Here is a 72,089-nt window from a genome sequence, read left to right on the forward strand (position 1 = left end):
GATAAAGTATTTAAAAGCCATATACTTAGAGATTCTTTGATGAGAGTTTGGAAGAAGCACTGATTCAAATGGGATTATAAAATACCGCTATGGCTGGATCTTGGTCATATTATGTGGAATACAAATATAATGTCACTCGGGGGGGGGGTTATACAAAGAGCTTCTTTTTACAGATGCGGGCAGATGGCAGTTGAAGACATTACAGACACTGTTGGACAAAGGGATTAACTTAATTTGGTTACAATATAATCAATTACAATTGAGATGGAAAGAGGACCAAAAAACTGGTATTATGTTGCATGAGGAAGAATTGGTTAGACACATAAAAGAGAAAGGTCCAATGCATATTAAAAGGCTTTATAATGTTTTGTTAGAAAGGGATTCAGAAACTGAATTGGTTAAAGATTGTATGATTAAGTGGGCACAAAATTTTGAGGAACCAGTGATGTTGGAAACATGGGAAAAAATTTGGGTTCAGAATGTTAAATTCACACAGTCGCAGAATTTGAGGGAAAATTTCTATAATATGTTTTATAGATGGCATTTAGACCCAAAAAAATTGTGTATGTACCCTAATGTTCAGCCAAAATGTTGGAGATGTGATTGTTCAGATGCTACATATTATCATGTTTGGTGGACTTGTAGGAAAGTTAAAGCTTTTTGGATAAAAATTTGATGGGTCATGCAGAATGTTTTGAAGAAAAAAATTCAATTTTCTCCACAATTGTTTTTATTGGGTATAGTTAAGGGTTTTACTTCGGGTGAAACAAAGTTGATATTGTACATGATAACAGCTGCGAGACTATTGATAGGTAAATACTGGAAGAATGAAGCTTTGCCCACGATCGAGGAATGGACTTTGAAGATGGCCAGTTTTGCAGAGATGGCGAAGATTTCAGCATATTTAAAAGACTGTTCACAAGAGACTTATGAATGGGAATGGAAAAAGTGGATAGATTATGTTCAGAACAAATATCAAACTAGGAAGTATCAAATAGCTTTTATTTGAAAATGTTATATTAAGATAGAAATTTTTTAATGTAATGAAGATGAAAAATTATAAGGGGGAAGGAGGGGTTCAAGTTTTATACAAGTTTTATACAAAGGAGGGTTTTTTTTATTTTTTATTTACCTGATATGAGTATATTGTGTGGAAGTCCGGGGGGAGGGGAGGGTTAGGGTGGGTTAGGGAGGCTGGGAAGTTTGGGGTGGGTTGAGGGGGGGGAAGGGTGAAAATGTAATTGTAAAACTTTTGCAATAAAAAAAAAAGTTCCACTTGATATGACTTGGGCCCGATAATTGATACTATCTTTGCCCATAACCAAGTGGGGTATCCTATATAGTTATGGGCATATACCAAATCTCCCCTCCCAAATGCTCTGGTCTGTCTCATCGATTTTAAAGGGGTCTCTGGGTGGTATTGGAGGTGTAATCTATCTAATTGGGACCTCAGTTTCCATCCCATCAGTAACTCAGATGGACTTCTATTTGTTGCCGCACTGGGTGTTATGAGTTGTGCTAGGAGAAATTGGTCTATTTTTTCTTGCCAATTCTTGAGACCCATTTTGGTGAGTGCTTCTTTGGTTGATTGCACCATTCATTCTGCTTGACCATTGCTCGCCTGACTGAATGGTGCAACCAATATATGCCTGATCCTTTGTCCCACCAGAAATGATTCAAATGATTTTGCTGTGAGCTCAGCCCCATTGTCAGAGACCAGGATGTCCAGTAGCCTGTGGGTGGCAAAAGTCCTCCGCAGGGCCCTGATGGTCACTTCTGTGGTTGAGGTGGGCATTGTATCCACCTCCAGCCACTTGGAGTATGCATCCACAAAAATTAAAAAGGTTTGCCCCCCTTCATTGGCCCCGCAAAATCAATATGTATTCTCGACCATGGTCACTTTGGATTCTCCCACTCCCTAGGATCCGGCCTGGATTCTTGGCAGGGAGTGCAGGTAGCCACCCATTCCATAATGTCTTGATCTATATCTGGCCACCATATGTAGCTCCAGGCCAATGTCTTCATTCGTACAATGTCCAGGTGCCCCACATGCAATGTTTCCAATACCTGCTTCCTCAAGCATTGAGATACAATCACTCTATCCTCCCCCAATAGGCATCCCTTTAGTGTTGATAGTTCATATTGTTTGGTTTGAAATGGTTTGAACTCTTCCCCCATTTTCCCTTAAGGCCACCCCCTCAACACCCAGTTCAAAACTTGGGACAATGTTTTGTCTTTCATTGTATATTCTGCTATCTCATTGATGGTAACTGGGCTGGCTGCACCAATGTCTATGAACAAGACATGTGCGATGGGGACAGGGTCTTCAATGAGCTCGCGCAAGGGACACCTGCTGAGGGCATCTGCATTGGCGATGCTTTTCCCGGGCCAATGTAATAGTCTAAAGCAGTCATGGCTAACCTTTTTGCTGTTGTGTGCCAAAAGCAGAGGGAGTGTGGGGAGGTCACGCACAGGTGTTCCCACACCCATAATTAAATGCGCCCTGCCCCCTGTGCATACGCACGCAATCCCCCCTGCACTCCCCCCACTTTTGGCACGTGATGGCATGGTACGCCCGTTTTTCACCCTCCCCAGGTTCCAGAGGCTTTCTAGGAGTCTGGGGAGGGTGAAAACAGCCTCCCCCACCCTCCTGGAGGCCCTCCGGAGGCCAGAAACTGCCTGATTCCTGACTTCCAGTGGGCCTGAAAACCAGCTGGCATGTCCACTGATATGGCTCCGTGTGCCATCTGTGGCACGCTTGCCATAGGTTCGCCATGATGGGTCTATAGTCATATGCAGTCAGGGAGATTGACCACCTAGCCATTCTTGGGGACATATAGTTCAGTGTTTGTCAACCCCTGCAATAATACCTAAAAGTGGCTTGTGATCAGTAATAAGTTTGAATGGCCTCTCATATAGATATTCATGGAAACACTTTATTCCCACCACAGCAGCCAATGCTTCCCTGTTCAATTGGCTGTAGTTCCTCTCTGCGGGTGACAATGTTTTGGAGTAAAATGCAATGGGGGCCTCAGTTCCATCTGGTAGCCGGTGACTGAGGACAGCCCCGACTCCAAAAGGTGAAGCATCACATGTCAATAAAAGGGTTAGGGTTTCGTTATATTGAATGATGATGCTCTCTGATGATAATCATTCCTTAACAGCTGCGAATGTGTCCCCAGGTCCAAGTGGCTGTCTTGCCTAGCAGTCTGTGCAAAGTTTCAGCAATAGTGGCCTTCTGTTTTAAAAAAATGCTATAAAAGTTTAATAGTCTGAGGAAAGCCTGGAGTTCAGGTTTGTTCTTGGGGGTGGGGGCTTCTTTAATTGCTTTGACTTTACTGTTCATGGGGTGGATCCCTGAATCATCAATTAAGTAACCCAAGTATTCCACTTGCGGTTCTCCTATTTTGCATTTCTCTTTTTTGACTTTGAGGCCCCTCTTTTGAAAACACTCCAAGGTCTCTTTTAACTGGACGATAAATTGCTCTTTGTTGTCCCTGGACATGAGGACATCATCAAAATATGGTACTACCCCTGGAATGTCCTGTAGGCGTCACTCCATTATGCTCTGGAATAACCCCGTGCCATGCTTACCCCAAATTGGAGACAGTGGCATTTAAATGCCCCACAGTGCGTCACAATGGTTTGCACTTCTGTAGTGGCAGCATCTACTGGAAGTTGCTGGCATGCTTGTGCTAAGTCTAATTTTGAGAATATTTTTCCATTCCCTAGTGCAATGATGGTGAACTTTTTCAGCACCGAGTGCCCAAACCAATTGTATGTGCATGTGCGTGCGCCGGAGTGCCAGAAACCCGAAGACCAGCTGGCCGGACACACATGCCTGTTTTTTGGCTGTTTTTCAGGCTGTTTTCAGTGCATTTTTGGTCCATTTTTAGGCTGTTTTCAGGCCGGTTTTTGGATCAAAAACAGCCTGGAAAACAGCCTAGAAATGGCCTGAAAACGGCCTGTTTTGCGGCCATTTTCAGGCTGTTTTCTGGCACTCCAGTGCCCATGAAGACCAGCTGGCGATGGTGCACTTGCCCACAGAGAGGGCTCTGCGTGCTACCTCTGGCATGCATGCCATAGTTTCATAGGCCAGAGAGCAAGCGGAACTCTTCAGGGCTTGAGCTGGATTGAGGTAACACTGTGGCCTAGGTTAAAAGATATAGGTTTTCCTGTATACTTGCCTAAGTTCCCATCAAAAATGTCCCAAATTCGGTGAGCAGCATCTCGAATTAATTCCCTTGGATCTTGTGGATGCCAGTTACCTCTAAGCCCAGGGGTTTGAACCATTCAATGCCCAATAGTGTGGGTCTGTTGTTGTCGACTACAGTCAGTGGTAATTATCCACAAAAGTCCTTAAAGGTGACTTGCACGGTCGCTCTCCCCAGCACTGGGATTCTTTTTCCTTGAAAGTCATTCAAGGCAATTCCCTGGGGTTTGAGGTTTTTTTTTCTCCAAGCCCTTTTAGCATTCACCATGACACAATGGTGAAGAATGGTCCCGTGTCCAACTCCATACTGCATCGGGATCCCTCGAGGTTGAGGGTGATGTGATACTTGTCTGCATCACACACATCTAAATGTCCCACTGTCATTTGGTTAGTTCCCCTCGCTTCTGGGTATAGTTCTTTCTGCCGTTTATTCAGTTGAAACCCTGGTCTTTGGTTGCTTTGTCTTCCTGGTGTGATCGGAGGTCTTGGTTGATAGGGAATTGGTTGGGTAGCCCTGCAAGCCTCCACTATGTGTCCCTTTGGTGACAAATGGCTTCTTTGAACCTGCAGACTGCTCTGGTATGGAATCCCATACACCCAGCACACCTGGACTGCCTAGGGTCAGCCTCTTTGTAGTTTACCCTTTTCTCCCTCTGGACGGTGTACTTCATCTTCTCCATCAGACTCCCCCTTGGATTCAGGGTTCTCCCATTGTCTCTCTAGTTCCCCTTGGGTGTGATGGACGCAGCCTGACTTTCAGATGTCGGCGACTGAGTTATCAGACGATTCTGCAGCCTGAGCTTCTTTGACTACATCATTGAAAGTGGCTCTGCTTCAGATTAGTAATTTCTTCTGCAAGTTCAGGTCCCTCATTCCCAAGATGATTCGGTCCTTCATCATTTTCTCAGGATTGATGAACTCACATTTGGATGTGAGTTCTTGTAATTTTGCAATGAAGACATTTATTGTTTCGCCTTCTCGCTGGCGCTGGTGATAGAATTCGTTCTGACTCACCATCGGAGGTGCGGTGGGAGCATAATGGTCATTCAAAATGTTTTATAGCATTGTCCAGGTTATCGATTCAATGTCTTTTGGAGCTGCTAATGTCTGTGCCATCTTGTAAATTTTTGGCCTGCAATAACTAAGGAAAAGTGCCATTTTCCTGTTGTCAGGGAGGTCTTGGTAGTTGTTGGCTTCCAGGAACATTCGGAAATGACCCATGTAGGTGCACCATTCCTCCATTTTCGGGTCAAATGGTGCTGGTGTGGGTGAAGTTTGTGTGGTCATCTTGGGTTGTCCTCTGCAGAGGTCGTCCCTTGCAATAAGATGGCTGCAGATGCCACAAGGTTGAGGTCAACTCTTTGTCCACCTTAGTCCTCTTCAGTATCCCACCTTTGTTGCCAGTGTTAAATAGGGGGCGCAGTGAAGACGCAAAACACAGACAGTACTTCAGCACATTTATTGTGGACTCACAATCAGAATAGACTCGCTGGCAGCTGCCGGAGCTCTCTTTTTAAAGAGTGCCATCAGCCTAGCCAGCCGCTGACAGCGATTTCTTTTTCCCGCCACTAGATGGACCAATCAGCGGTGAGTAGGCAAATACGGTCCTCCATATGTGCATACGTAACAGTAAGCTAGAAAAAAGTGGGATAGATACCATCACCACCAGATGGATTTGTAACTGGCTGACAAACCATACTCAACAAATAGTCCTTAATTATATTACATCTACATGGAAGGAAGGAAGCAGTAGCATACCACAAGGTTCCATCTTAGCCCCAATACTCTTCAATATCTTCATAAACAACTTAGATGAGGGAATAGAAGGGGAACTCATCAAATTTGCAGATGGTACTAAGCAGACAAGAATAGCCAGGATCCTAGATGATAGGCTCAAGATCTAGATGGATATTGGCTGACTTGAACACTGGGTCCTATCTAACAAAATGAAATTCAATGTAGAGAAAAATAAAGTTTTACACTTAGGGAACAAACACCAAAAGTTCACATATAGACTGGGTGAAACCTGGCTTAATAGCAGTAACTGTGAGAGGGATCTTGGAGTCTTAGTGGACAACCAGCTAAATATGAGCCAGCAGTGTGCTGTGGCAGCCAAAAAAAGCCAATGAATCCTAAGTTGCATTAACAGAGGGATACAATCAAGATCAAGTGAGGTACTAATACCACTCTATAAAGCCTTAGTAAAACCACACCTAGAATACTGCATAGAGGTTGGCTGCTACTGGTTCGCACAGGTTCTCTGGAACTGGATGCTAATTTTCTGAGCAGTTTGGAGAACCAGTTATTGGAAGAAATCTTTTCCCACTTTACAGGGCTAATTCTGCAAGGAACACAGGAAGGAAAGATTCTAGTGGGCCTGTATTTCTAACCTAATCCTTATCTAAATTGCCACCCCTGCTGGTTTAAGTGTTTTCAGAAACTGTCTAGACTTTCTGTCTGTAGCTGAGCCTCTTCGGAGTCTCTGCCCATCCCGTTCCCCGCCCCACCGCCCCCTAGGTTTTTGTGGTACTTTTATTTCTGGGGCTTGAACAGCTATTTACAGAAGGATTAGCATAGCCACAGAAGAAATGGCTGAGAGGCAGGATGCAAGCTTGGCATTCTGTCAGATTTTTTTTATTGTCTTTCTGAGAGCATGTGATTTTTCCTTAAATCTGGATGATTACCATAGGTTATCTTGTGATGTGAGTGAGTTCAGGTGGTATCTTTAAATGGTGCAAAGGGATCTGAGGATTGTTTCTCCTGGGTGCTTTGTCCGTTCACTGAGCACAGGAGTCTCTTGTCTATGGGGATTCATCAGTCATCCAGGTCATGGCTGTCCCAAAGGTGCTTTTTTCAAGAGGCAACTGGACTTTCTTGATTTCCAGAAAGTCCAGTTGCCTCTTGAAAAAGCACCTTTGGGACAGGAGCCTCTTGCATTGCTTCGGAGTGGACAAGGCACATGATTGCTCACTGATAATAAGTGGATCCTCTTTCCAATTTGTTTTAGTTTTCTCTCATGATAATATGGCATAGTAACATGGCACCAATTGTAGAAAGTTAGCACCCACCCCTCTCCTAGAAGAATGAAATATTTTGAGAAATATTAAAAAGGAAGAATATATTTTCCTGAATGAGAAATGGAGAAACATGTTTTCTTAGAGGGAGAAAGCAACCCCCACCTTCCTTAATAGCCTACAGAAGATGTCAGCACTTAAGAGGTAAAGAGATATATAGCTATATTCATAGGCAAAAATTCCCTGCAGCAAGGTCTGAACAAAGGCAGAATAGGATTAGCCCAGGGGTGAAATGCTCCCGGTTCGGACCGGCTCGAGTGAGTAGGTAGCGATGGCAGCGGGCAGTTCGGAGAACCAGTAGCAAAAATCCCTGCCCCCCCCGCCCCCATGCCCAGCTGAGCCGCGTGATCATCAGAGCCTTTTTTTTCTTTTAAATGGCTCTGACGAGCCAAGCTCTGGCAATCCCAGCTGAGTTGCCTGCTAACCGGTAGCAAAAATCTCCCCGCCCCCCCCACCCCCCAGCCTCCAGCTTGCTTACCTTAGCTGCTGGTCACAACGCCTTGCTGTAATCCCTGCAATCCATTGCATCAGCAAGCAACTGAATCTCCTTGCCTGCAATCAAGCTCATCGGTGAGCAGCTCTATCTGCCTGCCTGCCTTCCTGCCTGGTTTATACCTTCTATTGCAGGGGTCTCCAACCTTGGCAACTTTAAGTCTTAAAGTTGCCAAGGTTGGAGACCCCTGTTCTATTGGATAAGTTTTTTCCCCCTTTGGGAGCTTTAAAAAAAAATAGTTAATTGGGGTTTTTTTTAGTTGTTCTTTTTTTAGACTTAACCATTTAAAGTTTAGGAAGTTTTAAATTTAGCTGCTTTTATATAAAAATAAAAATAAAATAAAATAAAATAATATTTGTGCACCTTTCTGAGATTTAGTATGTTTCTGTAGTGTTTCACTCTAAGTACACAAACACACAAAATCTCACAAAGCTGTATGTGGAATTTTGTGTGTGTAAAGTGTGAAAGTTGTTTTTTTGGGACTTTTTGTGGCTGTGTGAGGTTCCTGCTTGTTGCAGGGGCCATTTTGGCTCTAGCACAGCTGCTTTTACATTGTGGGTGAGCCAGTTGTGTTGTGTGTGTGTAAAGTGTGAAAGTTGTTTTTTTGGGCTTTTTGTGGATGTGTGAGGTTCCTGCTTGTTGCAGGGGCCATTTTGGGTCTAACACAGCTGCTTTTACATTGTGGGTGAGCCAGTTGTGTTGTGTTGTGTTTTGTAAGTTAAAAAAGGGCAAAGAAGTGACATTGACTTAGCCACACCCACCTGACCAACAAGCCACGCCCACCCAGTCATCTTACCACCAAGCCATGCCCACTGATTAAGCCACGCCCACAGAACCGGTAGCAAAAAATTTTAGATTTCACCCCTGGATTAGCCCTCACTCAAGATGTTAATTTGTTAATTTCTCCCTTTAGCTCAGCATTTTGTAGCTCAAATATGCCCACCCACTTTCTGGAGAGCTTAAAAGACCTCTGTGCTAAAGGGTTTCACTTTATGAGCATGAATAACTTGGCTGCTGATAGTTATCCTTGTATTTTAACTATTTTAATTCCTCAATGTGCTCTGGCAACCTGCCTGATTTGTAACTCCAGGTTGCAGGTATTGCTGAAGAAAAGGAAGGTATTCAGGCAGAATGGTTTACGGTTCCATGATGGCTGTGACTCATTGATCTTTAGTGTGTATTCCCCCATTTCTAATCTAATGACTGGTATTTAGGGCAGCTTTTTTGCAAGCAAAGAAGCTTTTTGTATTTTTGTACAGGTAATCCTTGACTTACAACAGTTCATTTAGTGACCATTCAAAGTTACAAGGGCACTGAAAAAAGTGACTTATGACCATTTTTCACACTTACGACCATTGCAGCATCCCCACGGTCATGAGAGGGCGGGCGAAGTGAAGCACTGCTCGATGAAAATGACATTGAGTTGGCTACTCCCACCCAGCCACACCCACCCAGCTATGCCCACCCAGCCATTCATTCGGGCAGAGAACCGGTTGTTAAAAAATTTGCAGTCCACCACTGATACTGCATCCAGTTGGTCACCACACTATAAAAAAGATGTTGAGACTCTAGAACAAGTGTAGAGAAGAGCAACCAAGATGATTAGGGGATTGGAGGTTAGAACATATGAACAACAGCTGCAGGAATTGGGCATGGCTAGACTACTGAAGAGAAGGACCAGGGGTGACATGATAGCAGTGTTCCAATATTTTAGGACTGCCAAAGAGAGGAAGGGGTCAACCTCTTTTTCTAAACACCTGAAGGCCAGACAAGGAATAATGGGTGGAAACTGATCAAGGAGAGATTCAACCTAGAAATAAGGAGAAATTTTCTGACAGTGAGAACAATCAACCAATGGAACAGCTTGCCTTCAGAGTGCTTCATCACTGGAAGCTTTCAAGAAGAGACTGGACAGAAATCTGTCAAAAATGGTATAGGTCTCCTACTTGAGCAGGGGGTTGGACTAGATGACCTACAAGGTCCCTTCCAATTCTTTTATTCTGTTCTACAGTGTATGGACCTAACCATTGTGGTTTATGAACCATGGCTAAATAGGGAAATGAAAATGCCTGGGTTTGTGAACCATGCTAAGCTATGGTTTGTTTTAATTACTCGCTCTTAGTTTTTCCTCTTGCCAATGACCTGTTTTGACTACCCAACAATGGTAAAATTGTATGCTGGAATGCAGTAAAGACCTAACAATAGTATCTGAGATTCCATATTTTTCGGAGTATAAGACACACCGGAGTATAAGATGCACCTTAGTTTTTGGGGAGAAAAATAAGAAAAAAGCTGATTGGCAGGTAGATCGGCCTCCCAGAATACCCCCAATCAGCTGTTCCCAGAGGTGAATTTTAGCAACAGGTTCCTTGGTTGTGAGCGCTGTGCCTTGCTTTTTTTTTTCCTTTTTTTTTTTTTTTTTTTTGTGCCTTTGAAACTTCTGAAACTCTGTTTCAGGAAAAAAAGCCTCTGACGCTCTGTTTGGAGGCTTCTTTTCCAAAGCTCTGTCTGGAGGCTTCTTTTCTGAAGCTTCATTTCTGATGCTTTTTTCAGCCTCTGAAACCTCCGTTTGAGAAGCTGGGCGGGGCTACATTCGGAGTATAAGACGCACCCAGATTTTCACCCTCTTTTTGGGGGAAAAAGGTGCATCTTATACTCCGAAAAATACGGTAACTGTGAGCCTAGAAGAGAAAAATATACTGTACTACTTTTCAACCCAATGAACAGTAACTGGTCTGAGATTATAATTATTTTGCTTTAATTGTATCAATATGAACAAGGATTAGTATTTCCAATCCAATACATACTTTTCATATATAGTTCATTTCCTGTCATATATTCAGCAGAGGTTTGTTCATCTTTATTGTTACCTTTGGCAGTAATTTCAGTTTATTCTTTTATTAGAAAGGTAGAATTGTTAAAGGATAGAAAAACACATGAGTTGCATTCTTAACGTGTTTGGCTTTAAGAAGCCACTGGGTTGCATACCTTCTTTGGCAGCTGGAATAGTCTTCTGATGTCTTGGTTGTAGGTTTAAGTGAAGGAAAATGAGCTACATGCTGACAGATATTTCTCTATTCATTTAAGAACAGTGCTGCTAATATGTAGTCAAGCATCAAATACACTCAGAATTACTTTCAACCAACTCAAGTAATAACTAAAATTGTAAATCTACTCTTCCCAGAAATCATTTAAATTCTTAAATTTAGACTGCAGTTTTACAGTTTCTATCCCACATAAGGCAATTAAAATACAAAGATAAATAAGGAAGTTCTTGCATGAAAGAGATTCATTTAGTATTTTACATCTAGACAGTTTGAGGAGAAATCACTCAACTGATACACTATTTCCTTATACCTCATCCTTTGTTCTTGTTTAATATTCCACATCCTGCTACTTTTGTACCCAGATGGTTACACCATATTCACTTGTGCCAAAATCCTCCCGATTGTGGTCTTTGCTGTTTTAGATAAATCTGGCAATAATAATTGTTACTTTCTTGATATATACATACCTTAATTGTACTTTACAAAATTGATGGCTCAGTACTTGCTTAAGAACTGCCCTTTGAGTGACTTTTCAAAGTTATGACAGCACTGAAAAAGTAACTTTGCACTGGTCTTTGAACTTATGGCCATCATAGTATCCCCTAGTCATGTGATTGAGATTCAGGTGCTAAGCAAGTTTTGGGCATTTACAAGCACTACAATGGCCTGCCGTCATATGATTGCCATTGGTGTGCTTCACAGCCAACTTCCAACAACAGAGCGAATGGATAAACCAGCAATAATAAATTGGGTCATGTGATGTCTCACCAAATAATTACAGGTAAAGCGAAGTCATAAGCCCATCACAGTCATATGATGTCTTGGTTAATGATTGCATTGCTTAACAATGGAGTTACTTGTCCCAATTGTGGTGGTTAGGAGACTGTATTTGCAGGCTCAAGTTACTGTGAAGCAGCAAAGCTTAAGATCAGAGGTCTCCAAACTTGGCAACTTTAAAACTTGTGGATTTCAACTCCCATAATTCCTCAGATGACTGTTGAAATCCACAAGTCTTAAAATTGCCGAGTTTGGAGACCCCCGCTTAAAATCATATCTGGCATGAAGTTGAAGCCTGATAAATATATCAGGGAAAGCCAGTTCATATAGAGAAGAAAATAAACTGCTATTCATCAAAGGTCAGTCTTCAACCTTTGATCATGTACATTCTGCTGTGCAGATTGTTGATATTGTCCTGTTCTGATTTTGATTCAAAGCAAGGATCTATGTTCTTATATACTTTTATATAAAGAATATATATGAATACATTTGCATTAATGTGTAATAAAGTATGTATCCACTTTAATGTGCATTGCAAGCTGATTTGATAATTTTGTTTGGATTGAATTTAATACAATAATGATTGCAATATTAGTAATGCCTAGTTTCTCCTTGATCTGTCATGCTAAATGACTGGGCTGTTAGTTAAAGTTTGGGTTTGGCCAGTGCCTTGATAGATCACGGATATGATCTATTTCCTGTCCAAAACTGAGCTATTGCGGAAACTAAATGAACTAAATGAACATATGTAGTAAATATGCATCTCAAGATACTTTTTCATTCCAAAGGTTTTAATTACAAAGGACACTAACACTAAAAACCAAGGAATTGTAATAATGTTGTTTCTGTAGCTATTGGAATGAAGGAGTTGCCATTATTTTTCTCCCTTTAATCTTATCTTGCTGGGATAGAAATTAGATTATTTGAGAAATAATCCCCTGGTAGGAGAGGCTGAAGATTGTGTGGTGGTGCCTTTGTAACCTAGAACACAGCATTGTATAGTGTGCCCTGGGCACAGGCAAAATCCTTTTTTTAAAGAGATCAAGCTTTCAACTCCAAGCACACACAGGTAAACAAATCAAAGAAGCACAACACACAAACACACATTCCTGGAAATAAGGATGTTAGCTTAAGTTAGAGGAAAATGTGTTATTCTCGTATATATGTGTTAGGGGCCCAGTGGAAGAATTACTGATGCTAGATGTTAGCTTCTGTCTATTAGTGTCAGCCCAATTACAGTTAATCTTCCATTTACAACCACAATTGAGCCCAAAATTTATTATGCTAAGTGAGAAATTTGTTAAGTGAGTTTTGCCTATTTTATGACTTTTCTTGCCACATTTGTTAAATGAATCCCTGCAGCTGTTAAATTAGTAACACGGTTGTTAAGTGAGTCTGGCTTCCCCATTTACTTTGCTTGTCAGAAAGTTGCCAAAGGTGATCACATGACTCCAGAATATTGTGACTGTCATAAATATGAGTCAAGCATCCAAATATAAATCACATAACCACGGGGATGCTGCAATGGTCATAAGTGTGAAAAATTGTCATAAGCAATTTTTTTCAGTTCTGTTTAACTTTGAACAGTCACTAAGTGAATTGTTGTAAATCAAGGACTACCTATAGTTAACCAGAGCAGGAAATCAACTCCACAAGAAGGCTAAAGCTACTTTTATTGAAAATGGCTATAATAACAAAACCTTGCAAATCCAATTGTATTTTGCCGTCCTCCTCCTTATATGCCAGTGGGTGAGCAGACTTGACTTAAGTTAGTGGCTGCAATATTTAGATGGCCAAATCAAATAGGAATTCTCTTAATAACTTAGGGAAATAATAAAATGGTGAAGTGAAATTCACTGAAATTAGAAATACAACTTCAGATTTTTTTATTGAAATCATTAACCTTTGTTGAATATCAGTGGTGCTTTGGATTTATTCCAGAAGACAGAATGTGAACTGAGCAGCTGTGTCCAAGTTATTAAAGCAGCCTTGTCTGTTTCCAGAATCATCCACAAACTTCCTTGCAGCAACTGTATGAGTCTTGAAAGAATTATACACATTGTACTTGTGTGTGTTCCAAAGCAGCTGTTTTACAACAAATCCAAAACACTGCACAGCTCTACTGGATATATGTGGAGTATGTTAGATAAGCTTGCTGAAACACAGGAAGATATGATTACAGTAACATCCCTGTAGCAGAATTTTAACTCGGCACAGAATGGAATGAATGTTATTTCAAGTACAAGATAATTTAATAGCTGAATATATGAAAAAATAAACATCAAAGTGAAGGCAGTGTGTCTGGTCAAGATCAATTATGTTACTAGTTGATGGATATGAAGAGTTGAGTCACATGTCCACTATGCTGCCAAAAGGTCAAATTAGAAATGAATAATAGAAGATGGTCAAAAATGGGAGGGGGGCACACATTTCAGAAGTTGGAAGTATGGTAGCAATAGCTGACACTTCTGAGAAATTGTGGAGTGGAGAATGCAAGTGAGCCATAGGTACAATAGATTAAGTGAGGAAATAAATTGCTATCTGCCAAAATGTAAAAGAGTGGCACAGAAACCAACCAACAAATATATGTAGAAAACACACTACAATAGTAATTGGGGACTTCAATTACCCTGATATCAATTGGAAGACTAATTCTGCACCAAGTGAAAAATCAAATAGGTTCCTAACCAACCTAGCTGACAACTTTCTTGTCCAAAAGGTAGAGGAGGAAACTAGAAGGACAGCCATACTGGACTTAATTCCAGTAAACAGAAAAGAAGTGATAGAGGGAGTTGAAACTGCAGGAACCTTTGGTGAGAATGACCACGTCATACTAGAATTCAACATAACACAAACACAAGCAACAGAACATAATGACACCAGAATCTTGGATTTTGAAAGAGCTGGTTTTAATAAACTCAAAGAGAACTTGGGAAATATTCCTTGGATGAAAATCCTAAAGGGGAAAACAACTCAAGAATCTTGGGAAACTCTGAAAAACATGATCATAAAAGCCATGACCAGCACAATACCACTGAGAAAGAAAAACAAGAAATACAAGAAGAAACCAGCAAGGCTGCACAAAGATCTCTCTGACAAATTGAAAGACAAAAAGACCAAGTATGAAAAATGGAAAGAGGAACACACAACTAAGGCAGAATATCAGCAGATAGCTAAATTCTACAAAGATGAAGTCAGGAAATCAAAGGCTCAGAATGAAGAAAGACTTGCAACAAAAGTCAAAGATAATAAAAAAAAAGTTTCTTCCAACATATAAATAACAAGAAAAAATTCAAGGAAACAGTCGGTCCACTAAAGAGAGAAGACGGCAAGGAAGTAATAGGCAACAGAGAGAAAGCAGAGCTGCTTAACTCATTCTTTGCATTGGTCTTATGCAAAAAGAAACTATAGCCCAACTTACCAAAACCGGAACTGTAAAAGACAGACTAGAAACAAAAGTTAAAATAAGCCAAAAATAGTAAGAGAACACCTGATTTTGATGAACACAAACCACTGGGACCTGACGAATTACCTCCCAGAATTCTAAAGGAGCTGGCAGATGTCATCTCAGAACCACTGTACCACATTTTTCAAAAATCATGGAGCACCAGGGAACTACAGAGGACTGGAAAAGAGCTGATGTGGTTCCCATCTTCAAAAAAGGAAAAAAATACAGATCCAGGAAACTACAGACCAATCAGCCTAACATCAATACCTGGGAAGATACTGGAAAAGATAATAAAAATCCAGAACTGCCAGCATCTAGAAATGAGTAAGCTAATAACTAGCAGTCAGCATGGGTTTGTTAAAAACAGATCATGCCAAACCAATCTTATTTCATTTTTCAACATAGTGACTAAACTAGTAGACCAGCAAAATACTGTGGACACAATATACTTAGACTTCAGCAAGGCATTCAACAAAGTAGACCACAACCTACTTCTTGGTAAGCTAGAAAAAAGTGGGATAGATAGGATCACCACCAGATGGATTTGTAACTGGCTGACAAACCATACTCAATGAGTAGTCCTTAATAGGTCTACATCTACATGGAGGGAAGTAAGCAATGGGGTACCACAAGGTTCCATCTGAAACCCAATACTCTTCAATATCTTCATAAACGACTTAGATGAGGGAATAGAAGGGAAACTTACCAAATTTGCGGATGATACTAAGCTGGCAGGAATCGCTAACACCCTAGAAGATAGGCTCAAAATTCAGATGCATCTTGACAGACTTGAACACTGGGCCCTATCTAACAAAATGAAATTCAATGTAGAGAAAAATAAAGTCCTACACTTAGGCAAGCAAAACCAAAAATACATGTATAGACTGGGTGAAACCTGGCTTAATAGCAGTAACTGTAAGAGGGATCTTGGAGTCTTAGTGGACAACCAGTTAAATACGAGTTAGCAGTGTGCGGCGGCAGCCAAAAAAGCCAACGTGACCCTACATTGCATTAAAAGAGGGATACAATCAAGATCAACTGAGGTACTAATACCATTCTATAAAGCAGTGATGGCTAACCTTTTCGATGCTGAGTGGTGCACCCATAATGCAATGCATGCGTGATCCCCCCAGCACAAGCAACCCCCACACATATGTGTGTGACCCTGTGCATGCGTGTGCGACCCCCCTTGTGCAACTCATCCCCCATGCATGCACGTGCAACCCCCGTGAATGCATCCCGCCCCCTCAGCGCATGGATGCGTGTCTCCCGCATGTGCGGCAGAGACCCAAAAACCAGCTGGCCAGTGGGAGGTGCGCGCGCATGTGTGGTGGAGCTGAGCTAGGGCAATGACTCACATGCCCGCAGACAGGGCTCTGTGTGCTACCTGTGGCACACGTACCATAGGTTCACCATCAAGGCTATAAAGCCTTAGTAAGACCAACCTAGAATATTGCATCCAGTTTTGGTCACCACACTATAAAAAAGATGTTGAGACTCTAGAAAAAGTGCAGAGAAGAGCAACAAGGATGATTAGGGAATTGGAGACTAAAACATATGAAGAACAGTTACAGGAACTGGGCATGGCTAGTCTAGTGAAAAAAAGCACCAGGGGAGACATGATAGCGGTGTTCCAATATTTGAGAAGCTGCCACAGAGAGGAAGGGGTCAAGCTATTTTCCAAGGCACCTAAAGGCCAGACAAGGAAGAATGGATGGAAAGTGATCAAGGAGAGATTCGACCTAGAAATAAGGAGAAATTTTCTGGCAGTGAGAACTATCAACCAATGGAACAGCTTGCCTTCAGAAGTTGTGGGAGCTTCATCAGTGGAGACTTTCAAGAAGAGCTTGGACTGCCACTTGTCAGAAATGGTATAGGGTCTCCTGCTTGGGTGGGGGGGTTGACCTACAACAGGGGTCTTCAAGCTTGGCACCTTTAAGACTTGTGGACTTCAACTCCCAGAATTCCTTAGCCAGCCATACTGGCTGGAGAATTCTGGGAATTGAAGTCCATCAATCTTAAAGATGCCAATTTTGAAGACCCCTGACCTACAAGGTCCCTTCCAACTCTGTTAATCTGTAAAGAAAGGAAGTCTCCACTGAAGAGTCAAAGCTATAGAGATTTTTGGAACTGAGGTGAAATAATAGAGATTGGCCAAATAAAGAGATAGAACCCATTACAGAAAGAAAAACCAAGCAGTGCTTTCATTTCCTCCAAAGATGTTCTGTTGCCAAGAAATCAAACAGAAATTACAACTGGGTGAATAAATCTTGGAATCAGCCTGCCAAGGAATGCAGGATACATAAGATGGTAGAAACTGGAGAAAGTATAAGTACAAAATAAAGTGAGAGATAATATGATTGATGTTTCTAAAAGGCACTCTGTTAATGTACTTCAGGTGAAAATGAGAATAACCATCATTTATCAATAAAATAGATCATTTTGTTTGTTCGTTTGTTTTAAAAGGCCTTTTCCAGGTGCTTCCATCAAACAGGAAGAGGTAGGTGGAGAATTGATGTTATAGTCGTGGGTGCCCTTCCCATATCAATCTGCTTAATGTGGATAAAAGAAAGGAATAATACAGAGTCAGATATATGAGCTCTAAAGGATCCTCTCTATTCACATTATTATAAGGGGAAGACGTGCTTAGATACATGAATTCTGAGAGACCCTCTCTATTCACATTATTATAAGAGAGGAAAGTGCTTGCTTGGAGATTACATTAACAAACAGTTAAACCCCATGAAGGGTAATAAATCTTCTGATGAAGCCTAGCCGTCACGGAAGGACAGCCAGATGGAAGACATCTGAATGCCCCCCCACTATCAGATACACAAAACAGCCACAGGAAACAAAGAGTCACTTATTACCTCTTATTACCCAAGGACAGTAGTAAATCTCCCATTAGCAACTCTGAGCACTTAAGAAAAAGTTGTGTGGCTAAGATTGTCACTGCGTTATTTTATTTGCCAGCTGAACTTATCATTTCTGGACTATCAGACTTTCCGTACCTTGCCAAGAATTGTTATCAAAAGCTACTACGCATGTCCATCCACCCACATTCCTTCACTCACTTTTTCCTTTGTTCTCTTGCCAGAGGTCCGGCTGGACCGGCAGGAGATCTCGCTTGCCAAAATGTAACAATTTATCTTTCTTAGTTAGTGAAGTGTTTTATTTTCTTTATAACAAATAAATGAGTTTTATTAGAAACTTTTCTTCGCGTTTCTTTTTCGGAATATTGCAACAAGGAATAAGCCTCGATTCATCTCCTCTAATTAAACCAGGGTAATTTGTCCCAGATCCAAACATGGGATTAATAAATGCCCTGACATCTGGTAGCAGAGGATGGTTGATTTATGGCTTTTTTCCTTGTTTTGTTATTTCTGATAAGAGCGCATAGGCAATTAGTTTTTAGCTACTGAGGTACGCTAATTATATTGCTAAGATGCCGAAACAGAAGAAAAAAGGAAAAATGAAGCACAGAGCTTTATCCTCTTTGGAAGAAGAACAGGAGATAGTAACGCCCTCAAGATTCCAGCCTCTTGCTACGGCTACGCAATTGGAACAAGAAGGTGCCATGGGTGAAGAAGATCTGAAAATGCTTTCGGAAACACATCAAAGGACAGATATCAGAACAGCTGCTTTTGAAGATAATGAACTGCGACTGAGGTCAGTAGCTTTTTCTTCTCAATTTGCATGCTATGAATCTATTCTACCAGAGCCCACAGATTATGATGTGCTTGGTGCTAGGCCAAGAAAGTTTCCACAAACGGCAAAGCTTTTTCACCCCCACGAAGAGAGAGAAGTAATTCATTATTCTCCTCAAAGCCTTGAGCTCACCCAGCGTGAGATGGCCATTAAATCCTACCGTGAACATGTAAAATATTATGAAAATGAACTTTTTTGATTTAAGAGAGATTTGTTTATGCTTGAGCAAGATAAGGAAGAATCCCGTGACTTAAATTTTTCAAAAAGCGCCATCTTGTCTTCTTCCTCGGAGCCAAAGACACTCCCCCTGGTGGATTTTGTGTCAGGCCAATTAAGGCAAAGAGCACTGCATACGTCACATGAAAGTCTCCCTGATCAAGTTACATATAAACCTGCCACGCAATCATTTCTTGTAACTGGGCTGCCCAAAGCTAAAGGTGCAGCACCATCTGCTGGCGAAAGTAATTTATTACAGGAAGCTGAAATGCCACAAGTGTTTCCACAGGCCCAAACTCAAACACCCCCTGGTGGTGATGGTGCCTTTTTAGATGGAACACAGGCACGCTTTATGCAGCAAAGGCAAGTGATTGCATCTCCAGCAGGTCATGCCAATATTGCAGATCAAGCACAAATGGCAACTGGAATACAGCAGATTCCAGTGCATCAGCCACAGCAGCTACAAATGCCTGCATATGTGCCCCAGCCACAAGTGAAAATAGGGCCACCTCCTGGCCCACCTCCAATGGCACAACCAAGACCATTTTTAGGTCTACAACAGGCACAGCAAATACCACAGGCATTTCTGCCAGCACAGCCAGCGTACCAAATGCAGGCTCCTCACCAGGCATTTTCTGTCTCTCCACTAACTGGTGAGTCAAAACTAAAAATGTCAGGACATAATTACAAAGCCTGGGTCAGTGAGATTACACTATTGCTTCTTAGAGAAGGCACTCATTTTATGGTTTTTAATCCTCCTGCTCAACCTTGGACTTATGCAATAAGAGATTTAGAGATAAGGGCTCGCACATCATTATTGATGTCCATGGATACTGAACTGCAGGTCACTTTTCCACCAAACACAACAGCCCGAAAAATTTGGGCTGAATTGGAAAATTGCTACAGGCCTATCTCAATTGAATCTTCATGTTTACTCATGTCTGAACTCCACGGTTCGAGATTGAAACCTGGTGAACAAATTGGAGGGCATTTGACCAAACTGAAAGGTCTGAGAACAGAATTGAGAGAAAGAGGCCATAACATTGAAGATATTCAAATGATCAGCATCATTATTAACTCTTTGAATTATGAATGGAAAGATGCTGTTACAAAAATTAACCAAGTCCCAATTGCTCAACGCACAGTGGACAATGTCTGTAGGCTTTTAATTGAAGAAGAGGCATTCATGTTGGCCATGCCACATTTGAGAGGGCCACCCACATCAAGAGCTCCAGCTAAGCGCCCCTTCCGAGGAAGGACCTACACTCCAAGGATGCCAAGATGCTACACCTGCGATCGTGTGGGACATGCCACCCGGGATTGTCCCCAACGAGTTCCAGCTCCCGTCACGTACCAGCCCAGAGGAACAGACTCCAGAGGCAGAGGCAGAGGTGGAAGACAAGGTCATTGTGGTCCCAGGGGTGATCCACAAACTCCACTCGCCACATTGGCTTTAACCAATGATCCACAATCTCAACCAGAGTACGACAGACGACTCCTGTGGACTTTGGACAGTGGTGCAGCATTGCATGTTACCTACAGAAAGGAACTTTTCACAGAAATGCACGAGCCAGAACCTGAACTACGTGAACTTTATTCTTTTTCAAATCATCCTTGTCAGGTCAAAGGAAAAGGAACTGTTTATGTTGAAGAGCTCGATGCATTCATTCTTGATGTTTATTACATGCCAACAGCAACCAGTAATTTGCTTAGTCAGTGTCACTTGTCTAGAATGTTAAAGTTCCAAATTCACCACCTTGAAAAAGCAAGTTACATAGTTAAAGATGGAGATATTGTTGCTGAAACCATATTAATTGGTGGTGTTTATTACTTAAAGCCAAAGCCTAAAACACAAACACAGGCAAGTATACAAACTCCAAAAAGGGAAGGCCCAGGCCCAGATAGAGATGCTCCAGAGAGAGATCATGTTGCTACCCCTAAGGCTGCTAAAGCCAACAAAAAGAAAGTTGGTAAACAGGTTGCTCAGAGCAAGCCTGAGGTTCCGCATAAAAATGTTAATGTTGAGAATTCACTAACAGGTAAACCTTTGTATTCTAGGTGTATCCATAAGTGGCATAGAAGATTGGGGCATGCCAGTTTCCGTGTTCTTAGGAAGATGCCGGAGTTCGCAAAAGGTTTGGATCTAAAGGGGTGTAAGGTGGTTTTGGATTGTGCTGTATGCAAAAAAGCCAAATCCAAAGCAGCAGCCATTCCCAAACACGCTACACGCCTGTCAACACGCATTTTTGATTTGGTTCACATTGACATAGTTGGTCCATTCCCGCCATCATTTGGTGGTAGAAAATATTTTCTAACAATTGTTGATAATTACTCTAGATATGGATATGTGTATCCTATGAAAGAAAAATCAGAGACCTTTCAGATCTTTAAAGACTTTGCAGCCCTTGTTTCTACCCAACACCAAGTTCGCATCGCCAGAATCCAGAGTGATCGTGGTGCCGAGTTCATGTCTCAGCGTTTCCAGGACTGGATGCGTAAGAATGGAATTATTCATCAGACGTCGGCTCCTTACACACCGGCTCATAATGGAGTTGCAGAACGAAGACAAGGGGTCCTGCAAACCATGATGCATTGTCTCCTAGAAGACGCCAACCTTGGTAAGATATACTGGGGTGAAGCTATAAAATATGCAAATTACATTGTCAACCGTACTTGGAGCAGTGTAACAAATCAGACTCCTTTCTTCATGTTGTATGGCTACAAGCCCGATCTTAAAAACATCCATATTTTTGGTTCATATGCTATGGTGAACATTCCCTTAGCTTAAAGAAGAAAAGGAAGTCCAGCAGCAAAGAGACTGAGATTTATGGGTATTGATGATAACTCAAAGTGGAGCAGATTTATTGACTCTAAACATGCAATTGTGATTTCCCAATCTACTAATTTTGAGGAAGATATTGACTGGTCCAGGATTCATTCCAATGATCCTGGAGTTTATTTTCCTAGAGATGATACTGCTGATGCCACACAGATTGATGATCAAGATTCCACTGATTCTTCTCAACCCGATGTTCCGTCTTCACAAGTCGCGGATGCTGACGTTAGCAATGAAAGTGAGGACGAGGACAAACCAGAAGAAGATTGGACAGTTGTTCCGAGACGTTCCAAGAGGGCCACAAAAGGAATCCCTCCACAACGATATTCTTGGCAACTGACAAAAGCACCCTTGCCTTTGATTTGCAATGTTACACTTCCACCTGATAATTTCACACAAATCAAGCAGCTTCCTGATTCAGAGCAAGACAAATGGTATGATGCAATGCAGGTTGAAATGGACAGTCTAAAGAAACTTAAAGTATTTACACCTGCAAAACCTCCAGCAAACAAAAAGGTCATTGGCACTCGATGGGTCTACAGAATCAAAAAGAAACCAAATGGTGAGTCACTGTACAAGGCCAGACTTGTAGCTCAGGGTTTCGCTCAACGTTATCCTGAGGACTACACAAATACCTACTCACCGACAGTTCGAACTGAGAGTGTAAAAATTGCTTTAGCAACTGCAACTATCCTTGGTTTAGAAGTTTTCCAGTTTGATGTTGACACGGCTTATCTACATGCAGACCTAGATGAAGAGATCTACGTGAGAAGTCCTCCAGGATTCCGACAGCAAGAAGGGGATACCTGGTTTCTAAACAAAAGTCTTTATGGTCTGAAACAATCTGGTTTAATGTGGTATTTATGTCTTACTGACAAACTAAATTCAATGGGCTTTATTAAGTCCGAAACTGATGAGTGTGTGTTCACAAAAAGATCTAACAATGCATATGAGATAGTTCTTGTTTATGTTGATGATATTGTTTATATTGGTCCAAATAAGCAAATGAGTGAAATTTTTGCTAAAGCTTTGCAGAGATACTTCACATTGAAATCATTAGGTCACATTAGCACTTATTTAGGTGTTCAGATTGAAAAGACACAGAAGGGGTTTAGTCTTTCACAAGAAGATAAAATTGAACAAGTTTTGCATCATTGCAACATGAAGGATGCTAACACAACAAAGACACCCATGCAAACAGATTTTCATAACTTGACACAACAAGAAAGTCCTGAGTTCGAGGATCAAACACTTTATCGTTCAGTCATTGGGTCACTATTGTACATTAGTAGTTGGACCAGACCCGACATTGCACTTAGTGTTAATCTCTTATCTTGACACGTAGGTAAAGCAAAACAGTTTCATTGAACATGTATTAAGAAATTATTGAGATACCTAAAATACACTAAACACATGAAATTATTGTTAGAACCAACACATACTGATTATGCAGAATTATGTTGTTATGCAGATTCTGATTGGGCAAGAGATAAGAAATCACGTAAAAGTACTTCAGGTTATATGATGTTCTTAAATGGATGTCCTGTTTATTGGCAAGTACGTAAACAGAATTTTGTTTCTTGTTCATCTACTGAAGCTGAATATGCTTGTGTTTCAGATGCATGTAATTCTCTAACTTGGTTTGATGCTTTAGTCACAGATATCTGGACACACCCGATCCGACCGATCACCGTGATGGAAGACAATGAATCGGTGGTTTATATTTCTGAATCTCATTTCACAGGTTCTAGGTCCAGACACATTGACATCCGTTATCAAAACATAAAGCATTTAGTGAAAAAAGGTTTTGTCAAAATGCAATATGTATCTACACATTGCTGATATGCTCAACAAACCACTTCCAGCAGCTCAACACAAGTATCTGCGCAAGAAGATGTGCCTTATTTGATGATGTACTGATATTCGCCTTGGTAGTACAGGGGTTTAAGGCACCCTGTTATTAAGCTTATTAAGACCAGCTGCCTGCAATTACTGCAGGGTTCGAATCTCGCCAAGGCTCAAGGTTGACTCAGCCTTCCATCCTTTCTAAGGTAGGTGAAATGAGGACCCAGTTTGTGGGGGCAATAAGCTGACTTTGTATAAATATACAAAAGGATGAAGGCTATTGCTGAGCACATTGTAAGCCACCCTGAGTCTTCGGAGAAGGGCGGCATATAAATCAAATTAAAATAAAAATAAATAAAAATAAATTTTATTTGCCAGCTGAACTCATCATTCCTGGACTATCAGACTTTCCGTACCTTGCCAAGAATTGTTATCAAAAGCTACTACGCATGTCCATCCACCCACATTCCTTCACTCACTTTTTCCTTTGTTCTCTTGCCAGAGGTCCGGCTGGACCGGCAGGAGATCTCGCTTGCCAAAATGTAACAATTTATCTTTCTTAGTTAGTGAGGTGTTTTATTTTCTTTATAACAAATAAATGAGTTTTATTAGAAATTTTTCTTCGCGTTTCTTTTTCGGAATATTGCAACAAGGAATAAGCCTCGATTCATCTCCTCTAATTAAACCAGGGTAATTTGTCCCAGATCCAAACATGGGATTAATAAATGCCCTGACAAAGATAATTTTATAAACTAAAATTAATGGTTTAAGTAATTAGATAAACATATTATCAAATGTATGTAACCATATAGGGAAAATCAGATATATGTAACCACATATGGAAAATGTATGATCTCACTGAATCCTTTGTCTTAGAAATGTATAAAAACAGAGATATCACAGCTCTTGGGTTGTTCAAAGCTTCAGATACAATTCCTGGCTCTGAACCTTGCGCAATAAAACTGTCTCTGGCTGACCCAGGAATGTTGCTTGGTCCTTTCATTTCACATCATTTGTGGCGACACTGGTGGGACTAAGGAACAAAGAACTTTTCTTCTGCCAGACGGCCTGCCACAGCGGGGACCGATGCCTTCCCAAGGAAAGTCCATCAGCCGGCCATAGGACTCCTTTGAAGTCTACGGAACCTTTCGGTGAGGAGGTGCCGTGAAACCCGCTGAGACGCAGATCAGTCAAGGATCTATCTGGTCAGCCAGACCCAGAAACCTCGAAAAAAAGTCCAGGAAGAAGACGCCTGAAGGCAAGTATAAGTAAAACTATCAATTTAGTGGTAGAGGAGGGGGCCTGATCACCCTCCTAAGAGACAAGGCATTGTCCTAAAGTCTCTAGTAAGGAATTAAGTATTGTGTGGGTGGTTAAACCCTTGCGGTTCTCATTGACGACTGTCAGAACATCCAGCGTCGTGAGCCAGGGGTAGTGTTGTTAGGATGGGTGGTAGTAATAGTGTCCCCAGGACACCGTTACAATGTATGTTAGCCAATTTTAAGAGTGCCTATAGTGGAAATTATGGTGATTCCCCATGTGATCCGGAAACCTTGAAGATGTTGTGTATAAGTGTCTGGCCCACCTTTAGCATAAGGTGGCCAGAAGAAGGATCGTTGGATCCAATAGTGATATCCAAGGTACATCGGATCATTACCCGGGATGGCCATTGGGACCAATTCCCATACATAGATCAGTGGCAGATTGCTCAAAAGGCAGCCCCCTCTTGGCTTAAGAAATGTCAGCTGGAATGTGTGAAAGTATGTATGATGAAAGAGAAAAATAAGATCAACAGAAAGGTAGTTAAAACTAAAGTTTTTAGTCAGGAGGATGTGGAAGATGTTAGCCATCCTCCCCCATATGCACCACATCCTGAGCCCCCAAGACGAAACCCCTATCCACCCTTGCCAGCGGATATAGTGCCAAGACCCATCCAGCCCCGGAAACGCCAACAGCAAGTTAAAAGGGAAGTTAAGAGTGATGGGGAAGAAGAGACAGAAGAAGAATCTAAACCCATTAGTTCCCAAACTCGAAGCCAGACAAGTTTAAAGAAGACAGAGACGGAGACTCTGGCCCCCTTGAGGGAAATTTTGAGTCATGGAACTGATGCCCAGGGACTGCCCATCATTCGTTCCTTGTTTCAATATCAGCCATTTACAACTACAGATCTACTTAACTGGAAACAGCAATATGGCCCATTTAGCAAAAAGCCTACCGAAATAGTAGATCTATTTAGTACTATAATGCATACACATAGACCCATATGGGGAGACATTCAGCAATTATTAAATACCTTATTCTCCCTGGAAGACAGAGAAAAATTCAAAATTGCTAAAGAGAAGGTCTTAACCCGTATGTATCCAGATGGGGCCAATGCCGCGCAAAAGGCCACAGCACAGCAGAAGTAGATCCAGACTGGGATCCCAATGTTAACCAAGACCAAACTCTATTAGCTGCCTACCACCTCCTATGCATAAACAGTTTAAGGGAAGCAGCAAAAGGTCCCATTAATTATGCCAAAACCACCACCATACACCAAGAAAAGAATGAGAGTCCTGAGGCCTTTTGACTAGACTAACAGAATCCTATAAGATCCATACTGGGATAAACATAGAAGATCCAGCAAATAGATACCTGTTAAACGAACGATTTATCAGTCAGAGTGCCATGGACATCAGGAGAAAATTGCAGAAATTGGAAGGAGCTCTAGGGAAGAATACCAGTGAACTCCTAGAAGTGGCCAGAAAGGTCTACCTGAATAGAGATAGGGAGGAGGAAAAAAAGCGAGATATTAAAGAAAGAAAGAAGACTGAAATGTTAGCTTTGGCCCTGGGAGGAGTTACCTTAGGGCCCAACCAATGTGCCATCTGTAAAGAAGAAGGACATTGGCAAAGAGAGTGCCCCCGTAGAAGGACAGAATCAAGAGGAGTATCCTACGGGCGTGGACAGCCTATGTTTAGAGGAAGAAGTTTTAGAGGAACCCCGAGAGGAGTGTTTAGAGGGAGAAGAGGTACTGACAAGCGACAACCCAGCCAGTCATACCAGAAGGAGGAGGTGATCAGCCTAGCCAAGATGGAATGGGATGACTGAAGAGGCCAGGGCCCCACGGACCCACCCCCGGAGCCCATGATGGATTTATGGGTGGGAGGACATCAAGTCCGCATGATGATCGTTACCGGAGCCAGTCAATCAGTCCTGAATAAACCAGTGGCCCCCTTGTCAACTAAGAAAGTCAGAGTTCAAGGAGTGTCAGGCACAGCTGCCACACACAGCCTCCTGAAACCTGTTAAATGCAAGGTCGGGAATGGCCTAGTGGAGCACCAATTTTTGTATATGCCCAAATGCCCTGTCCCACTATTAAGAAGGGATCTACTTTTTAAAATGAGAGCCGCCATTTCCTTCAACGAGAATGGGCAATACCTGACAGTGCCGCACCCAGTAGACGAGACTTGGCGACTGATGTTAATGCAAGACACAACCTCCGAAAGTAATTGGGAGGAATTTAATGTTCCCACACTGTGGGCAGAGGACAATCCCCCTGGACTAGCTAAATTTGCCTCCCCAGTAGAAATCAAATTGAAATTGGGATACAAGCCCATCAGAGTGCCCCAGTATTATGTCCCTCAAGAAGCAGCAGAAGCCATTCAAATTTTAATTGACAAATACTTAGCCACAGGGATACTTAGAGAAACTCAATCCCCGTGGAATACCGCAATTTTGCCCATAAGAAAACCCAATGGGGGTTGGAGGCCAGCACAAGATCTAAGACCCATAAATAAGGTGGTGGTCTCACTCCATGCAATAGTCTCGAACCCCTACATTTTGCTGGGAACCATTCCTCACACAGCCACATGGTTCTCAGTCATAGACCTGAAAGATGCTTTCTTCACTATACCCTTACACCCTGATAGCCAAGACTTGTTTGCCTTTGAGTGGAAAGACTCTAAACTGCGGAGACATTGTCAGTATACCTGGACAAGATTACCCCAAGGCTTTAAGAGTTCTCCTACCCTTTTTGGGCACGCCTTGGCTTTGGACTTGCAGTACTTCCAACCTGTTCAGGAAGGGGACTGTCTCCTCCAGTATGTAGATGATGTGTTAGTAACCGGAACCACTCAGGAGAACTGTTTCCAAAATACCCAGACCCTCCTTGAGTTACTGAGAGACTGTGGTTACAGAGCTTCGAGGAAGAAGGCTCAATTAGTAAAGAAAGAAGTTACATACTTGGGATACATTCTGTCTCAGGGTCAGAAGAATTTCAGCCTACCTCGTAAACAGGCCATTTTACAACTGCCCCCACTGAAAAATTGGAAAGAACTGCAGGGCATTCTGGAAGTCATGGGCTTTTGTCGCTTATGGATTCCCAATTTTGCCTTACTTGCCAAACCCCTGTATGCATCAACCGTGGAGCAGAAACAGACCCTTTTGAATGGGGCAAGGAACAAGTAAATTCATTAAGTCATTTAAAAGAAGCACTTGTATCCTCTCCAGCATTAGGATTGCCAGATCTTTCCAAGCTCTTCCGTCTTTATGTAGATGTTCGTCATAATGTGGCATTAGGGGTGTTGACTCAGCAGCAAGGGTCATGGCAACGGCGATGATTTATTTGTCTAAACAGCTAGACTGCCCTGCCCAAGGCTGGCCACACTGTCTTAAAATTCTGGCCGTTGTAGCAGAACTTATGAAAGATACCAACAAACTGACTTTCACCTCTGAAGTAGCAGTCTTCACATCCCATGCATTGCAAACCATTCTGGAAAATAAAGGACAATTGTGGATAAGTAATCAGAGGCTTCATAAATACCAAGCGCTGCTGTTAGAAAACCCCCAGATAAGCCTTCACCAATGTGCAACTATCAATCCTGCCACTCTTATGCCTATACCCAATGCATCCCTTCCGTTACACGACTGCCTGCATGTACTAGACCATCAGTATTCCTGTAGACCAGACTTAATGGACACACCTCTTCCATATGCCCAGCTTACCTGGTTTACTGATGGCTCCAGCTTTATGGAAAATGGTGCTCATTATGCAGGGTATGCTATAGTTAGCCAACACTCAGTAATTGAAAGTGCTCCTCTTCCAGTGGGTACCAGTGCTCAAGCAGCTGAGTTATGGGGACTCATCCAAGCATTAGAGTTAGCCACAGACAAGACTATTAATTTGTACACAGATAGTAAATATGCCTTTTTAACTATTCAAGCACATGCAGCCATTTACAAGGAAAGGGGCTTCACTGATTCTGCAGGCAAACTAATCCAACATGCCCCTCTCATTAAAAGATTGATCTTCGCTGCACAATTTCCTAAATCCTTAGCTGTCATCCATTGTCCAGGTCATCAGAAGACAGACACTCTTGTTGCACAGGGCAATCGATTTGCTGATAGAGAGGCCAAATTGGCAGCACACTGTCCCTAGATAAAAATGATCACTATCTTTATCTAGCACAAGAAATAGAATCATACATTGAAAGATCGCATCCCACCTATACTCATGTGGAGAGGGACAAGGCCGAAGGAGATCTAAAAGCCACTCTTGTAAAGGGATGGTATACCCTTCCAGACAAATAGATAGTGCTGCTCCAGCGTTAACAAGCTGAAAGGGAAAGTGATTTTGCGAAGCTATTTTAACAAGTACACTGTTGCGCTGTTTGTAGCAAGCAAACAGGAGAAGAGGAGGAAAAAATCTTTTTTAAAATAAGCCTGAGCTCGCTTTAGTTTAACTCTATCTTTAACTGGACTAAAACTGGGGGACTTTTTTAGAGGACTTTGTGGAAAAGAAAAAAGGATTTCCTTTTTTAGAAAATCTAATCTACGTGGCAGAATGGCTTCTAAAAAACAGGAAGGCAAGGCAGCAGGGGGTGGATCCCCTACACACAAACCTGAAGAGCAGAGTCAGAAAACAGACTTTGATTTTGAAAGTTTAAAAAAAATTATTACTCAGGCTCTGGATGATAATTTCCAAAAATCTCAACAGGAAAGGGATGATAAATTCCAAAAATCTCAGCAGGAAATCAAGCAGGAAATTATTGAAATGAAAAAAGGGGTGAAAGAGAATTATGGCAAAGTGACTGATAAATTATCAAATGTGGTCTCTGGCTTGTCAGAAATTATTATTAAAGTGGACTCTAAATTGGAAGAATTTAAATCAGAAGTGAATGTTAAAATAAAGGATACTGATTTTAAAATTTCTGATGTGGATAATAAAATGCAGAGAATCGAAAATGAAATTACGATGATGCAATTCCGGTCAATGGAATTTGCTATAAGACTTAGAGGTATTAAGGAGAATGATCGACAAGACTGGAGACAGATTTGTGCTGATGCTCTGGCTGTGTTGTTAAAAATCAATCCTGAAGAGATTTTTTACAAAATAGACAAAATTTACAGAGTGAACTCGTGGGTGGCCAGACAAAGACAACTGCCTAGAGATGTGGTGATATATTTCACAGATAGAAGAATGAGAAATGATATTTTGCAAAAAATCTTTTCTTTCTTCTGTGCAAGTGGAGGGAATTCAAATTGGAATTTATAAAGAACTACTGCCAAAGATGCTGAAAGATAGAAAGGACTTTGGTTTCCTAGTAAATGAATTTTAAAAATTAGAGATTCCATTTCGGTGGGATGCTCCAACTGGTATAATCCTGAAGTACAATGGAGAAAGATATCGATTGAATACTGTTGAAAAGGCGGAACATTTTTATTATACTGTTTTTAAAGAGAGATCACCATCCCCACGTACATCTACTGTGTTGGAGATAAAGGAGAGTGATAAGGAGAAGCAACCTCAGCAAGGGCTGGAAGAGCAGCCTAAGCAGGTTGAATCAGAGTTAGTGGAAGTGCAGGGTGCTACAGGAGGTTTTCTGGAGGAGCCCCTGTTAGAATCTTCTCCAATTTTGACTACAAGAGATGTGGCCTTGGACCTAGCTCGTATGGCTGAAGCCAAAGACCAGCGTATAACTCGAGCAGTTTCTAAACAACTCAAAGAAAAACAATTACAGGAAAGAGCTAAGGCACAACAATACAAAAAAGGAGTCAAGAGTACTATACAACAAAGTGAAGCCATGGGGGGAGCAAAGCCGAAGGTCTCGGAAGATATCCAGCAATTCTGCTCGTCGCTTCAAAAAGGTATACATGACGGTTAAGTTTTTATCTTGGAATGTGAATGGATTGAACTCACCACAGAAAAGGAAGAAGATATTTTCATATTTGAGACAATTCAATAATGATATAATTTGTTTACAAGAAACTCATGTCAGAACACAAGATCAAAAATATTTGATAAATTCAAAATTCAAAATTAGGAATACATTTTATAGCTTCAAACTTGGAAAAAAAGAATGGTGTGGTTATTTACATAAATAAAAGACTATCAGCTAAATTTATAGAAGCAGATGAAGGTGGTAGGTTTGTAGCTATTGAACTGTACACTGTATATGGCCAAATTCTTGTGATTGGAATTTATGCTCCTAACCAACAACAGGATCATTTTTATAAAATTTTGCATACCAAAATATTGCAATGGGATTATAGATCTATTTTGATTATGGGAGATTGGAATGGAGTGATTGATTCTAAACTAGATAAAAAGAGTCTGGCGAAGTCAAGGATTAGACTACCACCAACTTTTTTTGATATGAAAGAAGATTTGGAATTAAAAGATGTGTGGAGAATACATAACTCAAAAAACTTGGATTATACTTTTTTCTCTGATAGACATAGATCTTTCTCAAGGATTGATTTCATTTTATTATCAAATGATCTACTTGTTAAAACAAAAAGAACTAAAATCTTTCCAAGAACTCTATCTGATCATAGTCCAGTATGGATAGAGATTGAGACTGGAAAGATTGAGAGAAGATCATGGAGATTAAATGAAAATTTGTTCAGATATGAAAAAAAATATAATAGAACTTAAAAAACAGATGAAAGGATTTTTTGAAATTAATTTGAATAAGGGTACCCCTATCGAAATTGTGTGGGATGCGAGTAAAGCATATAGGAGAGGGGTACTCATTCATATGAACTCTAAACACAAATTGAATAGACAAAAGAAAAGATTTGAAATTGAAGTAGAAATAAAGAAAAAAGAACAGTTACTTATTAAAAATCCAACAGATGAAAGAATACGTGGTGCTATAAAACTTTTGAAAGATCAATTTCAAATGCTTATGGCGGAACAAGCTGCAACAAATCTACAATACGCAAAGCATAATACATTTTGTAATGCCAATAAACCGGGCAGATGGCTGGCCTATACATTAAGGAAGAAGCAGACTATGCGGACTATTGATTGTATTGATATTGGAGGGAAAGAAATTTCTCAACAAAAATTAATCAAAGAAGTTTTTGTAGATTATTATACTAAATTATACGCTACAGATGATATACAGAATGGACTTATAGAAAAATACTTAGAAAATAAAAGAATTACAAAAATTACTAACCAACAAAAAGAAAGAATGAATCATCCTATAACAGTTGAGGAGATAATTGCAGCAATTAAACAACTGAAAACAGCTAAAGCTCCTGGAACGGATGGCTTGACTGCAGTGTATTATAAAATTTTGCAAGCAGAAATGGTAGAACAACTTAGAGACTTATTCTGTAATATACAACAAGGGGGTAAAATACCCCCATCATGGAAAACAGCTTACATTTCTTTGATACCAAAAGAGCAAGCAGGTCCTAAAAAACCGGAGAATTACAGACCAATATCTCTTCTGAATAATGATTTACAAAATTTATGCAAAAGTATTAGCCAACAGGTTGATGCCAGTAATTCAAGAGGTGATTCACGATGATCAAGCGGGATTTATAGAGGGTAGATATATGAAGGACAATGTAAGGCAAGTTATAGATTTATTGGAATATCTTGAGAAGAATAAACAAATCCCTGCAGTGCTGGTTTTCTTGGATGCGGAGAAGGCCTTTGATAGAGTGGACTGGAATTTTCTATTAAAGACTTTAAAAAAGATGGACTTTGGGGATCAATTTATACAGGCAGTTTCAGCAATTTATCAAGAGCAAAAGGCACAGATTATTATCAATGGAAGTTTGACAACAGACTTTAATATTGAAAAAGGAACAAGACAAGGTTGTCCGTTATCCTCATTGTTATTTATTTTAACACTAGAAGTCTTGTTGAATACAATACGGGACTCGAATACTCTGAAAGGTATAGTGATAAGGCAAGAGGACTACAGAATAAGGGCATTTGCAGATGATCTGGTTGTTACCCTAACACAGCCAATGGAATCAATAATCCAGATGATAGACATTATACAAGATTATGGCACAGTATCAGGTTTTAGACTGAACCAGAAAAAAACTAAGATGATAGTTAAAAATATGACACAAGATCGAAAACATGAACTTGAAAGGAGGGCAGGTTTTGAGATTGTTCCAAAGGTTAAATATCTAGGAGTTCAAGTTGCAGAATCAAATATGAAACTGTTTCAAAATAATTATGAGGTGTTGTGGCGAGATGTACAGAAAGACATGGAGACCTGGAAAAAACTGCAGCTGTCTTTACTTGGAAGAATAGCAGCAGTTAAGATGAATATTTTGCCAAGATTTCTTTTCTTGTTTCAAATGATTCCGGTGCTTAAAAGTGATAAACAACTGAAAGAGTGGCAAAGTGGAGTGAATAAGTTTGTCTGGAATGAGAAAAAAACGAGAGTGAAATTGAAAATTATGCAAGATGTTCCAGAAAGGGGAGGCCTTAAACTTCCAAACCTATAGTTATATTATGAAGCAGCAGCTTTGACTCAAGCAAGCGATTGGTTTGGAAGGAAAAAGACTAGAATATTGAACATAGAAAGTTTTGATCTTGAATTTGGATGGCATGCATACTTGTTTTATGAAAACAAAGTGGATAAAGTATTTAAAAGCCATATACTTAGAGATTCTTTGATGCGAGTTTGGAAGAAGCACCGACTCAAATGGGATTACAAAATACCGCTATGGCTGGATCTTGGTCATATTATGTGGAATACAAATATAATGTCACTCGGGGGGTTTTTTATATAAAGAGGTTCTTTTTGCAGATGCGGGCAGATGGCAACTGAAGACATTGGAGACACTGTTGGACGAAGGGATTAATCTAACTTGGTTACAGTATAATCAACTTCAATTGAGATGGAAAGAGGACCAAAAAACTGGTATAATGGTACATGAGGAAGAATTGGTTAGACATATAAAAGAGAAAGGTCCAATGCAGATTAAAAGGTTATATAATGTTTTGTTAGAAAGGGATTCAGAAACTGAATTGGTTAAAGATTGCATGATTAAGTGGGCACAGAACTTTGCAGAACCAGTGATGTTGGAAACATGGGAAAAAATATGGGTTCAGAATGTTAAATTTACACAATCGCAGAATTTGAGGGAAAATTTTTATAAAATGTTTTACAGATGGCATTTAGATCCCAAGAAATTATCCTGCATGTATCCTAATGTTCAGCCAAAATGTTGGAGATGTGATTGTTTAGATGCTACATATTATCATGTTTGGTGGAACTGTAAGAAAGTTAAGGCTTTTTGGATAAAAATATGGTGGGTTATGCAGAATGTTTTGAAGAAAAAAATTCAATTTTCTCCACAATTGTTTTTATTGGGTATAGTAAAGGGTTTTACATCGGATGAAACTAAGTTGATATTGTATATGATAACAGCAGCGAGATTATTGATAGGTAAATATTGAAAAACGAAGCCTTGCCCACTATTGAAGAATGGACTTTGAAGATGGCCAGTTTTGCAGAGATGGCGAAGATTTCAGCATATTTAAAAGATCACTCACAAGAGACTTATGAATGGGAATGGAAAAAATGGATAGATTATGTGCAGAACAAATATCAAACCAGGAAGTATCAAATAGCTTTTCATTGAAAGTATTATACAAAAATAGAAATGTATGAATTTTGTGAAGATGAAAAATTATAAGGGGGTTTGAGGGGTTCAGGTTTTATAAAAAAAAGGGGGGAATTTTGATGGGATTATATTTTGTGGAAGTCGGGGGGGAGGGTTAGGGGGGTTTGGGGGGGGTTAGGGTGGGGACTATGGGGTGGGTTGGGGGTGGAAATGGGGTAAAAATGTAATTGTAAAACTTTTGAAAAAAAAAAAAAGCCCTGCTCATTTTCATTGACACTTACTCAGGATGGATCGAGGCCTACCCTACTAGAAATAAATTAGCTATACAAGTGGCACGCTTTCTTTTAAAGAAAATAATCCCTAGATTTGGATGTCCATCTACCATCAGTTCAGACAATGGCCCCGAATTTGTGCAATGTATAAATTGCCACCTAGCTGAAGCAGCAGGCCTGAAATGGAGATATCATTGTGCATTTCGGCCCCAATCATCTAGAAAAATTGAGAGAGCTAATCGATCATTGAAAGCAATTATTACCAAACTGTGCTTAGAAACCCACTTGCCATGGCTTCAAGTTTTCCCCATGGTCTTGTACATTTTTAGAACAGCCCCACGAACCAAATACCAGTTGTCTCCTTTTGAACTTCTGTATGGTAGACCCCCTGCCTTGTTCAAGCACCACTTCCAAGGCTGGCCAGATTTAGTTCAAAAGTGGGGGGTAGAAGCAAGAAAATTACTTCTGCAACAGCACAACAATCATGTCAACCAACTGAGGCATTATATGCAAGAATGTAGACCTCCCCCTATTACGACTGCAGGTTACAACTACAAATCAGGTGATAGAGTATGGATAAAACATTGGAAAAATGAGCCTTTAAAACCTAGATGGAAAGGGCCATAACTGTTGTGATGTGTTCACCTCTTGCAGTTAAGTCCTTAGAAGGAAGATCCTGGATCCACTGGACGAGATTGAAGCCCGCAGACCAGAATGATCCAGTCACATACCAGGTGACAAAAACTGACAGGCCATTGGTGCTGAAGTTCAAGAAGAATACACCCTGCTGAGTCCTACCGGCAATGGACTCTCAACGCACGGTGGTGATCGTCAGCCTTGCTGAACCACCCCGGAAGCTGGTTCCCTGCACACAGCCAAAGCTTGGAATGGAGGAAGACAACATTCCATGACTGTTATTTGTAATGTAAAACTCATTAACTGTAATAGAATCCAGTGAGCAATTCTTAAAGACACTCATGTTTGAGGAAGATTGGGTGTGGAGACTCTGGGCAACAACTATTTTAGCCCTTCTGGTGGTATTGTTATATATATATAAGGATCGGCTCTGTGGGAGACCTAGGAATACAATTGATATCGCTCTACCCCAAGTTACGCATACCCCTAACCCTCTTCCTGACATGGTGAATTTATAAACTACGGGTCTTGCACTCTTAAGGCCTTGTGGGTGTAGGAATAAGGTCATTATGATTTGTTTAGGGCTTTTGGTACTATTAGCCAAGGGACTAGTGAGTGATACTATCTTGAACAGTAGTTCCCAATGTTGTGTGGGTGTCCGAGAAATCCCCCTTGTCCATGAGGAAGGATCTAGAAATATTAAGAACCCCAAGGAACCGACCAGCATCAGGCCACTAAGTAGAGATACTTTAGACCAAGTCCACTCCCGCCAATGACGGATCGTCAGTAGGTGGGGTCGTTACTTTAGACCTGCGCCAACTCCAAAACCTAATGTCAAAAGTTTGACAATCCCGGTAAAGGGAGGAATAGAAAAGGAAAACGGGCCCCTGCAACAATTGAGAAGAGGAGACTACATATCAAGGATACTGGAATTGGGTCAAAACCTTGTTAATCCGTATGACCCTACCTTAGGTTAACAATGCTGGTTGTGTTTATCTGCCAGCCCTTCATCTTATCATGCTGTTCCTGTCAAGCCACAACTCTGGGCTAGGACAAAGGCTACAATAGTCCTTGAAAAAGATAGTAGAAATAAAGCACCAGTATCTCCAATACAAGGAGATTTTTATGAGGCATTCCAATGGCTGGGAAAAAGCCGCCTCCCTGCTGGCCCAATAGCCACAGGTGTGGAACTCATAGGGACATCTTCCCTGTGTGTAAAGAGACATCAGAAACCTGGTAGGCCTGTAGGATCCCTGACAGAAGAACAATGTCCATCAGAAGTGTACCTTGGTCCTAGAACGAACTTTAAGGATGTAAAACTAACCAAAGATCTTTTTCCTTCTGCACACCACTCAGTTCACCATAAGGTCACTTTCTCACTACCACCAACTGCCACTATCACAAGATGGGGAGGATGGAAGGGGTCCTGGAATGTATCCAAGGAAAGGTGCCCCAGTCTATTCCAGCCCCCTCGCTTCCCTATCTGGCTTTCCATTAGGTCCAGCACAGGTATCCTCTTTCCCCCTGGGAATACTACCTCCCGGTATCTTTTTGAAGGCCCAATCCTCAGAGATAAGCAAAAGGACCCTTCACTAGAAGTCCCATTACAGCCGCTTGCTGGAATGTTTGTGGCCGGGACTTTGGGGGTCTGGACTAATGAAAAGAACCATCGGACCCATGCTTTCTCCATGAACATAGGCGTGTGTGTAGGGGAAAAAGGAGTTTTCTTCTTCTGCGGGAAGGATGCGTATTTATGTTTGCCAACAAATTGGACCGGAATATGCACACTAGTACACCTTTTTCCTAAAATAGGTGTTGTCAGTGGAGAACATACCATCCCTGTTCCTCTCATGGGGTATGTTCAGAAACGGGCACCAATCCTAGTCCCACTATTAGTGATCATGGGGATAGGAACTGCAGTTGGAACAGATATAGGTGGAGTGACACACTCAGTAATACAATTTCAGCAATTATCAGAGGAGCTCCAAGAAAGCCTGAACCAAATTGCTGGAACCCTGGTAGAAGTCCAAGACCAGACAGGTTCGTTGGCAGCAATGGTCCTACAAAATCGACGTGCCTTAGACCTCCTAACCGCAGAGAGAGGAGGTATGTGTGTATTTCTGGGAGAAGACTGTTGTTTCTATATGAATAAATCAGGTGTGGTCAGAGAAATTGCCAAGGAATTGCAGGATAGGGCATCCAAGATAGGTCAGAGGTTACAAACAACGGACATGTGGTTTTCTTGGGTGCCTGGATCCGGGTAGATTAAACAAATGTTATTCTTGTCGATATGTGCTGTGGCAGGCCTAGCTTTTGTTCCTTGTGCAATCCCTGTGCTGAAACAGCTATCTATCAGAGCAGTGAAAGAGATACAGACTGTGAAGGAATTAGTTTTGACAGAGCACTTTCTAGAGAATAGAAACTCTGAAACAGACACATATGTAGAAATGGAGTCTGGAAAAGAATGGAGGGAGTACCTCCAAGGAGTAAGAGAGTGAAGATCAAGAAATACCTATCTCTGGCCTAGATTAATCATATTTTGTTAGATATTATATATTAGCCTTGTTTATTAAAAGAAATAGAATGTTATGTAGGAAGTAGTGAAAGTTTCTGCATGGAAAAACTTTCAAAGGGAGGAATAATGTGGATAAAGGAAAGGAATAATACAGAGTTAGATATATGAGCTCTAAAGGATCCTCTCTATTCACATTATTATAAGGAGAAGACGTGCTTAGATACATGAATTCTGAGAGACCCTCTCTATTCACATTATTATAAGAGAGGAAAGTGCTTGCTTGGAGATTACATTAACAAACAGTTAAACCCCATGAAGGGTAATAAATCTTCTGATGAAGCCTAGCCGTCACGGAAGGACAGCCAGATGGAAGACATCTGAATGCCCCACCACTATCAGATACACAAAACAGCCACAGGAAACAAAGAGTCACTTATTACCTCTTATTACCCAAGGACAGTAGTAAATCTCCCATTAGCAACTCTGAGCACTTAAGAAAAAGTTGTGTGGCTAAGATAATTTTATAAACTAAAATTAATGGTTTAAGTAATTAGATGAACATATTATCAAATGTATGTAACCATATAGGGAAAATTGGATGTATGTAACCATATATGGAAAATGTATGATCTCACTGAATCCTTTGTCTTAGAAATGTATAAAAACAGAGATATCACAGCTCTTGGGTTGTTCAAAGCTTCAGGTACAATTCCTGGCTCTGAACCTTGTGCAATAAAACTGTCTCTGGCTGACCCAGGAATGTTGCTTGGTCCTTTCATTCCACATCATGCTTGGCTTTTAGGGGTTAATTTACACTTTTCATAATCTTTCATCACTGATTGACAGAAGTTGCACTTAATGAAACAGTTCAACAATATACTGTATAGTATATCACAAATTCATACAGGAGTATAGTAGCTCTGCCAAAGAAACCCTGGCATCAGGTTAAATCTTTCATCATCTAGGGATGTAGCATCTTTATTTTCCTGACTGTTTTATAGTCTTTCCAAGTTTAAATTGTATAAAGCTTTTGTGATTTTTGAACATTTAGACTACTTTTCTCCTGGGCTGTAGCTTTTTCCTTTGAGCAATCATTATTATCCAAAGTCAATGGACTAGTATTTAACATACTATTCCTTGGTCTGACCCATATATTTATTTCAAAAATGTCAATTACCAACAGCCTCTATCTTCAAAGTTAATCATGAGTAACTGGGCAGAACAATGTTCCTCAATTGCACTGAACATACATTTTGAAGCAACTTTCCCAAAATAAAAGCAGGTTTCAGCAGGTTCTGACTAGTTCTGGAGAACCGGTAGCGGAAATTTTGAGTAGTTCAAAGAACCAGTAGTAAAAATTCTGACTGGCCCCGCCCCCATCTATTCTCTGCCTCCCAAGTCCCAGCTGATCGGGAGGAAATGGGGATTTTGCAGTAACCTTCCCCTGAATTGGGGAGTGAATGGAGATTTTACAGTATCCTTCACCTGCCATGCCTACCAAGCCATGCCCACCAAGCCATGCCACGCCTATCAAGCCACACCCACAGAACCGGTAGTAAAAAAATTTGAAACCCACCACTGATGGTAGTAACAACAGAGGTGACAGTGTTGACCTGTTAAGCAGGCACCACACTTCCTTCCTTTGGTTTTGTTATTCACTGAAGTCAAAACGGTGCCCTGGACAGTGAAATGGGTTTAAAATGGCTGGGTTTAATCTGATCCAGAGCTTTCTCTTGAAATAATGTCATAATTGCAGCAGAACATTTTTACACTAATCAAGGCTTTGCGCCTCTAAAATGGGAACAAAGGACTGGGGAAAGGAGAATAATAAGCTATCAGAAGGCAAGCCCCCCCCCACCTAAAAGGAATTTTTAAAATCTTTTCCAGCAGTCTTCTGTTCATTTTTCTCTTTCTTTCTGAATGTTTTTTTTCTTTTCTTCAGTTTTTTTGGTGATTGTTTTTCTAGTAATCCCTTCTTTATATCTTTGTTTCCCCACAATTATCTTCCAGAAGAATTCCCCTGCCATCTTTTTAAAAATCAAAATGAGAAAGGTTTTCCTAATTTATGCAGACATTTTATTCTCTCCATCCTCCTCCTTGAAAGGTAGTAAAAGGCATATGATTATTTTTCCCTAATTGCAGGACATTTCAGGAAATGCACTTTCCACCTTCCTTTGCAACATTGCTTTACATCCTTACTCTATACACTGCATATGTCCAAGAAGCATCAAGCAGCTGTGAGCAATTCCATACTGGAGAAGGATAGAACTATAAAGATGTCCTAGTGAGTTTCCAGATGTGGCTTAAGGTTTTTTTGTTTGTTTGTTTATTAAATTTGTGTACCATCAAATCATCCTGACGCCCTTCAGTTTACAACAGGGGTATCAAACTTGTGGCCCACAGGCTGGATGCATCACATACTGACTCCGCCCCTGCCCAGTTTAGCGAAGGGGGGGAAAAGTCCTGATACGTCACATGACACCACCATGACAACACGAGTTTGACACCCCTGGCTTACAACAAAGTAAATAATAAATACATTAAATACAACACAATAATACAACAAAAATACAATAAAAATATCTGTAATTAAAGCACAAGCAAAAAAAAAATGTTCCATAATTAAAAAGGGGGAAATAATGATTAATGTTTATTCCAAAACCCTTAGGATAATTGAAAACCCCAAAAAATAAAAAATAAAAATAATAAAAAAAAAAACAAAAAAAAAATTATAGGGTTAAGATCATATCCCAAGTTCACAAAGGTCTTAAGAATCAGGATTGATGATTGCAGCCAGGTTTCCTTATCATGGTTTTGAAAAAGCAAAGGATGTTTGTTACATGGCTTCCTTATTTATGGCATTAATGAGGAGTGGGATTCAGCTGGTTCTGACCGGTTCGGGCGTACCAATAGTTCTGACCATCAGTTGAGAGCGAACTGGTTCTCTCCGATGATCAGATGTGCCTGCCTGCCCCTGCACTATAACCTACCTATATTTCTTTTCTTTTAAACCAGCTGATAGGTGCGGTAGAGAGGATTCCCACACCTCAGCTGTTTTACTCACTCTGGATTCAATAGAAAGTAACTTTCGATTGTAATGTGCATGTGCAGAAGCACAAGTTTGGCACGCATGCTCGCTTCGCTTGCAGCAAACCGGGTGTTACAACCAGTGAATCCCACCACTGGTATTTATTAATACTACCTCTTGACAAATTCCACAAAAATAGAACATAACAATTAAAACTTCAGGAAACTGTAAATTTTTGAAACAGCATTAATACAATATTAGCAAGCTCACTGCTCATGTTTTTTAAAGGTTAACTCAAAAGAGATGTGACTTACCGTATTTTTCGGAGTAGAAGACGCTCCAGACTATAAGACACACGTACCATTTTTTGGGAGGAAAAAAAAAATCTGCCTCTGCCTCCCAGCAATTTGCCTCCTTGAAGCAAACAGCGGTTTCAATTTCAGCTTCAGCACAGCCTGATTAGCACAAGTAGCTGATTGTCAGTTGGATCGGCCTCCTGAATACCAGCTGTTTCAGGCTGCAGGGATTGCCATAGCCTATTGCGGCCTCCTCGCCCCCCATTTCCTGGGGGGGTGGGCGAGGCTACATTCAGTGTATAAGACGCACCCAAATTTTCACCCTCTTTTATGTGGGAAAAAAAGTGTGTCTTATACTCCGAAAAATACGGTAACTCTTTCTGAAACATCTCGAGAAGAAGCATTAAGATCACCTTTAAAGAAAGACCATTCTGTTGTGGATTTAATAAGACAAACACAACTTTTGGGTTAATCAGAGACAGATTTTATATATTGCGCAATAGGTTCAAGGCTCTGTACATGAAGCGTTGAACAAAGATTTATTTATTTATTTATATTTATTTATATTGGATTTCTATACCGCCCTTCTCCCTGAGGACTCAGGGCGGTGTACAGCCAGATTAAAAAACATGCAGAACAAATATTAAAAACAATTAAAAGATATATAAATTTGGCCCAATTAAAACTCATTTACCAATTAAAACGTTTAAAACATTTAAAAACAGTTAAAAATTTCATCTTAAGCCAGCCCGGCTTGTTTAAATAAATGGGTTTTAAGGGCGCGACGGAAGGCACTGAGGTCTTGGATTCTCCTTATCTCTGGGGGGAGCTGATTCCAGAGGGTGGGAGCCCCCACAGAGAAGGCTCTCCCCCTGGGGGTCACCAGCCTACATTGTCTGGCTGATGGCACCCCGAGGAGGCCCTCTCTGTGGGAGCGCACGGGTCGATGGGAGGTCGTTGGTAGCAGCAGGCGGTCTCGAAGATAGCTAGGCCCTATGCCATGGAGCGCTTTAAAGGTGATAACCAACACCTTGAAGCGCACCCGGAAGACAACTGGGAGCCAGTGCAGCTCGCGCAGGAGCGGTGTTACATGGGAGCGCCATGCTGCTCCCGTCACTACCCACGCTGCTGCGTTCTGGACCAGCTGGAGCCTCCGGGTGCTCCTCAAGGGGAGCCCCATGTAGAGAGCATTGCAATAGTCAAGGCGAGAGGTGACGAGGGCGTGAGTGACTGTGCACAGGGAATCCCGATCAAGAAAGGGCCGCAACTGGCGAATCAGGCGAACCTGACAAAAGGTCCCCCTGGTTACAGCCGTCAGATGTTCCTCCAAGGACAGCTGCATATCCAGGAGGACTCCCAGATTGCGAGCCCTCTCTGTGGGGGCCAATGACTCGCCCCCAATAGTCAGTGATGGAGTCAACTGACTATATCGGGATGCCGGGAGCCACAGCCACTCAGTCTTGGAAGGGTTGAGCTTGAGCCTGTTCCTCCCCATCCAGATCCGTACAGCCTCCAGGCACTGGGACATCACTTCAAGGGCATCGTTGGGGTGGCCTGGGGTGGAGATGTACAGCTGGGTGTCATCAGCGTACTGGTGGTATCTCACCCCAAAGCCACGGATGATCTCACCCAGCGGCTTCACATAAATGTTGAACAGGAGAGGCGAGAGGACCGATCCCTGCGGCACTCCACAAATGAGAGGCCTCGAGGTCGACCTCTGCCCCCCTGCCAACACAAACTGCGACCGGTCGGAGAGAAAGGAGGAGAACCACCGCAACACGGTGCCTCCCACCCCCAACTCTTCCAGCCGGTGCAGCATGATACCATGGTCGATGGTATCAAAAGCCGCTGAGAGGTCTAACAGGACCAGAACGGAGGAACAACCCCTGTCCCGAGCCCTCCAGAGATCATCAACCAATGCGACCAATGCCGTTTCTGTGCTGTGCCCAGACCTGAAACCCGACTGGAACGGATCTAGATAAGATGTTTCCTCCAGGAATTGCGGAAACTGTCGTGCGACCACACTCTCAACAACCTTCGCCATAAAGCGAAGGTTGGAGACAGGACGATAGTTGGCCAATATTGCCGGATCCAGGGACGGCTTCTTGAGGAGAGGCCTCACCACCGCCTCTTTCAAGGCGGTGGGGAAGTAACCCTCACTCAACGAAGCGTTGATAACACCCTGGAGCCAGCCTTGTGTAACCTCCCGGGAAGCCAGTACCAACCAGGAGGGACACGGGTCCAGTAAACATGTGGCCGCACTAAGTCTCCCCAAAATCCTGTCCACATCATCAGGAGTCACAGCATCAAACTCCTCCCAGATAACATTCTCAAGACTATTCCTCGTCACCCTGCCCTGATCTACCCAGTCAGAGTCCAAATCCCCCCGGATCTGGGCGATTTTGTCATACAGGTATTGTCCGAAATCCTCCGCCCTGCCTTCTAAGGGATCCTCCCGCACTCCCGGATGGAGCAGGGCGCGGGTCACCCTAAACAGGGCGGCCGGACGATTCCCTGATGACGCAATAGAGGCGGAAAAGTAGTTAGACTTTGCCGTCTCTATCGTCACTAGGTAGGCCTTAATATGCGACCTTACCAGTGTTCGATCAGATTCAGCGAGACTGGCCCTCCAACCGCTCTTCAGGCGTCTTTTCCGGCGCTTCATTTCCCTCAGCTCCTCAGTAAACCAAGGAGCCGCACGGGATCGGCATCGGGTCAGAGGCCGCAAAGGCACAACTCGGTCCAAGGCCCCACCAGCCGCCTGATCCCAGGCGGCTACCAGGTCCTCGGCCGAGTCATGTGCTAGATCCTCAGGAAATGGCCCAAGCTCCGTCTGGAACCTATCAGGATCCATCAGGCGCCTGGGGCGGATCCATCTAATTGGATCCGCCTCCCTGCGGCGAGGGGTCGCGGTTCGAAGATCTAGGCGAAGGAGTGAGTGGTCAGACCATGACAAGGGTTCCATGTCTATATCCCCTATAACAAGACCACTCAACCACTGGCCAGAGACAAAAATCAGATCCAGAGTGTGACCTCCCCTGTGAGTAGGGCCATGAACTAACTGGGTCAGGTCCATGGCTGTCATGGGAGCCATGAACTCCCGAGACACCTCAGACGTTTCACCGACGGATGGCAAGTTGAAATCACCCATGACTAAAAGCCTGGGTGTATCTACTGCCACCGTGGCTATCACGTCGAGTAGCTCAGGTAGGGCTGTTGCCACGCGGCAGGGAGCCAGGTACGTAAGCAACAAGCCCATCTGAACCCCACGGCCCCACCTCACAAGGAGGGACTCACATCCGGCTATCTGAGGCACAAGACAGGAATTAGGTACAATGGTTTTATACCCTTCTAGACAAAGGATTCTGTTAGGTCAGCAATTCATATGGTCCTATACATTTATCAATTTTAGTTGACATTACAGAGTTTCTTTGCAAAACAGTCATAATTCTTTTTGTAGATTACTGAAGCATATCTTTTATCTTTTCACGATGGACAACTTTTAACTCATGTGGATCCCCTTGACCTAACCAACCTTTAAGCTGTATGTCATTAGAATGTTCCTTTCTTCTGACAACTTAGAGGCCTCCTAGAGGAACCAAAAGGATTTTGGCTGAGTTTGTACTTTTTCCAACCGGATGCATTGCTTCTTAGAATAGAGTGAATAGAAAGTTATCCAGTGGTCATCTATCAGAGCCCGCTTCATTACATTATTCCACCCTCTGAAAGTTTTTCAATGCAGAAACTTTCACTATTCTCATATAAGTTTAACTTCTGAGTATACAAGATTCCAATAAACAAATCTACCATATATAGGGTCTAACAAAAGATAATTAATAAAAGTAAAGGATAGGTAGTTCTTGATTGTTTTTCTACTCTCTTGATTCTTGGGGAGATTATCTACCTCTTTCTACAGGTTCCATTTCCTCATATGGGTCTGCCTCAGAATCTTTATGTTCTTCCATAGGATAGGGACCAAGTTGATTAAGAAAATGTTCTATCAAAGCTAGTTCCTTTTCAACTTGAATCTCCTTTTACTGCTCTTATTGATAGATGTTTCAGCATAGGGATTGCACAAGGAATAAAAGCTAGGCCTGCCACAGCCATATTAATTCACCCGGATCCAGGCAACCAAGAAAACCACATGTCAATTGTTTATAACCTCTGACCTATCTTGGAAGCCCTATCCTACAATTCCTTGGCAATTTCTCTGACCACACCTGATTTGTTACATGTTCCTGTCCAGTTTGTTGGTAAACACAAATATGCATCCTTTCCACATAAGAAGATTTATGGAAAAGGCATGCACTCAGTAGTTCCTTGCATTAGTCCAGATCCCTAAGTCCCTGCCACAAACATTCCTGCCAGTGGTTGCAATGGGACTTCCAGTGAGAGGTCCTTCTGTTTATCTCTGAGAATTGGTCCTTCAAAAAACATATCGAGAGGTAGTATTTCCAGGTGGAAAAAGGATACACAAATCTAATTTGGACTTCAAGTTGAACCAGAGTGGAAATTCTGAAGGTTGAAATGGTCTTGGACAGATTCCATCCACCCCACTTTCCCTTCTTAAAGTTTATTTCTGGTAGCCTTTGTTCTAACCCAGAGTTGTGGCTTGACAGGAACAGCATGATAAGATGTAGGGCTAGCAGATAAACATAACCAGCATTTCTGACCTAGGGTAGGGTTATACTGATTAACAAGATCTTGACTTTATTCCAAAATCCGTGATATATAATCTCCTCTATGTAATTGTTGCAAAGGCCCATTTTCCTTATCTATTCCCCCCTCAGCTGGGTATGTCAAGATAGGAACCTTAGGTGGTGGAGTTGTCTTAGGTCTAAGGTAACGACCTCGTGCATATACAATGCATTTTTGGCGTGAGTGAATTTGACCTAAAGTGTAGTCATCTAGGGAATCAATGTTCCCTACATGGTTACTTGAGAATGCAAGAGCAAATAATGTACAAAGCCATAGGCAAAACATAATCACTGTGGTGTGTAGCTCACAACGTCAGGGAGAGGGTTAGTGGTGCATGTGGTTTGGGAAACAGGAGTAGCAATAAAAATCCTAGGTCTACCACAAAAACGTTCCTTATATATGTAAAACAAAATTACTAGCAAGATTAGAACAACAAGTACCCACAAAACGTACTCCCAAACTTCTAATAACATTAGCATGTGTAAGAAAGTGTTATATTAAAGCTAATAATATGTATATGTACAATGTGAAGGTCGTTGTCCTCCTGATGAATCTTCCGCCGTGCGTAGAGAATCAGCTTCCGGAGTGATTCAGCAAGGCTGATGATCACCTGGTATCAGTCTCATCCAGTGGATCCAGGATCGTCCTTCTAAGATCTTAAAAACACAATTACAAAACCAATACATCTGGGCGAGTGCACAAAGGAATCTGAGCAGTTGTAGTCCTTTTCAGTTGGGAAACAGCATAGGTAACCACTGAATCCTAAGAAAGAAAAAAATACAAAAATAGTCCAGATGATGAAGAATGCTATTCCCACTGGTGGCTGGATCCTTTGGATCATCAACTTCAATGGATTTCCTTGATGAGATTGAGCCCGTTCACTTGGGGTCTAACTTCCGTCCAGTTTGGATTAGCATCCAATCATCGTGGTGGAATTTGTGGACTGGAAACTTCAAAGGTGGTGTTTGGGCTAATAGTCCTTGTTTCCTAAAAACTTCAAAATATCTGGACAGGTTATACACATATTGTTTCAATACTTTGTCTCTGGTTTCCAAGGAAGTAATGCATATGCTTCCTGTAGTGAAAACTACTCCAAACAACAGTTCATATGATGATAATCTGTCTAGGTTGGGTAAAACTCTTGACACCACTGTTGCTGTAGCATTACTGCAGATAAAAGCTGCAACCCACATTTGTTTATAATTGATGTTACTAAAGGATATATCCCAATACAATCATAGCTTAGTTTAAAAGTTCATGTACAATAGCTTGAAGTCCCCAATGACTCCACCCATATTTTGCCAAATGATGTCCAGAGACTAAGGGTTACAATGCATTAAGCAATAGCCGTCATAAAGTCAGCTTATTGCCCCCCACAAACTGGGTCCTCAATTCACCTACCTTAGAAAGGATGGAAGGCTGAGTCAACCTTGAGCCTGGTGAGATTCGAATTTACAGTAATTGCAGACAGCTGGTGTTAAATTACAATGCATTTATCCACTGAGCTATCCAGGCTCCCTGTCCATAGAGCTTAATTTAATGAATACAATTCAAAGGTTTGAGCAGACCAATTTCGAGGCAATTTGTCTCCAGGGGGTGTCCCTCCAAATCAGGTCTTGTTTTTGTATGTAAGCCAATTATTTCAACACCATAATGTTCTCATCCAAGGTGATCCATTGATCTGGTGTTGGTTAAGAACTGTGCTTGATTCAAATTGTGATCTGTAGTTTAAAATCAAATCTGTGCTGCATTAAAATTGTTTCATTTTTGTTTAGAATCTTGAATCAGATAACCACTGCTGAAGGATAGTTCTGACTTGATGTGGTGCTTACAATGAGGGCTCCCTCAAAGGTCAATTTCCTACTTTCTGAGCCAACACCCCTCGTGCAATTCAATGTGTGTGTGTGTGTGTGTGTGTGTGTGTGTGTGTGTGTGTGTGTGTGTGTGTGTGTGTCTACAAAGAGACCGAATGGCTTTTCCAAATTTGGCAAACCCAATACAGGAGCCCTGGTTAAAGCCTGTTTCAAATTTTCAAGGCTTCCTCTTTCATGTCCCTCCCATTTCAAACTCCAAGATCCAGATTCAATTAATTTTGCATAGAATTGTCTTAATTCTTGCTTGTTTATAGATGGAGGCGGAGGCGCTACCCCTCCTTTCTATCAGGAGTTATTTTTTTTTATTTTTTTTTCTCCTGTGCGGGGGGAAGTCTTTCCCTTTAAAGATTGCTGAAAGGCAGAGCTTTCCCCGTCCTGAATTCAAAACTCCTGGAATCAGTTTTATTGTTCCTAGTAAGGCAAGCAAGAAACAAACACATCTTTTATTCTTCCTTTTGTTGTGGAAATAAGGTGGCGTCTCAGTTTCTTAATGGCCCATTGGTAAAGGTGGAGGCTGAACTCTGCCTGAGTTTCTGCCTATTTTCTTTAGAGGAATTTTCTTGTGCTTTTAATATTGAGCTTCTCAAATCTTCCAACACTCCCTTCACTGATTAAGTGTATTCAAATGCTTTGTTCACTTAATCTGATCTCTGTCAACGAACAACACCACTTCTCTTCTTTGGATCGGGCAATTTTTAACGCTGTCTTCCCTGCCCAGATCACCACTTCTTCCCATTATCACTTGGTTCCACTCTCACATTCCTTTCTTCCTTCCCCGTCCAAAGGTTATACAACATCCATAACCTTCCAAAAACAAATCACATACCTTCTCCTTTCCATCAATTCTACTTTCTCTAACTCCTTCTTATACAATTCTCCTACCGCTGTCAGCACAAGTCTGTGTAGACAAACTTGAAAGCAACTTTCTGACTTCCCTTAAAACTTCCTCTCTTCCTTCAACTACCGTATATCCCTCTATAAACAAATGAGCTCCTCAGCACCAATTATCTAATCTCCCCGCAAACTGAAGTGAACAAAAACAAGCATACTCTCGAGGCAGAATCCAACATTTTAGACAAAAATGCCACTGAATCTCTCCCACCACACATCACAATTTCCAACTCATCTCTGTGACAATTCCCAAAAAGGGCAGTAACTTGTGCTACTAGCAAACAAACAAATAAACAACAAACAAACATACAAACAAACAAACGTGCCATCTGTTAAGGATGCAGAATGCACGCAGACATAAAAACATTTAAGAAAGACAGCTTCAAAAATAAAACAATAGTAAAATGCAAGTCAGATTAAAAAAATCTTTCAAAATAATTTCTTTGAGATAGAATAAAAATAAGAATAAAAATAATTTTATTTCTATACCACCCTTCTCCCGAAGGACTCAAGGCGGTGTACAGCCTATTTTGTTTAAAAAAACAAGGCAAACACCAATTTAAAATAATTAAAAATATTAAATGGATTCGGCTCAATTTAAAACCCCAGAAATTTAAAACATCCGATTTAAAATTATGTTGCTAACCCAGCCTGGCGAAACAACAGGATTCTGAGTACAGGTTTAATGAAGCATTTTTAAATCTCCAAAAATTTCCAGAAAAAATAAAATCAAAATTGTATTCAGAGCAGAAAAGTTTTCATATGCAAATTAAAGAGACCTAGCAGCAACAGCATTAGCCGATCACCCCCTTCCCCCTCCTTTCTCTGCTCAGCAGAGAGACATGCTGTCTGCAGCCCACCCTTTTCCTGCTTCTTTCTTCCAAAGGAAGGGGGGGAAATACAGGGAAAAAAATATTTAAAGTACATAGAATTCTCATCTTCCTTTCGCCTCCTTTCAACAACACAACCCTCTGCATTTCTTTCTAATTTCTCACATTCTCAACACACCGGCATTCACATTTGCACTGCAATCAACTTCTTGTTTAAACCAATTTCACATACAAAAAATCCCACTTCATGCAAACCAACCATTACAATAATCTCAAATATCTCTCACAGCCTCAAGCACAAATCATCTCACTTTGCTGGCAGCCACACATATCACAATCAATTAAATTCCATTCAAATTTACACACTATCATTATATATATACATATATATTTAACAGAAATCACACCAAATTGATCAAATCATATCTGTTTTCCCATTTAGACAGGCTTCACCTTTTTAACTGCCTGCTAAACCCCGGGAGGGAAGAACAGTAAACTCTGGCTGTTTAAGAATGTCAGTTTATCAGAAAATTTATAACACTGCAATTAGTTCTTCTCTTTCCACACATAAGATTACACACAATACTTAGTACTTAATTTCAATACTTAAATACTTAATTCCAGAGACTTCAGGACGCCAACTGGTCTCCCAGGGGATTGATCAAATCCCACTCTTCCACCCCTTTAAAGGGTAGGTACCTCTAAACAGAGAGACTTTAACTCTCTGATTTATACTTACCTGTTTTCTTTCTTTCTTTCTTTCTTTCTTTCTTTCTTTCTTTCTTTCTTTCTTTCTTTCTTTCTTTTTTTTTGTATTTATGTTGAGTCTCTGTATCTGATCAACCTTCAAGGATTCTTGACTGGCCTGTCTTTGTCAGCGGGTTTATGGCACCTCCTCACTGAATCTCCGTGGACTTCAAAGGAGTCCTAATGGCCGGCCAGTGGATTTTTCTTGGGGAGGCGTCGATTCCCGCTGAGGCAGGCTGTCTGGTAGAACAAAAGTTCTCTGCCTTGTAGTCCCATCTGGGGTGCCATAAATGTTGTGGATTTAAGACAAACACAACTTTTGGGTTAATCAGAGACAGATTTTATATATTGCGCAATAGGTTCAAGGCTCTGTACATGAAGCGTTGAACAAAGACAGGAATTAGGTACAATGGTTTTATACCCTTCTAGACAAAGGATTCTGTTAGGTCAGCAATTCATATGGTCCTATACATTTATCAATTTTAGTTGACATTACAGAGTTTCTTTGCAAAACAGTCATAATTCTTTTTGTAGATTACTGAAGCATATCTTTTATCTTTTGACGATGGACAACTTTTAACTCATGTGGATCCTCTTGACCTAACCAACCTTTAAGCTGTATGTCATTAGAATGTTCCTTTCTTCTGACAACTTAGAGGCCTCCTAGAGGAACCAAAAGGATTTTGGCTGAGTTTGTACTTTTTCCAACCGGATGCATTGCTTCTTAGAATAGAGTGAATAGAAAGTTATCCAGTGGTCATCTATCAGAGCCCGCTTCATTACATTATTTCCATAGTTGGAATCAATGTGATATGTGGTGTTGGAAGAAATATCCTTCTGGGTTCGGTTCCAAGTGGGGAAAAAGACACTGGATTCAGGAAGTTGCTTGGAAAGAAGGTTTATTGATGAACAGGATCACATGGCTTGAGTTCCTGAACAGGATCACATGGCTTGAGTTTCTGAGCAGAAAAAAGGGCCAAAGTGCTGAGAGTGCCTTGGTTTTATGCCCTCTGTTGGGCTTTGACTTTGAGCTTGTATTCTGATTGGTTGTCAGACTCCCATGGGGCCATGCAGGGGCAATTCTATAGGCTGTCCTGAGTCCCAAGCTTGGCTGAGCTTGCTGGGTGATGTATTCTTCCCAGGTGCCATGTGGTGAGTTCTGTTGCTAGATGGATAGAGGGTTAATCCTACCTTTGTTGGATTTTGGGTGAGGGCATTTGCCTATGAATAGACCTAGCTATCTTTTATCTTTTAAGTGTGGACATCTGCTGTGGGCTATTGAGGAGGGTGGGAGCTATTAAGAGTGAGTCTGTTTCCTGCCTTAAAACATGTTTCTGCATTTCTCATCCAGGGAAATATAATATTCTGCCTTTTTAATATTTCCTAGAATATTTCATTTTCCTAGGAAAGGGTGGGTGCTAACTTCCTACAGTGATACATCTTAAGTCACATTTCACTAGAAATGTTGGGATTATTAAAAAAAAGCAGACTAAATGGATATATACATTATGATAAGCCACTTTGCAAACCCATGGTTATTGAAAAAGCTTCAGCTGAGACTACATTGATTTGTGTTGGTTTATGGCTTAGGTTAGATTATAAACCAAACCACTTGACGTATATAGTACTGAACTAAGCCAAAGTTGGTTTTAATTTTATTACATATAAATTATACATAATTTGATTATTTAAATAATGGTTTGTTGAGCGAGCCATTTTACCTACTTTACATATCAAGCCAATATTCAGCTGCAGCAATGTTGACTTACATATTACCCAAAATTGTCTGTGACATTCCCTCAAATAATTTCATATGTATTCAGACCACGTTTTAGTTTCTGGATCTTTGGAATATGAGAATTTAGAAAGTATTAATTTATATTGTTTAAAATAAAAAATTAAACACTGAAATCTGGCATTAGAGAGATATATACTATGCTTAATATTAGTGTTCTAAAATAAACTCATTGCTAGTCTGCTGGTATGTAAAAATGGATCAGTGGCTGGAAATTGAAGCATACAAGGGACAATATAGCAATCTGATATAGCAGACGATATAGCAATCTGACTAACATTCAAAGAACCTGGCAGGAAATAAATTTCACATGCAGTTGCCAGCTATGAGACTGCATATGCTATGCTAAATGGAAGTGTGTTCTCAGACAAGCAATTGAAAAGGAAAATGTGAATAGGAAACAAAAGAATGAGTTAAAATTGAATTGAATTGTGATGTAAATCCACTCAGTCTCATCCACATAGTACTTAGAAATATCAGAATCAGAATAGAGCTTGAAGGGACCTTGGAGGTCTTCTAGTCCAGCCCCCTCTCAAGCAGGAGATCCTATACCATTTCAGACAAGCGACTGTCCAGTCTCTTCTTATTTTAAAACAAAAACAAAACATAAAACCATCATCATTCCAAACAGTTACAGACAGTGTATCGATTGGTTAACATTCTTTTGTGCTTAATCCCATTTCCAGAGTACCAATTTGTAACAAAAGCTTATTTCTCATAAGAAAGAACTTCAAATATTTTATCTTTATATCAACTTCATATTTCATGCTTCATCTCCATGTTTTATTATCTATCCATTGATAAAACAAATCCCATATCAAATAATATTGTTTATCTTGTTCTCTAATTTCAAATGTCAATTTACTCATTTCAGCACATTCCATAATTTTCTTAATAATCTCATCATCAGTAGGTAACTTCTCTCCTTTCCAGTTTTTAGCAAATACAATTCTAGCCACTGTTAAAACATTTAACAATTAAATATTGCAGTTCTCTATTGTATGTTTCTGGTGAAATCCCTAATAAAAATATCTCTGGTTTAAACTCAATGTGTTTTTTTATCATTTTTTCCAGCCATGTGTGTATCTTAGTCCAATATCTCTTAGCTTCTATGCATGTCCACCACATATGGTAATATGATCCTGGAGTCTGATGACACTTCCAACATTTCTCCTATTTATTCTTGAATATTCTGGCTATCCTTGTTGGGGGTAAATGCCACCTGTAAAACATCTTATACAAATTCTCCTTATATGCTGTAGACATTGTCATTTTATAATTTTGCAACCACAATTTTTGCCATTTCTCTAAATCAATACCGTGACCAAAATTTTTCCCCTATGCTATCATTGACTCTTTAACTTGTTCTTCTTCCAATTTTACCTCTAACAAGTATCCATATAGTTTTTTAATTACATAGTCATCAGAACCCATTAAAATCTTATCTAGGTTAGTCATAACATTATAAAAACCTTCTTGTTTGAGATCTTCTTCATATCTAGAATGTATTTACAAATATGAAAACCAATCCATCTTAAAACCCTGTTCTTCTAATTCTTGCTTCAATTTAAGTTCACCCTTTTCATCCATTAATTCACTATATCTAACAATTTGTTCCCTTCTAAATACTATTAAATATGAAAATGCTTCAATTGTAGATACCCAGACTGGAATTTTCTTTCTTTTTTTTTTTTAATAGTTTTTATTAATAATAAAAAGAAAAAAACAGAACCAACATAGATACATTGAAACAACATACAAAACGAACACACATCAATTCAGTCCAATGACTGACTCTTAGAAGATATTACAACGGTGGGTTATTTTTCATATTTCTATTTGTATCAATATTTACAGTCACCTATTTACTTAGTTGTATATGTACATATATAATTGACTCTTTATTTACTTCTATGCATTTCTATTGAGTACTCGAAAATTATCTTTATATTCCTATTTTTGCCTCCAGCCAGTTGTACCATCTTTGCCATACTAAATAGTAATCAGTATCATCTTTCTCTTGTATTTCTTTTGTGAGCTTATCCAATTCTGCACATTCTGTGATTTTAGCTATTATTTTGTCTTCTGTGGGTAACTGTTCAGATTTCCAATGTTGGGCAAAGAGTATACGTGCTGCTGTGAGGATATGGATGATCAAATATTTTATTTCTTTGGTATATTGTGTTGTGATTATTCCCAATAAAAAGGTTTCCGGCCTCATTTCCAGTTTTTGTTTCGTGATTTCTTCAATCATTGTTTTAATTTGTTGCCAGTATTGTTTTGCCCTTCGGCATAGCCACCAGAGATGATAATATGTCCCTTTCTGTGATTTACATTTCCAGCACATCGGAGATGTATTTGGGAACATCTTGGCTAGGCGCGCCGGTGGGAGGTGCCATCGGTAGAACATTTTGTAAAGGTTTTCCTTGTAGGGTATAGACAATGTTATCTTGTAATTTATCTTCCACAGATTCTCCCACTTATCCAATTCAATAGTATGTCCTATATTTTTGGCCCATATTATCATATTCTCTTTGACAACCTCCTCTTCTAATTTGTATTTTAATAGGTACTTATAAATTTTGGTAATCATTTTCTCATCTGTACTTTGTAATATTTTATCCAATTCATTTGGTTCATTTTGGAATCCAAATTGTGCCCGATCAGTTTTATATCTTGATTCTATTTGCATGTATGGCCACCAATCAATGTCTATACCCTGATTTTGTAATTCTTGTCTTGTTTGTAATTCTCCTTCACTGTTCAGTAATTCTTTGTAAGTCCTCATTTTCTCTATGTCCATGGCGTTGGGATATATTAGTGCTTCCATTGTCGATAGCCATCGTGGGATCTTAGTATAATGTTTCCTAATCTCTTGCCATGATTTGTACAATGATTCTCTGATAATGTGTTGCTGAAAGTATCTGTGATGCTTGTCCTTTCCCTCCCACAGAAAGGCGTGCCATCCGCGTTGTAATTCAAAGCCCTCTAGTGATAGCATTCTTTTATTCTTAAGGTCTATCCAGTCCCTTATCCAGTTCAGCGATGCTGCTTTATAGTATAACTCCCAGTCCGGTAGGCCTAAACCTCCTTTTTCCCGAATATCTTGCATACATTTTATTTTGATTCTGGCCTTTTTCCCATTCCAAATAAATTTTGTTATTATTTTATTAAGGTCCTTAAAAAAGTTCTTTCCTGGCCAGATTGGGGTTACTTGAAAGAGGTAGAGTAATCTAGGCAGTATATTCATTTTTATGGATGCAATTTTCCCTAGGAATGACAGTTGTAATTTGTTCCACATTTCCAGGTCTTTTCTAATTTGTTTCATTAATTTATTATAATTGTCTTCTCTAATTGTTATTGCTTTAGCAGTAAGCCAGATTCCTAGATATTTTATTCTCTTTACAATTTGTATTCCTAATTTGTCTTCTAGTATTGTCTCTTGTACCTTTGTCAAATTCTTTGTTAATATTTTAGTTTTTTGTTTGTTAATTTTAAGCCCTGCGACTCTTCCATATTCCTCTATCTTCGCTAGAAGTTTGGTTCCTGTTATTTCCGGTTGCTCCATTATAAATACCACGTCGTCAGCGAAGGCTTGCAATTTGTACTCTTCTTTCCGTGTTCTCAAACCTTTTATTTCGGCATCTTTCCTGACTTCATTTAGTAATATTTCCAATGAAATTATGAACAATAGTGGGGATAAAGGGCAGCCCTGTCTCACACCCTTTTGTATATCCAGATTTTCAGTCATATCTCCATTAATCATAATTTTGGCCGTTTGGAGGGAATATACTCTTCTAATCATATGTAAAAATTTAGCACCAAAGTCCATGGTTTCTAGTTGCAATATGAGGAAGTTCCAATTTAGATTATCAAAGGCCTTTTGTGCGTCTAAGAAGATTAAGGCTACTTGTTTGTCGATTCTTTTCTCGTAATATTCCAAGACGTTGATAATTGTTCTTATGTTGTTTTTGATCTGTCTTCTTGGAACAAAACCGTTCTGATCTGTATGTATGTATTTATGAATAATTGTTTTCAGTCTTTACGTTATAACCAACATGAAGAGTTTATAATCTACATTGAACAATGAGATCGGCCTATAATTTTTAACTTGTGTAGGGTCTGTGTCTTCCTTAGGGATAAGTGTAATAATGGTTTCAGTCCAGGATTTGGGAATTTCTGCTTCTAACAGTGCATCATTGATGACTTGGAGTAACAGTTCATCGATTGCGTTTTGACAGTTTTTATAAAACTCCGTTGGTATTCCATCCGGGCCTGGGACCTTGTTGTTTTTTTGCTTTTTCCTTGCTTCCACCAGCTCAGACATCGTAATTGGTCTATTTAATGCTTCTCTGTGGGACTCCTCTAATTTTGTAATGTTTGTTTTACATAAGTATTCCTTAATGTCTTCATCTCGAATCTCTTCTTTCTTGTAAAGATTTTGAAAAAAATCTTTGACTATACGTTTTTTGTCTAGGTTGTTATGGTATATTTGTCCTGTTTCGTCCTGCAATTGAAATATTGTTCTCCTTTCTTTTTCTTTTTTCAATTTATATGCTAACCAGCGCCCCGTTTTGTTTGCATGCTCAAAATGTTTCTGTTTTGCTAATTTGATTTTCTGTGCGATTTCTGTCTGGGTAATCAGATTGATTTTATATTTAGTAAGGTTTAATTTTTCTTTTATTGTTTTGTCATGGGGCTCCTTCTGCAATTCTAATTCATATATTCTAAGTTCTTCTAACAACTTATTCCTTGACTGTCATTTTTCTTTATTTTTTTTTGCCATATACGCAATTGTAAGACCTCTTATGTATGCTTTAATTGTGTCCCAAAGGTTTTGAAGCGATGTCTGTTCTTTAGTGTTTATTTGTAGGAACATTTTAACTTCTTTCTCAATCATCTGTATGTATTCCTTATCTTTTATTATTCCGGTATCCATCATCCACCTCCTTTGCTTTCGATGTCCTTTCCATATTATTTCAATGGGGTTATGATCTGCCCAGGTATTCGCTGCTATTTCGATATTTTTTACCTCCTCTCTGAGGTCTGCAGTCATCCAGGCCATGTCGATCCTAGACCATGACTGGTGTGGATTCGAATAATATGTATACTGTTTCGTTTGCATGTTTGCCTCTCTCCATACATCATGTAGGTGTAGTTCGTTGATCATATCTTTGAAAGGTTCCGGTAGAGTTTTCTTTCTGGTTTTACTTTGTTTATTACTCCGATAGTCTTTTTCTATGTCCATGATTGCGTTGAAATCTCCTACCATACAGATAGTTTCGTATTCCAAGTCTTTAATTATATTATGTAGCTTTTTAAAAAAATCATTTTGGTTTCCGTTGGGTGCATATATGGATATTAATAATATTGTTTTGGATCCTGTTTGTATTTCTATTATTAAGAAACGTCCTTCTGTGTCTGCATATATTTGTTTTGTTTTTAGGTATTTCTTGACATATATTACGACTCCTCTCTTTTTTTGGTCTCCTAGAGCTGCATATAGTCTTCCTAATCTTTGGTTGTCCAATAGTTTTTGATGCTGTCTTTTGATGTGTACCTCTTGGAGCGTTATAATATCTGTTTCTAGCTTTTGAAGTTTTGTAAATGTCTGTTTTCTTTTAGCTGGTGAATTAAGTCCGTTTATATTGATTGAAATGAGTTTTAGCTCTTTTTCCATCTCTCTTTATTTATCTATCCGTTGTTTGCAGTCTTTTTGTGTTTCTAGTGATCATTTGCGTCTTTTCCCTCGCTCCCTCTCTCTCCATTCTTTCTCTTTCCAATCTTCTCCCCTCTTCTTGGTCTCTTTCTTCTTTCTCTGTCCGCTGTTCCTCTTGCCTCTTAAGTTCCTCTTCTTTTCTGCTCTCCTGCTCCTCCTCCAGCACGAAGTGTTGGTTAAAGAAGTCCTGTGCTTTTCCTACGCTATCGATTCTGTATTTTTTGTCTTCTCAGGAGATTAGTAGACCCTCCGGTATTAGCCAGTGGAACTTTATTTTAAATTTATTCAACTGTGCCGTTAAAAAGTTGTAGTTCCTTCTTTGGTCCCTTGTCCTTTTTGGTATCTGTTTGAGGGTTAAGATTTCTTTTCCTTTATACATAGCTGTATCCTCTCTCATCTTCCTATAGATCTCTTCTTTTAAAGATTTTTTTGTGAATCTGATGTGTATTTCTTTTGGTAACTTATTTCTCCGGGCGTAGTTCGTGTGAACTCTATAGATTTCGTCTATTCCACTTCGTATCTCTTCCTTGTCCCTCTGGGTCACTTCTGAAAGTATCTCGGTCATGATTTCTCCTAGATCCTCCTCCTTTTGCTCTTCTACGTTCTGAAACCTTAAGTAGAAGGATGCCTTCTCCATCTCAAGATATGATACCGTATCCTCTAAATCCTTATTTGTGGCCGCTTGGTTGTATTCCATCTTCTCCATTCTCTTATTTGTATGTTCTATTCTCTCCTCCACCTTATAAATCCTCTGTTCATTTTCCTCTATTTTATGTTGTATCTTTCCTATCTTCTCATCCATGTTCCTAATATTATCCTTTATCTCTCCCACATCCATCCTAAGTTCCTCATGATTTTTCCTTGTCTCCTCATGGTTGTAGACCATGGTCTCTTGCATTTTATTCATTCCTTCCTGGATCATTGTTAGTACGGAGTGAATGTTTTGCATACTAAGGGTGGGAGTTGCTTTATCTTTTTCCGTGGTTTCAACTGTTTTTTGTTGTGCTGGGGAGGCCATGAGTATCATCTGGCTTGGTGGTATTTTCTTACTTAACTTAGAGATTGTTGTTGAACTTGTAGTTGCCATTTGTATTTCTTTTATTATCTTCTCCCAGAATTTCATATACTGATTACTATTTGGGCTGTTCTATTTCTTTTAGTATTTATGTTTGATTGATGGCTTTCAGTAATCCCAGTAATCCCAGGGAGATAAGTAACCAAAATGAGTTCCCTTGTCACACTATCACTGTCTATATATAAATTTATCTATAAGTTCTATTTTTCACTTTTCAATATTTTACAGAGTTTTTCAATTCATGATGGCTATCTGGCCTATATTACTCTCTAAGCATGGGGTGAAATACAAGGGTAGGGAGTGAGGGAAAAGTCTAATACTTCAGCAATTCATCAGTTAGCTATCCTTATAATTAATTACTTACTATCTAATTTGAATTTATTATTAATTACTATTTATCAAATCAATTACTCTTAATTTCTATCCTAGATTCAATTAATCTATCTAATATAATTTTTCAAACCTAAACATACAAAACAATATAATATTTAACTACCGAGGTAAAATATAGCACTAAGATAAGTATAAATATATATTTAGAATAAATATGAAATTAAATTAACAGTTATATATATAGTATATAGGATTATATATGAAATTTCACAAACAGTACATTTAATATTAATGCTTTTTATGCTTCTTAATCACTAATTTGTTATCAGCTTTTAATACAATTAATTATACTTTACAGTTAATTCTTCTTCGTCTGGATCGCTCTCTTCTCTCTCTCTCTCTTTTTTTTTTCCAAATTTGTATCCTTCTTATTTATTGTTCAGAGTCTAGTGTCCCAATACTTTTAGATTGAATGTCCAACGTCCACCAAAGCTCCAAGACTCCCGAGTGTCCACCTTTCAACAACAACAACAACAAAAAAAAAAGAATAGAGGGTAGAATAATCCAAGTCCCAATGTCTAAGTCCAAACCTCCAAATATCGAAAGTCCAAAAATCCAAAAGTCCAAGAGTCCAAGGAAAAATATTCCACTTAGGTTGATTTGATTTAGCTCCAAAAGTCACTAACTTCCACTTTAAACGGAGTTTTTCTGCCGCCCTCTCTTCCGGTATCAGCTGCTTGTTAATTGTCTCGTTGTCGCCTCCACGAAGGGCAAAGTCCATCAAATTAATCTCTTTCTCTCCTTAAGTTCAGTCTCTCCTCTGTAGCAAAATATTCAAAATCCAAGTTTCTCTGGGATCACTTTCTCCTTCTGGGTTTCCCCTGGATTTCCTCCACTTTCGCCGGCTGCTAATTTATGCGCTGTCACTGTCAAAATGGAAGCCGTCTCCGCTTATTTCTCAGTCGCCGCTTGTCTAGCGAAGGTTCGCTTCTTAGTTGGAGTTTTATCTTCTTCCGCCTTCGATTCTCACGTTGTGGGTTGTAAATGTACCTTTTGAGCTCTTTTTCTTCCCGATCTTTCCACCGAAGTCTTCTTTATTTGATTTTCGCTTCCCTCTTAGTCAGCTGTCAACGTTTCTGGCCAGCCGGGGTGGCTGGTTTTTCCCCGATCAGGATTAAGGGGGATTTCCTGAACCTTCGGGGGGATTGCTGTCCTCCCCGAGGTCCTCGGAGTTTCCCCTTTTTTCTATTGACCTCTCCGAGGTCAGTAGTGCCTAAATCGGCTCCTAAATTGGAGATATTAGGGACTTGGAGAACGGAGGTCCGTTCCTTTCGTCCCTAACACGCTGACGTCACCGCCGGAAGTCCAGACTGGAATTTTCAGATAGTGTTGTTTTTAATCTTCTCCCAGTTCAATAACAAAGCTTCACGTATCTGATGTCTACTAAAATACCCCTGTATTTTTGTTTCTTCATACCATAAGAAAGTGTGCCACCCCATCAACAAATCATGTCCTTCTAAATTCAATAGCCTACTATTTCTCAAAGTTATCCATTCTTTAATCCACATCAAACTTGTTGCTTGATAATAAAGTTCTCAATTAGATAAACCAAAGCCTCCCCTCATTCTAGTATCTTGTAACAACTTTAGTTTTATCCTCGCCTTCTTTCCCTGCCAAATATATTTCAGTACCATTTTATTCAAATCTTCAAAAAATTCTTTCCCCAATCTAATTGGGATTGTCTGGAATAGATACAGAATTCTAGGCAAAATATTCATCTTAATAGTTGATATCCTACCACTCAGAGAAAGTTGCAAGTTTCTCCATTTCGCCAAGTCTATCCCTATCTGTTGCTTAAGCTTATTGTAGTTATTTTCTTTAAGTGTACTACACCTTGCTATCAAATATATCCCCAAATATTTTACCTTATTTGTAACCTGCATCTTTGATATCTCCATCAGTTCTTTTTGCTTTATCAACATATTTTTAGTCAAAATCTTCGTTTTATCTTTATTAATTTTCAAACCCGCTACATTCCCAAACTCTCCAATGTTCTCTATCAGTTTATTTATTGATGTTAATGGTTCTTCAATAATAAAAACCAGGTCATCAGTGAATGCTTGCAATTTATATTCTTCTTTTCGAATTTTCATACCTTTTATATCTTTTTCTTCTCTGATATTTCTATTTAAAACTTCTAATGTCAATATAAACAACAGTGGGGACAGTGAACATCCTTGTCTAGTACCTTTTTCTATCTCGATAGAATCAGTCAATTCTCCATTTATCATTACTTTTGCCTTTTGCTTGTGATATATAGCTTCTATTGCCTGAATGAATTTTCTACCAAAGCCCATCTGTTCCATTTGAAGCAGCATAAATCGCCAGTTTATATTATCAAAGGCTTTTTGTGCGTCTAAAAATATCAAGGCCATTTGCTTTTCAGGATGTGCTTCGTAGTATTCTAAAGTATCCAGAATTATTCTAATATTGTCTCTAGTCTTTTTGGAAGAAATACATTTTGATCTGTATGTATGAAGTTATTTAAATATCTCTTAAATCTTTCTGCCAATATTGAAGCAAAAATTTTATAGTCTGAATTTAGCAGGGATATAGGCCTATAGTTTTTGATTTCTTGCGGGTCTGTATCTTCTTTGTGGATCAATGTAATGTATGCCTCAGACCAAGACTTGGGTGTTTTCTTCTTCATCATCACTTCATTCATAACTTCCAGTAATGGGAGACTTAGGGATTCTTGTAGTATCCTATAGTATTCTGTTGGCAAGCCATCTGGCCCTGGTGCCTTTCCATTCTTTTGTTTCTTGATTGCCTCTGTTAACTCCATCATTGTTATATTTCCCTCTAACATCTCAATATCTTTGGAATCCGAGGTAGTTTTGCTTTTTGTAGGTATCTTGCCACATTGTCCTCCTTTATCTTTTCTCTCTTATAAAGTTGTCTATAATATTCCTGTATTATTTTTCCCATGTCTTTAATTCCAAATTTGCTTTGCCCTTGATCATCAATTAATTGCATTATTTTTCTTGATTCTCTTTCTTTTGTCAGCTTATATGCTAACCATCTTCCTGGTTTATTCGCATTCTCAAAATAGTTCTGTTTAGTGCTTCTAGTTTTTTTGGCTAATTCTTCTTTCTCCAGTAAGTCCATTTTATGCTTTATTGTATCCATTTTCACTTTTACATCTTTTTTACGTGGACATTTCTGGAGTTCCTTTTCAAATCTCTTATAGTCGTCTTCCAATATTTTATATATTTGTCTTTTCTTCAAGTTTCTCTTCCTTGTATAGTCCATTATTAAGCCGCTAGCATAGACCTTCATAGTGTCCCAAAGATTTTGTGTCGATGTATCTTCTTTCTTATTCTCCTTAAAAAAAGCCAGCTCTCTCTCCATTTTCTGTACAAAGTCTTTCTCTTTTAATAGTGTATTATTTAAAGTCCACCTAACTTTCCTTTTTCGACCTTTCCAAGTGACTGTCACGGGATTGTGATCTGCCCATATGTTTGTTTCTATTTCTATTTGTTCTATGTTCAAAGTCAATTCCATTGTTGTCCATATCATGTCTAGCCTAGACCAAGATGAATGTCTGTCAGAATAGAACATATATTGTCTATTTTTCCCATTTCTCCCTCTCCATGCATCTTTTAAATTTATTTCCTCTATCATCTTGAAGAAAGATTTCGGTAATATCTTTCTACTGTGTTTTACTATTTTGTGTGTTTTATAGTCCAAATTTTCATCCACTATGCCATTAAAATCACCCATCATACATATATTGTCATATTCCAATTCAATTATTTTCATATGCAGTCTATAAAATTCACTTTGATTGTTATTTGGAGCGTATATTGCTACTAGAAGAATTTTCGTGTTATTATCTGTTATCTCCACCATCAAAATTCTACCTTCTGCATCTGCATATATTTGCTCAGAGGGTATTGTATTTCTTTTTTTTTTATTGAAAAAGTTTTCAAATACAAATTTCCCCCCCCCTTTTTTTCCTATCCCTCCCCCTCCCTAGCCCCCCCTCCCCACCCATCCCCCCTGTGACTTCTTCATAACAAAAAAAAAACCTAATTCATAACAGATTACTTACTCCCTCCTCTAAATATTGACCTTTACTTACTAAAAATATTATTAATATTATAACATCCCCCTTTATCCATACATTTCAGAAAAGAGAAAAGAAAGGGAAAAAAAAGACATTATACTATAACATTATAGAATAACTTCTCCACTTTAAAACTATACGATAAGTCCTACTTTAACATTTAATCTTCTATATATATTACTATAACATTTCAAAGCGGCCTTCCCCATAAAATCTAGTTTAACATTTATTCCACTCTATCCATTTCCTCCACTCCCCTAAATATATCACTTAAAAATCCCTTTTCTTAGACTAATCAATCTACTAACTAGCTTATTCACCCACTATCATGCAAAATTACCATACACAACATTTCTTAATATCTTTGATTCACTGCCCACACTACTTAAAAATATATGTCTATATTTTCCATTATATCTAAATAAAAAAAAAAGAAAAGACAATGACTTTAAATTTATAATCCATATAATATCTTCTTTGAGGTCTTTCCACTAGATTGGTAGAACCAACATCCATAATCGGGTAACATAGCTTGCTGGTGCAACAGTTTATTCAGGATCTTCAATCATATCTGCCCCCATCAGTAGTAAATATCTTCTTATATGTATAAAGGTAAAAACAACCACCCGAGTGACATTATAATTATATTCCATATAGTAATAATTGTGGGTTTCATCAGGATTATTAATTCCCATCATCGTAGTGGGTAACAACCCGATCTTCTGCATGCCCCAGCATAATTCTCTTGCCTTGTGATTCAAGATAATTATAATATGTTTATCAACATAAAAAGAAATTCCAAAGTGGATAATTCAAATCCATCAGTTTAAGGCTCTTTTCACGTCCCCAGATTACGGCCATGCAGAGATCTGCCACAATCCTCAGGATGATATTAACCAATACATCGCCTCTTCTATGTTTACACATAATCATTCATATTTTAAAGTCACTGGCTTCACTGTTGCCTGATTTAGAAATTTCTATTTTTATGCAACCTTTTTCTTTTTTTCTTTTCTTTTTGTGGGTTTGGTTTCCATCCTGGTTTCCTTTCTACAAATTGTGTATCATCTGGTCGATTTTCATTCTGCTTTGTAGATTGGTCTTGTTGGTTTTGTTTTTGTATCTCATGTTTCTTTTTTATCCCTTGTATATCCCCTAATTGGTTTCCATGCTTATCCTTGCCTTGATAAGTCATCACATTAAGGTTAGATGCCACTTCTCTCAAATTTGTAGATAGTCCAGCTGGGGTATCCAATAAATCCAAAGGCAATTCATCTGGTACAGTCTCTGTAATTCGATATTTTACCTTTATTTCCAGCTCCTTCTGCTTATCCTGTATTATACCTGAAGATGTTAAGTTCATTTTCAACCTATTTTGATAAAATTCTTCCGCTCTTTCAACAGTATTTAGCTGATATCTTTCTCCTTGATATCTGAATATAATACCAACTGGGGCGTCCCACCTAAATGGGATATTTCTCTTTTTTAACTCATTCACCAGAAAACCAAATTTCTTCCTTTCAATCAATATCTTAGGTGGGAGTTCCTTGTAAATCCAAATCTTTCTTCCATACAATTGCAAATTAGAATTGAAGGAATTTTGCACGATATTATTCCTAATTTCTTTATCTGTAAAATAAATCACCACATCTCTAGGCAATTGCCTTTGCTTGGCAATCCAGGAGTTTATTCGATAAACTCTGTCAATCCTACAAAACACTTCGTCAGGTTGAACCTTTAGAATCCCAGCTAGAATTTCAGAAGATATTTTCCTTAAATCATCTCTATTATTTTCCTGCAAACCTCTTAATCTTATCGCATATTCTGTGAAATTATATTGTACCATTAAAATCTCTTTTTCAATCTTCTGTTGCAGATTTTCTGCATTACCAGACTTTTGATCAGCATCCATTTTAGGTTTTTCTTCTAAGCTATTATCCTGAGTGTTTGTCAAATCATTTTCAATTTTTTGAGTTCTATTGTCCAATTTATCTTGAATTTCTTCCATTTTAGACTCTAGTAAATTAGTATTTGTGTCCAACTGTATCATAAATTCTGAAAAACCATTAGCCACTTTTGAGAGTTTTTTCTCCAAAAAATCAAACTTAGATTTCACCAATTCTTTAATTTCCTGCTTAAATTTTTCAAGTTGCTGATTCACAATCTCCTCCCTTCTTTCAATCTCCTCTAAGAAAAATTCTATTATATTAAAATCAGGTTTCTGAGACTGAAGAGTTAAGACTTGTTCCTTTAAATTGTTGGTGGGGGAATCCCCCCCCCTTCTTGTTTATCTGACTTTGTGAGTCTCAGTGCCATGTTTCCGCCCAGGCAGGCTTTATTTAAAAAAAAGCAAGAAAAAAAAGACTTCTTTCCAATCAACAACAATATCAAGTCTCCAAGGGAAAAAAAGAGAAAAAGACACAGGAGCGAAGTTTTGTCTAGAAATGTAGCCAGTGGTATTTATTCCGCTACATTGTAGTAATAAAAAACGGAAGGACTTTCCCTTTCAGCCTCTCCTCCAGCAGACGCCATTTTAAAAGGCTTTTTTTTCCTCTTTCTTTTCCTCCTCTCTCTTAAGTAATTTTTAAAAAATCAGTAAAATACTTGCGGTTCAGTATTAGAGGTCCAGCTCACATTTTCTTTGAGTAGTCTGTTAAATTTGCAGGCTTGCTTTTGACGCCTGGCTCTGCATTAGCAGAGGTCTCCCAGAGCCCGGAGCAGCGGCTGGGGATATGGGGCATCTCATCCGCTCCGTCCCAAAAGTAAAAAAAAAACTTTTGGGACTCCGCAGAGAGTTCTACCCACCCCTGCCAGCTCTATCTCCGTTTCCTCATGGAAACGGAGTTTTTTCGAGCTGCCATTCCATTGTGAAGGCGGCTCTGACAGGCAGTGGAAGCTGACGATCCCAAAGGAACGTCTGGCAGCGACGAACAGCAAACCGGAAGTCGGTATTGCATTTCTAATATATAAAACCACTCCTCTTTTTTTACATTGTGGCAGTGATGTAAAAATTCTCCCAAGTTTTGGTTGTACCAATAATCGTTCATATTGCTTTTTAATATGTACTTCTTGTAGACAGATTATATCAAATTTTAATTTCTCTAATTTATGAGACCTTTCTTCTCTTAACAGCTGAATTTAGTCCATTTATGTTTATTGAAATCAATTTTCTTTCTTCCACGTTCATACTTTATATGTAGGTTTTGTTGCTCTCACCTCTCGCTGTTCCTTGTATTCCACAACCCCTCCTACTGCATCTTCTGTTTCTTCAATCATTGCCAATTCCTCCTCTCGAAATTCTACTGGGACTACTGTTGTTTGGGATTCCATTTCCATCTCCGTTACCTTCTCTTTAAGAAAATCTGCATAGAAAATCTTCGCTTTATCTATTGTATCCAATCTATATCTTTGAAGTTGCCATGTTAACACTAGCCCTTCTGGAACCAACCATCTATAATTCACACCTTTTTGGAGTAGAACTTTAGTCAAAAATTGATATTCTCTTCTCATCTCTCTCACTTTTCTTGGTATTTGCTTCAAGACCATAATTTCTTTCTCCTTATATTTCAATGTTTTGTCTCTAGCAATCTGAAGTATTTGTGCTTTGGTTGATTTCTTAGTAAATCTTATGCGCACCTCTCGTGGTAGCTTATTGCACATTGCATACCTAGTGTACACTTGATATATCTCATCCATGTCCTCCATCATCTTCTCTTTGGTAATTTCCAGTGCTTCAGCTAGTATTTCTATCATTATTTCTGGCAAGTTTTCTCCTTTCTCTTCTTGGACATTTTGGAATCTAAGATTTTTTTGTTCCTCCTTTTTCTCAAGGTTTTGTAGTTTCTCTTCATATTTCAACATCACTTGCTGGATGCTTGCCACTTTTTCATCTGTCTTCAATAGTTGTTGTTCCATCCTCTGGATTGTTTGAAAAATCATCTGTAATGTCATATCTTTATCTCTTTCTTTTTCTTTGTCTTTTCCAATTGGAGCATAGCCTGAATTGATCACTGTCCTCCAGATGGTGATGAAGAAGGCGTGGTGGACGAGTATCCAACTGTCACTACTTTTCTACTCATTCCGTCTAGTAGTCACCAATGTCCAAATATAAGGAGACCAAAAAAAATGGTGGGAGTTACAAAAAAAGGAAAAAAAGGGAGAAAAAATAAAATTGAAAAATAGAAGTAGGTCTTCAGGTTGTTCATGACCCTAATCCACTTAGTAAACAAAAAAAGGAAAAGCAAAAGATGAAAATAAATCTTCAGGTTCTTCAAAACCCTAATCGACTTAATGAAAGAAAAAAGAGAAAAAATATAAACAACAACAAAAACAAAAGAGCAACAAAAAAGGAACAGAAACAAAAAAGGAAAGCCACCCTAGAAGAAAATTTAAAAATCCAGAAAATTCAATCTTCTGGCACTTGGCTACCTTAATCCAATTCGATTATGTAAAGTCAATGAATAAAGAGAAAAGAAAATTCATTAAACATATTTCAGCAAGGTAAGTATACAGAGAGTTATCCCTTATCCAAAGCCAAGAGGGAAAAAAATGATAAGAGTTTCAATTTCTTCTATGATGCTTCCGGACTTCTACTTCAAATGAATCCACATAGAACACCTGTGTAAACAATGCAGATAGTTCTAACTTCCTCAGATGTTCTCCTCACAATCTCATCAACAAAACAATTCAGAGTCCTTGCCTCATAGCAACCATATAAATTCTCAGCTACAAATAACAAAGTTTCTTTTCCAGTAGTTGGCAGTATCATACACTTTCCTAACTCCCTTGCTATTTGTAATCCAAGGCTTCTTTGTCAATAAAATGGTAAAATAGTAAAAAAAGAGAGAGAAAAGGTTTTTTTTTTAAAAAAATTATCTATTTAAAAATACAGACAAAACAAAACAAATAACAACAAAACATACAAAATGTGTAAACATTTTTCAAATATACATCTTATCCAATTTGTCGCAACTGTACTGTCTGTTCTTATTTGTGCTTTTGACTCCTCCTTGTTGGTCTTTCTCTTATATCTATCTTTGTAATTCACCGTTAACCTGCATTAGTGTAGTAGTGTATGTTCCTATTTTTATATTAGGTCATTCCACTTATTTCCTAATCTTTTTTCCCTTTTCTATCTTCCAACCATGTGTACCACTTTTCCCATACTAAATAGTAGTCATGTTCCTCTCTGTTTTGTAATTTCTTTGTGAGTCTGTCCATTTCTGCACATTCCATGATTTTACTAATTAATTTATCTTCTGTTGGTATGTCACTACTCTTCCAATTTTGTGCAAAAATTATTCGTGCTGCTGTTGTTATATAAATGATTAAGTATTTTATTTCCTAAAAAGGTTTTAATGTAATCTTCAAAAGAAAAAGAAAATAATTAAGGTCCCCCCCCCAAAAGAAAATTGTTTTCAAAGAATGGCACACCAACCTTCAAGTTAAATTTATCAATCTTTTTCAGTCCAGTCCCGGTTCGTTATAAAACAATTATTAAAGTTTTGCCAGTTTAAATGGTTTGAGCATAAAAAAAACACAACTCCAGCTAACTTCGCCGCTTAATTTCCTCTTATCTCAATTCTCTTTCCACTTCTAACTCAGGGTGTTCTTTTCATTAGTTTAAAATAAAGCTCTCTCACCACATCAATCACTGTCCTCCCATTCTTCTTCCGGAGCTGTCCCAGCTTCAGCAACTACAATTGCTAGAAAAAGGGCTTCTTCTGGATCAGCCAGGGACTTTGCGATATCCCTGGGGTCGTCAGGATGTGTCCTCCACTATCACAGTCAAAACAAGACCGTGAGGTCCAAAATGGACTGTCCAGCAACGGGGCTTTCGGCGGTGATTCCCAGAACTCAGGAATCTCCCAGCCACTCCACAGTGACATCAAGCTCCTCCTGTCCAGTCTCTTCTTAAAAACCTCCAGTGATTAAGTACTCACAATGTCTGAAGGCAAGCTGTTCCACTGGTTAATTGTCCTTACTGTTAGGAAGTTTCTCCCCAATTTCAGGTTGTTTCTCTCCTTGATAAGTTTCCATCCATTGTTTCTTATCCTGTCATCTTGGGCTTTGGAAAATAAATTGACCCCCCTCCTCTTTGTGGCAACCTCTCAAATACTGGAATAGTGCTATCATGTCCCTCCAAGTCCTTCTTTTCTCTATACGAGCCAAACCCAAATTCTGCAACCATTCTTCATATGTTTCAGTCTCCAGGCCTTTAATCATTTTAGTTGCTCTTCTTTGCACTTTTTCCAAAGTCTCAACATCTCTTTTGTAATGTGGTGACCAAAACTGGATGCAGTATTGCATGTCTGATCTTACTAAGACTTTATAATCTTAGTAAGATTATATCGTATAAGGTACTAATATTTCACATGATTTTGATTCTATGCCTCTGTTTATACAACCAAGGATTATATTAACTTTTTTGGCTGCTGCCGCACACTGCCAACTCATGTTTAAGTGATCGTCCATTAAGACTCCAAGGTCCCTCTCACAGTTATTGAGTTTTTGAGACAGGTTTCATCTATGAATGCAGATGGCATACTAGCATGGCAGACCGAGAAGAGGAAACCCAGACCGTGGAAACCCAACCACAGGGAGAAATCTCCAGCTGCTGACAGAGAGGCGTATCAGACGAATATATGACAGACCAGCTCATCGGCCAAAAAGATCCATGTGAAAGTACTGATCGAAGGGACAGAGTGTGAGATGGAAATTGACATGGGATCATTCCTAACTATTGTTGCGTGGAACACCATGATGAACATTGTTCCGGGCACAAGGAAGAAAGATTTGAGGCCACAGTGGTTACAACTCAAAGACTACGAAGAAACCGCATCCCCATTGTCGGCAGTGGAAATTCCAAGTGTGATTTCGGGGATTTTCTTGTCCCTTAAAAATAACTGTGGTTGAAGGGGCATTGTCAAGCCTGCTCGGCTTGGACTGGTTCAAGCCCTGGGCATGGGAGTGACTGGTATCAACACCATTGCAGACAACAGAGCTGAGGACCTCATGAAGGAGTTCGAGGACGTATTCAGCAGTGGCCTAGGCAAGTACAAAGAAACGCCTATCTCCTTCAGCCTAGATCCCAAGGTGGCCCCTATTTGAATTAAGCCCTGTAGGGTTCCCCTTGCAATTAGACCTAAAATTGATAAGGAATTGGATAAATTGATTGGCCAGGGAGTCCTTGAGCAGGTGCACCATGCCCGTTGGGAGACCCCCATAATAATGCCAGTCAAAGCTGACGGCTCAGTCTGCATCTGCGTGGACTATAAGTGCACGATCAACAAGGCCTTGCAGCAGAACGCCTATTCTGTTCCCATCGTTCAACACCTATTGCATTCATTAGGAACAGGAACAACATTTGCCAAGCAAACCAACAACTACCGGTCGATGATAGCACAGCCGAGGTCCAAACTATTGTCACCCATAGGGGTGCGTTTAAATACCGCCACTTGCAATTCGGGGTCAGCGTGGCACCAGGATTGTTCCAAAGCTTAATGGAACGGCTGTTACAAGGCATCCCTGGCATGGTGCCTTATTTTGATGACATCCTGGTGTCCGCTACCGACAACCTGCCCTATTTGCCCATCTCAGGATTGTCCTGTCCAGGTTCAGAGAGGCGGGCCTTAAAGTTAAGCGGGGAAAATGCCACATCAAAGTGCTCAGAGTGCAATTCCTGGGATACATGATTGACGGCTCAGAGATTCACCCCACAAGTCCAAAATTGCCGCCATTCAAAATGCTCCTGTCCCGCAAAATAAGAGGGATCTGCAAGCCTTTCTAGGGCTGCTCAATTTCTACAGCATATTCTTGGCGCAAAAGGCCACTGTAGCCGAACCTTTACATAGGCTGCTGGGAAAAAAGGCTTCCTGGTGTTGGGGCCCGGCCAAAGCGGCTGCCTTCGCTGCAGTAAAGAACCTGCTGATATCTGACAGCATGTTGGTCCATTACAGTGACTCCCTACCCCTGATCCTGAATTGTGATGCTTCGTCTTTCGGGGTGGGGGCCGTCCTCAGCCATCAGCTTCCTAATGGTCGGGAGGCTCCTCTCACCTTCTATTCCCACACCTTGTCCACTGCTGAGCGAAACTACAGCCAGCTGAACAGAGAAGTGCTGGCTGTGGTTGCTGGGGTCCGGCGGTTCCATGACTATTTGTATGGCAGACATTTTACCCTTGTGATTGACCACAAGCCCCTGCTGGGTTTGTTGGCGGATGGCTGCCTGACTCTGACCGTCATGCCACCTCGAATGGTCCGATGGTCACTATTCTTGGCAACCAGCTACCAGCTAATTCACTGGCCCGGAAAGTCCCTGAGTCATGCCGACGCACTGAGCCGCTGTCCCCTGCCTGCCCTGGTGGAAGACCCTGCACCGGTCTGCCAAGTCCTCCTGCTAGAGGACTGTTCTGTCCCCGTCTCACACACACACACCAGCAGTTGACCAGGAGTTAAAATAAACCAGCAGACAGAATTTCCTTTGATAACAGAATTGGCAGCAACCCAGTTGCTGCTTGCCAAAAGTTTTTACTTACAAAGGGAGGTTTTTCTCCTCTGTCCGAAACATCAAAGTAAGTCCACAAAAGCCAAAGAATAGTCAAGTCCAGTCCAAAAATCAATCCAAGCAGAGCATATAACAAAGTTCCAGAAATGCAGAATGACTTGCTAGCTTTCAGTTTTGTTCATCACAAGGCTTGTCTGGCCACCACACCCCCTTTTATCCC

The 72,089-nt window shown here is 39.9% G+C and overlaps 1 long non-coding RNA gene across 1 annotated transcript; it reads right to left on the bottom strand.

Annotated features, from left to right (window-relative positions):
• Nucleotides 1-10,521: 10,521 nt before the first annotated feature.
• LOC117676484 (uncharacterized) lies at nucleotides 10,522-35,681 on the bottom strand. The gene is made up of 3 exons (XR_004594427.3): nucleotides 35,444-35,681; nucleotides 28,350-28,410; nucleotides 10,522-10,800 (listed from the first exon to the last, which is right to left on the bottom strand). It is a non-coding gene; the product is annotated as an uncharacterized LOC117676484 (long non-coding RNA).
• Between the last annotated feature and the right edge of the window lie 36,408 nt (nucleotides 35,682-72,089).

Source organism: Pantherophis guttatus, chromosome 5 (genome assembly GCF_059756535.1).
Source record: "Pantherophis guttatus breed Tessera chromosome 5, ASM5975653v1, whole genome shotgun sequence".
In the NCBI taxonomy this organism is placed as follows: Eukaryota; Metazoa; Chordata; class Lepidosauria; order Squamata; family Colubridae; genus Pantherophis; species Pantherophis guttatus.